A 72089-nucleotide genomic window follows, 5' to 3' on the forward strand; every position below is an offset into this window, starting at 1 on the left:
CAGGGCTTATCAGAGAAATGTTCCTTGAAGCCCTGATTTTGCGGACCTCCTCTGCCTCTGGGCAGCAACCACCATTGAAACCTCCCCCTCTGCCTCTGGAGAAAGTATCTCCATGCGGGTCTTGGAAAGGTCCTTGAGACTTCTGGAACTAAGTCTTCTTACCACCTCTCTGGTTTCTAGAAAAGGTCCGCTGAGGGGTAGAAAACTTGATCCCGGCTGCAGACAAGGTCTTTCCTACTTGCTCACTGTGGGTAAGTGTATCTTTCACCGATGGTCCAAACAGGAGGAACCATTAGAGAGGACATTAATGAAAGATACCTTGAAACGTTCTGCGAAGTCACAAAGCTTGCATTAAAGGCATGTCTCCTGATGGCTATGGCTGCAGTATGCAAAATCAACCTCATCAAGGAATTGGCAAGGGAAGATACAGTCACCAGTTGGGGAGAAACTTACAAGTCCTCTTCCAACATGGTCTCAGCAAGAGAGTTAATTAACTCTTAACCAGGTCTCTCTGCAATCAGGTGAAGTGTGCTAAATAGTTTAAAGACCTCAGCTCAAAATCTGATGAGGAGTAAATAGAAGTTATGTACTTACCATAACGTTCCATGTGGAGTGTTCATCTCGCCTTTGTTCTTACACATGGGTTCGGAGCCGATCCTCGGCTCCGTGCCGGCCTCTTGCAAGCTCTGCATCGAGAAGAAGCTCGAGACAATCTAATACCCACAATCCCCCTCTGCCTTTACCTCAGATCTAGTTTGCAAGCAAACCAATCTACATAACAGTACATTCATGCCATACATCTATACATACATAACAGACACATGTAAGTATATGTGTATACCAACTATGTACAGAGAATAAAGACAGTAGTAAAAATGCTTCCGGCCAGGCATCAAAGAACGTTCCTCCTAAGGGTGGGAGGGTGGGACTGTAAGAACAAAGGCGAGATGAACACTCCACATGGAACGTTATGGTAAGTACATAACTTCTATATGTGATAGTGTTCAATCTCGCCGTTTGTTCTTACACATGGGTAGCGTCCCTAGCTCCTAAATCCTGAGGAACTCACGGGAGGACGTTCTTGAGCACAGTGGAACCAAAGGTAGCTCTGTCCCTAGAAACCTTATCTACTTTATAATGAGAAATAAATGTATGTGGCTTAGACCAGGTAGCAGCCGCAGAAATAGCATCCAGAGGTAGGCGAGCTGCATGAGCCAAAGACGTAGATATTGATCTTGTGGAATGTCCCTTGGGTTTGTTTAGAAGGGGTTGATTTGCAGAATCGTATACATAGATTATACAATCAGATAACCACTTTGAAAGAGTTCTTTGGTAACTGCAAGTCCTTTCCTGCTATCAGCAAAAGCCACAAAGAGTTGATCTGTTTTCCTGTGATCTTTTGTTCTATCCAAATAAAACCTTAACTGTCTGTGAACATCCAATTTGTGCAACATATACTCCATTTTGTTGGAGTGGTTTTTGAAGAAAGTGGGCAATTCAATGGACTGATTAATGTTGTTAATAGAACACACTTTAGGGAGGAAGGATGAATTGGTACGAAGAGAAACTCTGTCAGAGTGAAAGATTAGATAAGGGTGCTTGATGGAGAGAGCCTGAAGTTCAGACACTCGTCCAGCAGAAGTAATGGCTACCAGAAAGAGAGTTTTCCAGGACAAAAATTTTAATGGGCAAGAAGAGGCAGGTTCAAAGGGGGGCAACATTAATTTAGATAGTAACAAGTTTAGACTCCAAGGTGACGTAGGAGATCTGACCGGAGGTCTAATATGAAAAACTCCTTTTAAGAAGGCTTTACAAAGTCTGTGAGCCATGATAGAAGCTCCACACTCTTCCACATGGAAATTCGAAATGGCAGCCAATTGAACTCTTAGAGTAGCAGGAGAAGCACCCTGATGAAATAAGTCTGTCAAGAAATCTAAAATCTTATTCAAAGGAGCTGTAAAGGGATCAACGTGGTGTGTATTCACCCAGAATACAAACCGTTTTCATTTGCTAGTATATGTTTTAGTAGTGGAAGCCTTATGCGAAGCCACTAATATATCCTGAACTGCTGGTGACAAGAGATCAGACCTGGCTAAGTTGGGAATTGGAGCAGCCAAGCTGCTAGATGGAGTGACAGGAGCGCGGGATGGGGAACCCCTGACGAGTGAGTCAACAGATCCGGCTCTGGGTCCAGAATCCAGGGTCCCCGAATGCAGTGAGTTTTCAGGGAGGGAAACCAAATTTGACGAGGCCAGAATGGAGCAATGAGAATTATCGTCCTGTGAAGGTTCCTGGCTTTCTGGAGAAATTTCGGTATCAGAGGAAATGGAGGAAATGCGTACAGGAGTCCCGGGGGCCAATCGTAAACCAGTGCGTCCCTGGGGACTTCCCCTGGAGGGGGTAATAGGGCAAAGTAGCTCCTGCATTTGGCGTTCATTGGAGACGCAAACAGGTCGCAGGAAGGCTGGCCCCATGTGCGAAAAATCCTTTTCGCCACTGACTGTTTCAGAGACCACTCGTGTGGTAGCAGAATTGCTCTGCTCAGCTTGTCGGCTATGACGTTGGATGACCCCGGGATGTGCGTTGCTATTAGAAAGCGACCCGTGGACTCTGCCCACTGCCAAATTCTCATGGCCTCTCTGCATAGTTGATAGGACCTGGTTCCCCTTGTTTGTTTATGTACCAGACTACCGACATGTTGTCCGTCTGAACTGCAATAGTCCCTAGAGGAAGAAGGGGAGCAAAGTGTTGCAACGCTAGAAACACTGCCCTCAACTCTAGTACATTGATGTGCAGATTGTACTCCAAATTGGTCCATTCGCCTTGGACTGTCTGTCCCTGAAAGATGCCCCCCCACCCTATCAGGGAAGCGTCCGTGGTCACCGTAACTGTAAGGCGTGGGTAGCACAAACGGCCTCCCTGGGAAAGGTTGCACGTTTGGAGCCACCAGTTTAGGTCTGTTTTGCAAGTCTTTGTTATGAGAATCTCGTGTGTTAGAGGTAGCTGTTGAAATGACCATTGAGCAAACAGTAGCCATTGTAGAACTCTCATGTGCAGCCTTCCCAGGGAATTGCAATAAGGGAGGCTGACATGAGGCCCAACACCTTCAGAACTAGTTTTGCAGGAGATTTCCTTGACAAGAGCAGAAGGCGTATGTGAGTCTGCAGCGATACTATCCTTTCTGTGGGAAGCCTCAGAATTAATTGCCGTGTGTTTAACTCTGCTCCTATGAACAAGATATTTTGTGATGGCTGAAGTAAGGATTTTCCGAAATTTACGGAGATCCCTAGGTGAACACACAGTTGAAGAACATAGTCTCTGGCCTGCAGTAGTTGGCCGGGTAGTGGCTGAAAGGAGCCAGTCGTCCAGATACGGAAACACCTGGAATCCCTGGCGTCTCAAGTGAGACGCTACCACTGCCATGCATTTGGTGAAGACCCTGGGGGCTGAGGTCAGACCAAAGGGCAGGGCTCGAAATTGAAAGTGACTGGCTCCCAGCCGAAGCGCAAATGATCTCTGGATGCCCTGGCCATTTTGATGTGGTAGTATGCATCCTCTAGATCTATTGAGCACATCCACTCGTCCTTCTGTAGAAATGGAAGGATCGACTGAAGCGTGACCATTCGGAACTTTTCTTTCTTGACGAAAGTATTGAGGTAACTCAGGTCTAGAATGGGCCTCCAGTCCCCTGTTTTCTTTGGAACTAAAAGAACCTTGAGTAAGTCCCGAATCCTTGCTGGTCCGCTGGGACTGGCTGGATGACTTTTGTCTAACAACTTTGAAATTTCTAAAGCTGCTGGCTCTCGCAGATGGGGCGGTACATCTGGGAGTCTTTTCTTTGGAATGGGATAAGATAGAAAGGGTATGGTGTAACCTCTGGTAACTACGCTTTTTACCCAATTGTCTGTAGTTATATCTTGCCAGGCCTGAGGGTAAAAGGCTAGCGACCCCGACTGCCTCCAGAGCAGGACAGTCGGGCCTCCTCTCAGGAGTGCTGGAAAGGTTTACCAGGAGTGTATCCCTGTCACCTTGATGTTGCGGACCCCTCTGCCGCCAGGGCGGCGTCTTCCACCTCTGCCCCTCCTCTGCCTCTAGAGGGGCATCACCCTGTGTGCCCGGAAAGACCCTTGATTTTGTTTCGAAACCACATTTTCCCACCGCGTTGCCCTTTGGGGTACGGTCTGGTTGGGGTGGAAAAAGCGGACTCCGACAGCAGACAGAGTCTTTCCCTCTTGTTCACACCGGGTAAGGGTCTCCTTTACCTTGGGGCCAAAAAGAGTGGCACCGTCAAATGGGGCGTTGTAAAGGAAGACTTGAAGGCTTCCGCAAAGGAGCATAGGCGCATCCAGGATTGTCTACAAAGAGCAATCGCTGAAGCTGCTGCCCTACTCGAACCTTCGCTGCGAGGAAATCAGCCTCATGGACGAGTTAACAATCGATGTTAGGGTATTAAGTTGCGCTGTCACTTTCTCTGAGACAGCTGCATCTGTAGAACCCTGGGGTATCTCCCAACTCTTTGACTAGATCCCTCTGCAGACGTGTAAAATGGGTCAAATAGTTCAGGGACCGCATGGAAAAAGCCGCTGAACTAAAAATGCGCTTCCCATATCTATCCATCGTCCTAGAATCTTTATTAGGCGGATGGACAGACGAAGAAGACTCCGACATCTCCTTTTTCGTGGCTGCAGCCACCACCATAGCGTCTACTGGAACTCCTTTAGTAAGGTAGGACTTATCCTGGGGTGCCGTGATGTACTTGTTCGGTTTCCTAGGAACAGGTTCCACTGTGTCAGGAGCCTCCCACGCCCTTCGAGCAATAAGTTCCATTAGTTCGTCAAGGCGGAGTGACCCAGGAGGAGGAAGGGCGAGCACCAAATGCCTTCAGCAGAACTGACTCATCCTCAGAAGGGGGAAGGGACTGCCAATCACCTCTCTGCTTCAGGATCTCCAAAATGTCTGAAAAAGAGACATCTTCTGAAGGTGACTTAGGGGACCCTTCTGACTCATCTAAGTCAGTATCAGATGTTATGGATTCTTGTGGAGAATCCAAGTGTCTCCTCTTACACAGTCTCTTCCTAGGGACTTCCTCGTGGGGAGCATCCGAAGAAGCCTCGGAGGAAGAGGGGGCACCCTCCAGGGGTGGCTGAGACACTGGTGCCCGACGCTTGGATGTGGCTGTGGGTGCAGATGAAGACAAAGGCCCTTTATGGGGAGGAGAAACTGCTTCCACTGATGTGGTTGTCTGGGTAGACAACACCTTCCTCATCAGGTCGAACGCTCCCGGGTCCCGCATCGAAGAATCTCCCGGCTCCGAAGAAATGGGAAGAATCCCCGACACGGGCACCGAAGGCATCGACCCCGAGGACGGAGCCGAATCGATCCGTGCCGAGGCCCCGAGAGGGAGAGTCGGAACCGACACGTCGGTTCGACTCTCGGCCCCGGAACCAAGAACAGACCGTCGGCTCCGAGACTCCGGTACCGGGTCCGACGGAGTCGAGGTGAGGGGAACAGACCGAGAAAAGGACGGTTCTGGACCTGAGGGCTCCACAATCAGCAGATCAGCCTCTTCCGGCTCCGAAGACTGAATCGGTCTCGGAGGAGGAATGGATGGAGATACAGGAAGGCCTTCAAGTTTCGACACCAGCTGGGTGGAAACCGAAATAAGTTTAGAGAGGGCCGAATGCTCCAGCAGCTTCTGCACCACACGATCCACATCGACATCCGAAAGTTTAGAGGAGGAACGGGTCGAAGGAACCGAAGACGGAGCCGACCTCAATATGGCGAAGGAGGAGCTCCATCACCGGTTCCAAGACTCGAGGCTCAGGAAGCGACACCAGTCGAAGACTCGGCCGCGAAGTCTGTGGAACCGGTGATCTAACTTTTGAAGAAGAGCTCGGAGCCGATGACTTGGGCTCCGATGTCTTCGATTCCTTAGAGGACTTCGATGCCTGGTCAGAAGCATCCAAAGCCTCTTGGAAAGCTGGTTTCAACAGACCCCTGTCCATTAGTTTCCTGCGCCTATCTGTCATGACCCTCCCACTGAAAGAGTGACAAATGGAGCAATCCTCTTGTAAGTGGAGAGGGCCAAGGCAGTAGACACAGGAACTATGGTTGTCAGTGACCGACATTTTTTGGCCACACTGACAATGCTTGAAACCAGACTTTGCCTTCTCAGACATTGTAGGTAATATAAGAAGCAAAAACACAGTCAAATCCGAGTAAAAAGTCACAAACAGGAAAATGTCAAATCCGGTTAGTCACAATCAGGTAAATTGACTCAAAATATATCAGTATATGGTAAGGGTGTAGGCCCCGGTACAAAAATACCGAAAAAGGGTTAACGGTACCAAAGAACTACGGAACCAGAACACAATCACACCAGGTATACCAACAATATTAAGTTAAATCAAAATTCTCAGTAAAATACAACAAAAAGTTATATCTTAGCTTAGAAAAACCCTCGAGCTAGCTCCCAACGATGCGAATGCAGCAGCGGCAAACTAGATCTGAGGTAAAGGCAGAGGGGGATTGTGGGTATTAGATTGTCTCGAGCTTCTTCTCGATGCAGAGCTTGCAAGAGGCCGGCACGGAGCCGAGGATCGGCTCCGAACCCATGTGTAAGAACAAACGGCGAGATTGAACACTATCACATGCACAATTTCCATATTTGTCCATTGCCCTGGACTCCTTGTTTGGCAGATGAGCAGTGAAGCTCTGTTCAGCTAGCTCCTCTTTTATGGATGCTGACACAATGATGGCATCTACCAGGATCCCTTTGCTCCAGTATAGACAGTCAAAGCATGTACTGAAGAACCTGTTGGGGTGCTTAGAATTAGGCTCGACCATGTCTGGCTCCTTCCAAGCCCAGCAAGAAATTAAAAATATGAGCTCATCCACCAGGGATCACCCAAAACATAGACTGGCCCTCCGCGAAGCCTACAGGAACACAGACTCCTCAGAAGAAGGAGGCTAGGAAGACCAGCCACCTTTCTGCTTTAGGAATTCTAGGATGTCTCCAAAGGAGACATCTTCAGGTAGTGATCATGGAGATCCTTCTCTCTTATCGAAATCAGTGTCCTCAGTGAGGAACTCCATGGGGGAGTCTATGTTCCTCCTCTTACACTTTTTCTTTCGAGGGGGGACTCCATAGAGGAAGTGGTCTGGAGGCTCCTCTTGGCAGACTGACCAACAGCAGGAGTGATGGGTTCAGTGCTCAGATCCAGTGAAGGATGAGACAGATCCTGGATGTGAGGAGATCATTCTCTGATCCTAGAGAAAGCCCTTTCTGCAACCAGGAAAGCTGACCCATCCAGGGAGAATCTCTCCCTCTCCCACAGCGTTGAAGTCAGAGGAGGAGAGAACAGAGTCAACCAAGGATCCAAGGCCTCCAGACAGAATCGGACCCGAGCTGTCAAGGGCTGAAGCCCCAAGGTGAAGCAACAAATCCAACAAAGTCAGAGACGAAGGCAACCTCCCAGAGCCAGCAATGACATATTGGATACATGACCCCACTCTAATCTGACAATATCGGAACAAAGCTGTCAGGCACATAGAGTTGAAGAAGGGATCTTCCTTGGATCTGACATTGACTTTCTCGGGTATCCAGGATTCTTGGGTTCTGAAGCCAAGGGGCAGATCGGAGAAGGATTCTGCAAGATATATGATGGGGCACTCACAGATCCAAGATGGGATGGAGATGCCAAGACCCCCATCTGAATTTGAGCCATGAGAAACTTATGCATCATCCTGTCCATACTGGCCTCTGTGCGACTTTGAGAAGGCCTAGATGAAGAAGCCAGTCTGGATGAAGTTGTAGATTGAAGGATCTTTGAAGGAGGAGCCAGCATAATTGGTTTCAGATGGCAAACCGAAGTACGGCTCCTAACCACCGATGCCTTAGGATCTGAGGTAGAAGTGCTTAGAACAGGAGATCCAGAGATAAGCACAGTTTCTATCATATCTGATGGGGTCCTAGGATCCAAACTGCCTTACCTTTGCTTGGATCCGATGCCTTCAGGTCGGAAAATGGCTTAGGATTAAAGGGAGATCTGGGATCAGAGGGTGGCTTGGTCACGTTTGGATCAGTAAGGGTCAGATCAAAGATTTTTCGTCTCTTTTCATGGCTCTGATGAGGCCCCTGGAGAAGAAGAATGGGCTCGCCTTTTTTGTTCCTTAGAGCTACCATGCTTTGAGGGAGGTTTGAGCCCCAGAAGAAGGTTATGATGCTGGCAAAAGGCCCTTCAAAATAAGCTTATTTCTTCTGTCAGACAAGGCCCAGGGGGTTAAAGGAAGCAGAGACTGAAAAATCCACATTTAAATGACGTGGCCCTAAACAGACGCACTTCTTGTGGGCATCCGAATTGCAGATCTTATGCCCACAGGAAGTGCATCTCTTGAAGCCTGTTAATTTGTCTGACATCTTTAAATACAGGCAAATCACTGATCCAAGATAAAAACAGGAAATATGCCTGCCCACACACACACACACACACACACACACACACACACACACACACACACACACACACACACACACACACACACAAAGCAACAAAGGTAAACTGTAAATCTAATGAAGACAAGGTTTACTATTATAGCTTTCTTTTTTTTTTGTTAACAAAGTCGAAAAGAGAAAAGGAAAGTGCCAGTGGCATAAATAGAAAAGTTGAAAAAGGCAGCAGCCCCTAACACCTGAATATAAAGGAGGGAGGATAGAAAGGATAACAGCAAACAGAATTCAAAGTTAAATTTGACTTTACACACAGCAACTCACTTAGAGACTCAGAAACCACATCTGGATACAGTGTCGGTAAACAAGATCTGAGGAGTTTGGGAACGTATGATGCATTATGGGAAGAGGGAGGAGCTTGAGACTCAGAGCCAGAAGTCTAGGAAATGCGGCCGAGTCAGATCTGATATTGGATCTGAGACCCATCAGTGAGGAAGAATGAAAAGGGCAACATCAGATCTGCTACTGTTTTAGTTTGTAACCTGCAGGCATAGTAGAGCCTCAGTGACAGTCAGACCTGATGGCGATCTGCTAATTTTGACTATTCTGTGGAATTTTCAAGTTTTAAAGAGTTATAATTTTTTAGTCTTGGACATTGTTCTGTGACTGTCCCTGTCCCTGTCTTTCTTTTTTCTTCTAAGTTGCAGTCCAGACCTCCATCCGTCAGATAAACAGTTAGCTCTAAGTGGAAAAGAAAGTTGTGTTGCCTATCAGGAGATGTTAAATGCTATGTTTTCATAGGAACTGATGAGGACTCTGTGGAGTCATAGTTATACTGTGCAAGAAATGTTATGAACCTGAGAGGATATCTCTGGAGTACAAAACTGTTATAAAGTTCGCATTGATTTGACTAACTACTGATCATACAGAGATGCAAGCATGTTAAAACGTAGTATTCCCAAAGATAAAATGGTTTGCCATTTTAAGTGGACAACTGCTACAGCCCAGAACAAACTACAAAGGATGCAACAAGGATGCAGGCCTTTTTATTTATTTACTTATTTATTTACTTTTTTAGGGGGGGGCTGGAAAACCAAGAAAGTCTTAGATGATTTCTCATCCTACAACTTACTTTCTTCCACCAATGCTCTTTAAGTTTATCAGACAATCCCTCTTTAGGTAATAAAACTTTACAAATAAGTATGTTCTTGCATGCCTTCAAAGTTTTAGCATCAAGCACCTCCCAAACCAAACACTCAATGATTAAACACTCTACTCCTAAGCATACCACACACATATTATGTTTGTCAGCAGCAACACACCCACTGGGATGATCCAGCAAAAGCAACAAACTCCACCACATCACTTCACACAAAATGATTGCCTCAGCATAGGCAGCACGGAATGCCAAAACAAATCTTCCAATATCAAAGAAAAAAGAATGCAAGAATCTGATTCACAGTAAATGAGACTATTACATATTAGAAGGCACACAGCATTATGGGAGATAGGGAAGAGTTAGTGCTTGGTAAAGTTCAATCAGTTGAAGTGAATAAGCTAGATTACATAAAATTGAGTCTGGTGATGTATGAGGACTGTTTTCTAATCTTTTTGTTCTTTTTTCTGTATTTTTGTATTTCACAGTTTTGGACTCTTCGTAATAACAGAAAAATGAAGGATATTATTTTCTATTAGTGATTATGATGTAGGGACACATTTGCTCAAAATAATTTTCTTCTCTGTTTCCCGTGTAGTTTTCTAACTTTTCTTTTGCTCATTTTCAATTTCTGTCTTGTTGATTCTTTGTTAATTTTGTGGGAGGAAGCATTATTTTTTGCTTTCTAGGTTATATTCATCACTTAGATCACTGAAGCTGGTAAGTGAATGTGGGGGATTTCATTACTGACAATTTTAGATTTTTTTTTTTATTTTTGCTGGATATTTCTTGTTTTTCACTTAACACTTGGGCTTCTTCGGTTTAGGAGCGAATGCGGTAAGTTGGTCCATGAATAAGGAGTTTGGAGTGCGAGTCTTGCAAAGGACTGTGGCTGGGTTCTTGGTTGCATTTTACCATTTTTGGGATTAGGAAGGTGGCTAAGCAGGTCACTGAAGAAGAAATTTTAACTGAGAGTCTCAGAGAGGACTGTGTTAAAATTTTTAGTCTCATTTTAGCACTTTTTGGATTTACAGAAGTATTTGCTGCAGCAGGTCAGCTGGATTGGATGATAGCTTCAGAAGCCTGAAAGATAGCTGCTGAATGTCTCTGGCTAGTGTCAAATGCTGTAATCTTTTTTTTATTATTATTATTATTATTACTTTTGTTTTGTTTAGTGCATTTTGCTCTGACACAGAGTGCAATGGTTTGGAGAAGGTATGTGTAGGAGTGTTTAAAGTACCAATGCTGTAATGTTTCACTTGTGTTCTAACAATGCTAGTGCAGTGATTTTTTTTTTTTAGGTTTGTTTTTTCAATCCAGTTTTGGTGGGCAGTTCTTATACAATAAGGCTGAGATTTCTTTGCAAATTTTCTTTTACTAGTAATCAGTTATTTGACCTTTTTATAAGCTTATTTTTAAATGAGAATGCATGTTCTTTTTGTGTTGGATATTATTTTCTTTCTTTTTAGTTTCGCGTTATGACAGTCATTTTGTTTGACTCCATTGGGATGAGGCGAGTACATTTTATATTTATTAGTTACTTCTTGGCAAAATGTAGTTTAATAATTTTATATTCTGTTTTCAGGTTAGTGTTAGATAAATAGTTGTAGTTTGCATTGTTGTATAGGTTCAGGTTTGAGAGAGGGCTTCTTCTGTTTCAAGTTATATGCTTTCATAGTACCTAACCGACTGTGTGATTTTTGGATTGGATCAGTGGTTTAGATAGGTTGCTGTGCTGTGTTTAAGTATTGTGATGGTGTTAAGTAGGAGCTTGCTAATGTTCTTGATTGTCATTAAGTTAATTATTTCAGGTAATTGTTGATATGTGCAAAATGGCAACGTTTTAGATGAAGTAGGTAAAATGCTAATAAATATATAATGGTAAAGCGTATTAAGCTATAATGTGTATTTTATACCTCTTTATGAAGGACAGTAGGATGAACACATATAAGTAGTTATCTGACTAGCCCAGCTACAAGGCATCCCCCACCTATACTGATGCGGATCTGAGTTCATGTTGCATATGAGGCATCAAAGGACTAGCTGTGAGGAAGAGGATTGAGAACCAGTACTTAATCATCTTCTATTTTTTGGAAGTGGTAGATGTAAAGGACAGTTCTCGTCACACCTCTAGTGCTGGTATCTTTCACAACTGGGGGATGTGAAGATAGCTCTTGGAAGTGGGAATCTGTGTGGGGTTAGGTACCTTGTATGATAAAAGCACAGCCCAGTCAGTGAACCACAATGAACCCCCTTGCATCATACTGGAAATTGGGAGTGAAGAAAAACAGAGTAGGGCATTACAAATATGTGACTTTTGCACAATTGAGGGCCACAGTTTCTCAGTAGAGAAAGACAATGATAGCACAAATCACAAGGATTTATACAGTTATATGAAAATAAAATAACATTTCATCCCATGAGATTTCAAGGACTTGTCAGACATGATTATCTTGTCAGCCATTTGACATACCAGCATATTAACACTGCCCAGTAAATGGAGGCAGAAATGAAACCAGCTTTCTTTTTCTTGAGTTCTAATGCTAGGATATTATGTTTGTGAGTCTTAAATTAAGCTGTTATGCTGCAGGATGGACTACATTAAGCTGTAGAACTAGAAAAGTGAGGAAACAGCAACTAATACAATAATACTGAGACAGTAATGTCATATGAAACCAGTTCTTTGCAGCTATATTAGTGCAACATTATTATAACATGTTGTGAGACCACTTGACACAAAGGAATAAGAAACATTCAGAATAAAGAAAAATAAGAGGTGGTAACACATACAAAAGACCCTTCCATGCAGAATTCCTATTTCTTGAGAATACAGTAGGCCAGCCATGTTGTCTGAATTATATGAATATCAATACAGTGCAGGTTTTAGACTGGAATATTCTGATTTGCTTTGTGTACTAAAGATTAAGTTCCTATGTGAATGATCAGTGGCTGGAAAGAACTGTCCCTAGAAAAAAATTGTTTTGTCATGAAACATCATATGGCACCTAGAAAACAGTGGTCAAGAAGTCATGAAAACAGACATTTAGTGTTACTCACCTCTTAGACAGAAACCTCAGGAAGGCTGAAATAATTTGTGGGAATGATCTTTTGAAAAAGGAAGAATGAAAGGCAGCATGGAACATTTTTAGCAGATGTACCTTTCTGGTTTTATGAAGAGAAGTCTTGTATTTAATACAAAAAGCATGTCTAGCTGCATCTGGAAATAATAAAGAAAAATGTGTGACTAGAAGCTGAGGAACAGATTGGAGAGTTCAGAGCACAGCAAGGGGTATTGCTAGCTTTTTTAAGATGAACATTCCCCCATCCCTTTATTCCTGGAGCAAGAAAAGATGACCAGTAAGCAAATAACTTTATGGCTGAGTTCATTCTGTAAAGATGGAAAATATTGCCAGAAAAATGTCAGATCTTCCACCCATTACAATATAAACGCACACGTGCACACACACACACACACACACACACACACACACACACACACACACACACACACACACACACACATACACACACACATACACACACACACACACACACACACACACACACATATACAGAAACACAGACACACGAGCACACACACACAGACAGACCATACACCTATGAGGGGTTCATATTCTACACTCACTGTGACTCTGGGTCAGAAAGTACATTTTATGCATTTCTCATACCTTTTTAGGTCTACTCTTTCCTCAGTTCATTCTCAATCCCAGTTTCCTGGATCCTTATTACATATCTTCTTGTCTTTTTGACTTTTCTGAATATCTCTTCTTGCTGAAGTCAGAGTCAGTGTACAAATAATAATGTCAGCTGCTTCTCTTGGTGTGAAGCAGAAGAAATCTTGACAGTGGGCAGAAAAAATGACACTAGTTGAGGCCATGTGCAATTTTTCATGACTCTTGACAAGACTGACTCTCAAGAGCAAGGAGTCAGATTTTTGTCATGCTATTTTGCTTCCATTTTAACTGCGGTGGTGGTGCTGCGGTAGCGTTGTCGCCTCACATTAAGACATTGTCCTGTTCGATTATCAGCTAGAGCGTCTTCTGTGTGGAGACATGCATGAATGGGCGTACCTTCGTTGAAGGTTGTGCATCAGGGCCAGCAACTCGGCACGTAAAAATCTACTGCCAATCATTAGCGAACCGGAGTTCCACTGTGGCGACCCCTAACCGGGAAAAGCCGAAAGACACAACAACAACATTTTGCTTCCATTTTAAGCACACATCTTTAGACTTAATGAGAGTGATCAACACACTAGTGTTACCCAGTTTGACCTACACCTGCCAAGTCTGATTGCAAATAAGATAACATTCTGCAAAATTCTGCAGCAAGGTTTTTGAATGGAGCATTTCACTCTTTTTCTATTAACCCTGCATTATTTGATTTTTACAGGTTGCTGGTCATTAACTGCTCCAAATTTAAAATTTATGTACTTATCATGTGAACCCTGCACAATTTATAAAACAGATCATAGCTGCCTTATGTCTGTCAAGGCTTCTCAAGTTGACACGCATTGCCAAGACTGAGACTGACTAATCTGATAGGCTGTCTTTAACATCTTTTGCATTCTGATCCCATGGAACTGGCTTCTTTCTCTGTTTTAGGGATGTAGTACCAAAAGCTTCCTTTATGAGGTTTATTAAGCGGGTTCAGGCACCTAGGCAGTGAGACATTTCCCTGTGGTACATTTGACTGGGGGCACATGGCTGAAGTGACATTTAGCTGCAGAGAAATATAGCTGTTTCCAAATTCCCTGTGGGCAAAGACAAGCACACACTGCCATGCCTACAGCTTTAATAACCAAATGCATAGGGCAGAAGACGTAATGAGTGTTGTGCTCCGTTTGCAGTACATACATATGTAACTACAACATGTAGAAGTATGCTACAGTATGGAGGAAATCCTGCAGGCTACTTTAGTCACATTTATGCTCCAGTATGTGTTTTAGGTAATGTTTCCTAGACACTTTGAAGAGGGTAGTGGTCCACACACATTGATTATAAAGGCACTGCCCATTGTGCACTGCATTTTTACTGCCACTGATATGCCCTCTGGCCAGCCTGCTGCTGATAAATAAACTGCAGAAATGAATTCTTCGGATAACCGCTGACAAACTGCTGAAGATAAATTCCAAATTCTAACTGCTAGCGAGTTCAGCTACTCCAAGTACGAAGATGCAAAAAAACGGAGCCAAGGTGAATCCAAAACGAAGAAATTTATTAACAAAATCCACAACACAAGCGCTTTCGCCTGGTCTTACCAGGCTTTTTCAAGTGTAAAAAATAATGATTACTTGGACTCCATATAAAGTGCTTCAGTAATGCCCATAGGTTAATTAATTAATGACATTAAATAATTCAATTAGTCTGGCATTTAAAAATTGATTAAAAATCCATTTAAAATAAGTTTAACTAAACATCATTGCAATTCCTTAAAAACAAATTGTAAAAATGACAAAATACATTAAATATAAGAGGTTGGCTGCATATAATTAATTAGTGTGAATAGAAATATCTAAGAATCCAAAATTAATTTAACATTTCACAGTGCATTTGGACAAAATCAGTAATGAGGTGATGCCAAAAATGAGCATCACAGTATGCAAGTTCTTTATGTTATTTTTAGAAGAATTAAGCTCAATACTAGGTGTATGACCCTGTCCCAGCTACTTTAAAAAGAAATCAATTACAAATGTAAAACAAACCAAAACCCCCTTGTCCCAAACCAATAACCATTACTAATGTAATAAAAGTATGAAAGGGAAAAGAGAAGTGTAAAACAACAAGGTTTGGTCACCATAACAAACAATCCCACCAGAAGGAGGGGGGGGGGATGAAAACAACCTCAAAAGGTGAGAAAAAGTAGGTCATCCAACATACTTGGGACCACTGCAAAGGTCAAAGTGCATCAGTTGCCTGCTGCTGATGCCTGCCATACTGCCTGCTGTCTCATGTTCCCTTGGGGACCATGGACATTATTTTCCCCCTGTGCATTTGGTTATTGAAGTTGTGGGCATGGTAACACATTCTTCTCTTTGCCCAAAGGGAATTTGCAAACAGCCATATTTCTCTACAGCTGAATGTCACTTCAGCCATGTGTCCCCAGTCAAATGTACCACAGGGAAATGTCTCACTGCCTAGGCAGTGTGTGCTTGTCTTTGCCCACAGGGAATTTGGAAACAGCTATATTTCTCTGCAGCTAAATGTCACTTCAGCCATGTGCCCCCAGTCAAATGTACCACAGGGAAATGTCTCACTGCCTAGGTGCCTGAACCCGTTTTTGGATGCTGCATGTGTAGTTTAGGGTAGGTGGGCGAGGGTGTGTGTGTGTATAGGTTTTGAGAGTGGTGATTGTTTTACATGTGTGGTGTGTTTGTAATGGGAGTGTAGGGCATGTAGAGGTAGGTGTGTTGCTGTTTTTGTGTTAGTGAGACCTTGGTATATATAAGTAGGGGGTGCAGGGTTGCTTGTCCCCCTTCTTAAATGTAGAGTAGTGTGTTTTGTTATTATTTTTTTTGTGCATTTTTATGTTGGGGGAGGGTTTGGTGTTTTCAGTATAGGTATTTTGGGTTTTTGAGGTTTTGGAGCTTTGTTCTTCTGGTCTCGAGATACTGAAATATGATATTGCAGTATTTCAAGATTCAGAAACAAAATCTACATATATACATATACAGTAGCATCTAAACCATTTAGATGCCAGCTAAGACCATCTAGTTTGTGTGTATGATGCTTTACTAAAACAATCCACTATGCTTTAGCAAAACAAGATGAGAATGCTCCTGTTTCTACATAAAGTAGAATGGAGAAGTGTACCTGGCACAGTACTTCTTCCCTCTTCCCTTGATGCCTGTTTCAGATAGCATAAAATGAGAATATCAGACTCACAGCCCTTGGACCTCAAGCATCCATCAAACCAGCATAATTATAGATATGAGAAGTAACTAAACTACTTTCCTAGGTGTGCTACCTGCATTTCGTTTTGTCTTGGAGACTATGGCCCTTGTCTAAGATTGACAGTCCTCATACAGCACCAGTGTTTATTTGAATTTGAGACCTCTGGTATAAATGCAAGCTATGCTGTTTGGAAAATGTACGAGTGTTTCTGTAGAAAAACCTAGATTACAACTTACACTTCTGACATGTCATACCTTCTATAGGTGTATGTATGGCCTGCTCTTTCTATCCAAACATGAGAACTTTTCTGTAATGCTATGTAAACAAAGCAATGGCTCTCAATGAAACTGATTATTCAGAAGATGCAAAAGGCAGTGGATCAGTTTATTAATTTTTTTCTAAAGGGAACTATTCCACTCATGAGTATGGCAGAATCCAAAAGTATCTTCCATATGAGCTGAAAGCTAACTGGTAGCACAAAACACATATTCCTCATCCCATAGACAGCACTCCACACAACCCTATCTGGAACTGCTCTGATATGTCTGATATTGTTTTAACTGCAGTAAGATTTACTTAATTGCCAATATGAATTGTACACCTTCCCTTGACAGACAATTTGAGGAATGAGGCATTTAAGCTGCTGTAGCTCTACATAAGAGATAGCTGTAAAGTGATCAGAATGGTTTCTGAGGGGGAACAGAAGTACCACACAAAACGAAAAACAGACTAATGGCTTACAAATTAGTACTCTTGATTTTTCACAAGATGATAAAAACTCAATAACTCTTGCAGAAATTCTATTTCTTTATTGCAGTAGCTTCACATTTCTTCAACGGGCAGAGCTTGATAAATAATAGCACAATCATAGAAACTTTAATTTTAGAGAGGCAAAATGTTTCTCAAAGCCTTCACAACTGTGACAGCAAGATTTTCTTTTAAGTCTGTCAGTACGCAGGGAAAAGAAAATTAAATAAAAAAGAAGAAAACAGAACCAGTTTCTTGCTCATCAAGTACTACAGCAGCAGCTACCTTGTATGTAATGAAAATGTTATATCTGCATGTTTATGATAGTCTACTGACACCCTTATGCCTCATATGAAAGAGATTCTGCAGACTCTGCAGTCTCCATTCACCTACACATTGATACTTCCATTCTAGCATAATACTTCTTTGTCAAACTGCATGGCCATATCCAATCACTACTGCGACTGATTCTGTCTGTGAGCAATGAGACTGTCAGTTCCTATTTAGCACCCACATTGTTAGAAATGTGTAGCTACATGAAAACAACAAACATGTTTTATCTTAAGATAAACTTATGAAAATTGCAAATCGCAAAACAATAGCTATAAAAAGGCTGTAACCATAAACAGGATAAAACTAAAATAGATTATAATGGAGCCTTAGAATTTTTGGAAAGAAATAGATGGTGTGCAGCTAAAGAGAGATTAGGGAAGGCTAAAGCATGAGGCAAGATGAAAATATATACTTGAAATAGTAATGTTCATCAGAAGATCCCCCATTCTTTAGTCATTAAACGAAAAGAAGAGAGGTAAAGCATAAGATGTTAACAATGTTGACACAAATATTCATAAAATATGTTGCAGTGAGTGAGAAAAAAAAGTTATGCATTCACCATAACGTTCCATGTGAGTTGTTCATCTCGCCTTCATACGGATGGGTTCGGAGCCGATCCTCAGCTCCGAGTTGGCCTACTACAAAGCTCAAGGTTTACAGACAGCTTGAGGCCAAGTCCCTATCACATGATGCACCTAGAGTTACCTCAGATTTTGTTTGCTGCTTATAATAATACCATGTGCCATTCTTATTACTCTTTATGAGAAAACCCATAGAAGGATTTAGCAAACAGGATAAAACTAGTATCTCAGTCCTCGAAAAACCCTGAAGGGGGTAGGAGGGTGGGAAGTAAGAATGAAGGTGAGATGAACAACTCACATGGAACGTTATGGTGAGTACATAACTTATTTATGTGAAGTTGTTCTATCTCACCATTCATTCTTAAAGATGGGTAGCGTCCCAAGGACCATCTTTCTCGGGTGGCTCATGGGAGTATGTTTTTCAGGAAGCAGACCCAAAGGAGACCCTGTCCCTGGAGGCCTTGTCAACTTTGTAATGACTGATAAAGGTTTGAGGTCTTAACCAAGTGGCTGCTGCACAAATGCTGTCTATAGGAAGCCTAGCAGAAAAGGCAGAAGAAGTGGACACTGCTCTGGTAGAATGAGCCTTAATTTTGTGTTGTAAGGGCATATTATCAGCTGAATAAGCAAATGCAATACAGTCAGATAACCATTAAGACAGTGTTGTTTTTGCCACTGGCATACCTTTTCTAGAATCTGAAAAGGAAACTAAAAGCTGTTCTGATTTTCTGAACTCTTTCGTTCTATCCAAGTAAAATCTGAGCTGTCTATGAACAACAAGCTTGTGCAGCATATACTCTAAATTATTGGTGTGATTGGGAAAGAACACTGGCAAACCTATGATCTGGTTAAGGTTAGTTTCAGCACAAACTTTGGGTAAAAATGAAGGATTTGTTTGCAGAGACACTCTCAGCATGAAAAATCAAATAAGGAGGCTTTATGGACAATGCCTGTAGCTCTGACACTCTACGGGCAGATGTGATGGCTACTAGAAAGATAGTTATGCTTTATCTTATGCTTTACCTCTCTTCTTTTCGTTTAATGACTAAAGAATGGGGGATCTTCTGATGACAAATATTTTAGATCACATGAGGAAGCTGGTTCAAAAGGTGAGAGAATAATACGTAAAAGCATAAAATTTAAATTCCATGGGGTATAAGGGGATTTCACAGGTGGTCTGAGATGAAAGGTCCCTTAGAGAAAGGCTTTAGATAGCTTGTGAGACATTATGTTTAATCCTTCAAAGCCAAAGTGAAAATTAGAGATAGCAGCAAGTTGTAACTGAACTGTTGCTGCTACAGCTCCTTTATTGAAAAGCATAGTCAAAAACTCTAATATGGAGGAAATAAGGGCTTGGTAGAGATCAATGTCATTTTGAGAAACCCATATAGAAAATCTTCTCCATTTGCTAAGGTATAGCTTCCTAGTAGAGGACTTATGAAAAGATAGCAATAAATGTTGCATTTCATTCGAGAGGTTATGGAACCTGGCTATGTTGGTAATTGGAGCAGCCAAGCTGTCAGTTTCAGGGATTGAAGAAAGGGATGAAAAGCCCCAGACGAATGTGTCAAAAGATATGGAACTGGGTCCAGAATCAAAGGCTCTTCCAACAGATGAAGTCGAAGGAAGGGGAACCAAATCTGACGAGGCCAATGAGGGGCTATTAGAATGATGGTCCTTCCCAGGGCTTTTGCTTTCTGCAATATTTTGGGAATCAAGGGAATTGGTGGGAATGCATATAGGCGACCCGGAGGCCAATCATGTACGAGTGTGTCCCTTGAGGCTTCTCTCGGAGGGGGAATCAGGGCAAAGTAGCTTCTGCATTCTGTGTTTATGTGGCTGGCAAAAAGGTCACAGCAAGGCTGGCTCCACCTGTGGAAAATTCTCTCCGCTATCTCTTTCTTGAGGGACCACACGTGAGGCAACAAAATTAACCAGCTCAGTTTGTCTGCCATCACGTTGGATTTCCCTAGAATGTGCGTTACTAACAGAAAGCGCTGGGTGGATGTAGCCCACTGCCATACTCTTAGGGCCTTGCGACAGAGGGGATACGACCTGGTTCCTCCTTGCTTGTTCAAGTACCAGACCACCAACATGTTGTCCATCTGACTTGCAAATGTTCCCAGAGGAAGACAATCCTGGAAGTACTGCAACGCCAAAAGTACTGCTCTCATCTCCAGGACATTGATATGCAAATGTGTTTCTTGTTCAGTCCATGTGCCTTGGGCTGATTTTCCCTGAAAATGCCCCCCCCCCCACCCTATCAGGGAAGTGTCCATGGTCACTGTGGCCGCTGCTGGGGGTAGGACAAAAGGAAGACCTATCATTACATGGAGAGAGGTCAACCACCACTGAAGATCTTTTTTGCATGTGCTTGTAATTATTATGAGATGAGACATTGGGAGCTCTTGGTAAGACCACTGAGTGAATAACAGCCACTGCAGAATCCGCATGTGCATGCGACCCAGCGGTATCGCTAGTATTGCAACTGCCATCATGCCTAACTATTTTAGCACTTCTGATGCTGGAGCCTTGTCTTTGGATATGATATTGTGGACCTGCTGATGAAGTAATAACACTCTTTCTGCTGGAAGTCTCAAAGTGGTGGTGGTGGTGTCCACTTCTACTCTGATGAAAACGATATGTTGCGATGGCGACAAGGCAGATTTTTCTGAATTTACTGTAATGCCCAGATGACTGCAGAGAGTAAGAGTGGTGTCCCTGGCTTGTATTAGCTGATGCCTGGTGGTGGCAGTGAGGAGCCAATCATCTAAGTATGGAAACACCTGAAATACTAAATGCCTCAGGTGAGCCGTGACCACTGCCATATATTTGGTGAACACTCTGGGGGCTGTAGTGAGACCAAAGGGCAGGGCTCGAAACTGGTAATGATTGGCTCCCAGCCAGAAGTGCAGATGATCCCTGGATGGTCTGGCCATTTTTATATAGTAGTACGCATCCTGTAGATCTATCGAGCACATCCAGTTGTCTTTTCCCTAAAAAGGGAAGTATTGACTGAAGCGTGACCATCCGGAACTTCTCTTTCTTAACAGATCTGTTTAGTCTGCTTAGGTCCAAAATAGGTCTCCAGTCCCCTGTCTTTTTTGTAACTAAAAAGCATCTTGAGTAAGTTCCAGATCCTGTTTGGTCTGCTGGGACTGGTTGGATGACTCTTTCTTAGCAACATTTGGACCTCTACTGTTGCTTGTTCCCTATAACTGGGTGGAACGTCTGGGATTTTTGTTGTGAATGGAGGGGGAGTGACGAAAGGTATGAAATATCCTCTGGAAACTATACTTTGTACCCAGTTGTCATTTGTTATTTTCAGCCAGGCATCTGGATACAAAGATAAGCAATGCCTGACTGCATCCTTAGTAGGACAGCCGGGCCTCCTTTCAGGAGAGCTGGTAGGGCTTCTCAAAGAACTGGTCTCTGTTGCCCTGGTTTTGTGGACCCCCTCTGCCTCGAGGGCAGCATCTTCCATTATTGCCCCCTCCTCTGCCTCTGGAGGGGGAGGGGGTCATGTGTGTCCAGAAAGGCTCCTTGGGCTTTTCGGAACCACATCTTTCCTCCCTTTTCACCCTTGGGGTAGGGTCTGGTAGGGGTGGAAAAACAGACTCTGACGGCAGACAGAGTCTTTCCTTCCTGCTCACACCTGATCAAAGTTTCCTTAACTTTGGGCCCGAAAAGGGATGAGTCATCAAAAGGGGTGTTGACAAAGGATGACTTAAAGGGCTCCACGAAGGACACAAGTGCATCCAGGAATGTCTCCTGAGAGCAATTCCTGTACCTGCTGCCCTGCTGGTTCCATCAGCTGCATATGAAATGAGACGCATGGACGAGTTCACTATGGAATTGAGGGTAGCAAGCTGGGAGGTGACTTTGTCTGAAGTTCCTGCAGCTACTGTGCCCTGAAGAGTATCTCCAAGCTCTTTTAGGAGATCTCTCTGCAGTCTGGTAAAATGAGTGAGATAGTTCAGTGAACGCAAGGCAAAAGTTGCTGAACTGAACATGCACTTCCCCGTATCTATCCATGATCCTAGAATCCCTGTTAGGAGGATGGATAGAGCAGGAAGTTTCCGACATCTCCTTTTTGGTGGCTGCCACCACCACCATGGCATCAACTGGCACTCCCTTGGTAAGGAAAGACTTTTCTTGGGGGCCATAAATAAATTTGGTAGGCCTCCTAGGGACAGGCTCCATGGTGTCCAGAGACTCCCACACCCTTCGTGAGACCAGCTCCATGAGTTCATCGAAGGGTGGAGACACCCAAGAAGTGGAGGGTTGAGACCCAGAAGCCTTCAGGAGAACCAACTCATCTTCAGTAGGGTTGGTGGACTGTCATTCACTCCTCTGCCTAAGGATTTCTAATATCTCAGCAAATTAGATATCCTCAGAGGGGGACCGTAGGAACCCTTTTGATTCATCCAAGTCGGTATCGGATGTGAGAGTCTCCTGTGGGGAGTCTAAGTGCTTCCTCTTACAGATTATCTTCCTGGGAACCTCATCAGTGGGAACTACTGTTGAGGTCTCGAAAGAGCAGGGGCCACCCATTGGGGCTTCCTGAGGCTCTGGGTCTCTACTGTTAGAAAGGATCTGTGAAGCAGAAGTAAACACAGGTGCTTTTGGGGAGGATGTAGTTGGACCTGAAGTCATAGATGACTTAGGAGACATAACTCTCCTCATGGCTTCGAAGGCACCACTGCTCCGAAGAGAAGGGACCACTGGATCCGAAGAAACCGCCGATCCCCTTGACACAGTGGGCTCCAAACCAGAAATAGGAGCCAAACTCATCTGAGCTGAGGCCCCGAGAAGCAAAGTCAGAACCGACATGTCAGTCCGACTATCCTCCCCAGACCCAACAGGAGAGTGTCAGCTCCTAGACTCCTCGAATGGCGCCGAGGAAGTCCAAGTAAATGGAACCAATGGCACTGGAACAAGTGTTGGCTCCAAAGGCTCAACAATCATCAGGTCTGACTCCTTTGGCTCCGAAGGACCGGTATGGCTTGGAGAAGGAAAAGAAGAAGTCAATGACAATACAATTTTAGTCTCCGAAACCACCTGGGTCAGAGCCGACAAAAATGTAGCAAACGCCAGTGCCTATAGCAACTTCTGCACCACACGATCTACATCCAAATCGGACAGGCTGATCAAGGACTGAGATGAATGGATGGATGGAGGTACTGACTGTAGAACAGGAGATTTAAGAACTTCAGACATCGGTTCCAGGACTGGGGACTGGCTCCGAAAAGACAAGACACTCAGCTCCGAGGGCTGTGGAGCCAACGTCAACTCTTTTTTAGATTTTTACTTCCAAAGAAGAAGAAGCCTTGGAAGAATTGAAGACTTACTAGATGTACCCTGGTCACTCAAAGCTTCCTGAAACAATGGTTTAAGAAGTCCTCAATCAATGAGTTTTCTTTTTCACTCCTGAAGAACTCTGGATGAAAAAGAATGGCAAATGGAGCAGCTTTTCTGTAAGTGCAAGGCTCCAAGGCAATAAAAACAATTAACATGACTATCCATCACAGACATTTTCTGTCCACATTTTGGACACTTTAAATCCTGACCTAGGATGCTTATCCTTATCCTGGTCAGCCATACTCAAAAATACAGTATACAAACAACAATGTACTGTACTATAAAGAGACACACCCAAACAAATAGTAAAGTTAGGCTAAAGCTAAGTTATAGAAATAAGGCCTAAATAACAAATGGGCTGAATAACAATGTACTAAACTTTTCAAAAAACACACACGCTCAATAACTACTTATTTAACTACCTATATAATGATTTTAAAGCACACCAAAGGGAAAGGGAATCTTAAAGGCCTATGGAAAAAACGAGACCAAAAAAGAGAAGAAATATCTCTACTAACGAGCTATAAAGGCTATCACTATAAAAGATTATCAAAAAACAACTAAAATATCTTTAGAACAATTTTTTAAATAATTTTCTTAAATAGTTTGAGAAAAAGAATTACACTGGCCCGAGCTGTGCAAGGAACCTCCGATCTATTGCAGCGGCAAACTAGATCTGAGGTAACTCTAGGTGCATCACGGGATAGGGACTTGGCCTCGAGCTGTCTGTAAACCTTGAGCTTTGTAGAAGGCCGAGGATTGGCTCCGAACCCATCTGTAAGAATGATCGGCAAGATAGAACAACTTCACATGCATTATTCAGAGTCACACTACTGTACATTTATACAAAAATGTTCTCAGTCTGCTTCTCCTGACACCAACAAAAAAAAAAAGATTTTTGTCTTCTTTTAGGAGGAGGAAGATGAAAGCTATCCTACTTCAAAATCTTTTGCACTTTTATCACTACTCTAGGTATTAGAAGTTCCATGAAAAGTTTTCCACAACTGAAACCGAAACAACAAAACCCAGACATGTCACAATGCTGAACCTCATGTCTGAAACACACAAGGGCAAATTTATATATACCATCTCTGCAGATGCACAAAGATGAAACAGGGAGAAATCTCCTAAACCCAAGGAATCACTGCTGGTGCACAATTAGAACTTGCACTGGCAGTGATTTTTTATGGAAAACAGCAATCAGTGTTATACTCCTCATCCTGGGCATCTGACACTGCAGGAAAAGTATTATGGCACTGTCAAAAGAAGCCCCATAAAAAGTCTACATTTTTATTCTGACAAAAGTCTGTTGACATCTGATCTAAGCACTTAAAACTGATCAATATTCTGGCATCAGTTCCATGACCACCACCCAAACAGGGTGCAAAGTGCCCTTCATGTCTAAATGTATTTTCTTCTAACCCTCTTTGTGGATGTGGAAAAGTGAAACTTTCAACTGCAGCAATCTACACACACACACACACACACACACACACACACACACACACACACACACACACACACACACACACGGGATAATGTACTTTGACTCAGCAGATATTATCAAAGTAAGTGTTGATGAATCCAGCTTAGTAGGATACAGAAACAACAACCTTTTTTTCTGTCCCGCCAAGGAAAAAAAGGACAGAAAATACAGAACAGCAAGTATCAAACTTTGCTTCTCTCCTTTAAACTTGTTTTTTGCAGGTGGGGCAAGTCTTCCTGCATCCCTTTATGTAGTGGCAAATCTCTTTACTGCCAAACATATATACCAGTTCTGAAATCTATGAAATACCTCACACAAAAGAGAAAAAGCATAGTGGCCTCAACCAGTACCCTGTAATGGTACAACAAACTAGTGCCCTACCCCCTAAGTTCTTTAAGTGAACAGCGAAAAAAAAAAAAGTACTCTCCTTTTCTACTGACATACCAACCAGGTGGCCAATTACACCAATTACACAACATGCTATACTCCCTCCTGCCCCAGAAAATAAGGTCCCGTTTTTCTGCCCTCCCTTGACCTTCCTTCCTCATTATTTTAATGAAAAAAAAGATCTTTATTAACCTGCACAGAGGGCTCAGGTTTTAGTGCAAAAAAAAAAGAAACTTCTTTTTTTAACTGTAGCAAACTGCATACTACAAATGTAGCAAGCAGTTGATACAGTTTATATCCTGCATGGAGTACTACAGCACTCAGATTTTTCTTCAAAAAAGGACCATCTTCTCTTTTAAACTATCTCAAACTGCTTGCCATATATGTAGCAAGCAGTTGTTAAAGTTTTGACCACACATGGAGCACTACAGTGCTGTGTGACCACAAATGCACTACTGGCTTTTAAAAGTTGGTATCCATTAAAGAGTGATCGGGATCAACCAATCGCACCCCCAACACTTTGCACCCATGGCAGTTGCCACTTTCACCCTGACTTAGCTTCTCAATTGCAAAAGAGAATATTCAGAATAATGGCATTCTCACACTTAATATGTGCAAGACTAGATTTTTGACCATTCAGTGTCCACATTTCTAGTCACAGCAAGTGAAGTGGCTGCCCTTTTTTCTACCACTTTCTTTGTATTGCTTTTTATATTGAGAATTATTAAACATTTTTTTCAAAGAAAGGAAGAAGCATGGGAGTGGGAGGACAAAGATAGGAAAGATAACAAAAGGGTGCAAAAACATGTGTGATACACATATACAGCAATGATTTGCCTTCATTTATGCTTCATTTATTTACCAGTAAATTTATTAACCCAGTAGAAAATATTTGCTTGTAAATGAGGATTAGTAAGTGCAAGAACAATAGTTAGGTCCTTTCATTTACATCCATCTGATAAGGCTGAAGGATGCCCAAGCCACTTTTCAGATGCAAGCTGGAAAAAACTAGTTTCCAGCCTCAAGCCTCTTTAAAAATATTTTCCCATAATGCAGTTGTGTTTGGAGATACCCTCAGGTTGAGTTTGCTACCAACTACTGAAGCTAGATTTCAAATAAGCCACTAAAATAAATGGAAATGTCCTTCAGGTCCTACAAAGTGGCAATCTGTAAGGGGCTCGGAAGGTGAATTGTATTGGATAGATGTGAATGAAATGATCCAGCATTATGGTAAGTACATAACTACCATATCCTATTCATTCCTTCCATCCTAATCTTACTGATGGGTCAGAATCCCCAGATCGAAAACACCTGCATTGCATCATTACATGAGACCTTTGAGGATACAGGTCTAATCTTGTAATGTTTAGCAACAGTGTGCAATATAGACCAAGTTGCTGCTGCTGCAAAGACTTCACCAAATGAAGAATTTATAAACAAGGCTGTTGAAGTGGTAAAATATCTGGTGGAATGAGCTCTAGGTTTGCATGGCAATGAGCAACTGTGAGTCAAGTAAACATAAAAAGAAGTTATGTCTTACCATAACATTCCATCTGTGTTGTCGACAATAATTTCAGACAGGAGAAGAAAGGGAAGGATGCCTGGCAATTATAGGAACTGGAGAAGCCACACAGTGAGCTTGAGATGTTGGAGATTCAGATGAACCATGCCCTCTGGATTAGACAGCAGATCTGGAGCTGTAGCCAGAATCCATGGTTTCAGAAGCAGATGAGGCTAAAGGAAGAGAAACCAAACTTGTCAAAGCCAGAAGGGGGCAATGAGAATTATTGAGTTCTCTGACCTTTCGGCTTTCTTTAGAAACTGGGATATCAATGGAGTTGGGGAAAGGCACAGAAGAGACCCAGGTGCCAATTGTGGAGAAGAGTGTCTCTGGGTGACCCCTACTGAGGGGGGATTAGGGCAAAGCAACTGCTGCACTTGTTTAGGGGGAATGCAAAAAGATCAAAGTAAAGTTGGCCTTAGTGATGAAAAATCTTTCACCACCACAGGATTGAGAGACCACTCACGACACATGAGGATGGTTCTGCTCAGTTTGTCCACTATCACATTGGATCTCCCCAGGATGTGCATTGCTGTGAGAAAGCAGTAGGAAGAAATCGCCCATTGCCAAGCTATACGGCTTCTCGACACAATGGCTAAAATTTAGTTCTCTCATGGTTGTTGATGTACCAGACTGCCGACATGTTGTCCATCTGAATAGCTACTCTCCCAAGAGGAAGGATGTCTTGGAATACTTGCAACGCTAACAACACTGCCCTCATCTAGAATACTGATGTGTAAGTTGGCCTGTAATGGAACCACGTGCCTTGGACTGTTCTTCCCAGATAATGACCACCCCACCCCATCTGAGAAGCATCTGTGGTTATTATGGCTTGAGGCTGGGGAAGAATGAATGGCCGACCCGAAAGAATCTTGCAGTGACTGGTAATCAGGATTAGGTGAGACATTGGTAGGTGCATCAGAGACCATTGGGAAGCAAGTAGCCACTCCAAAATTTGCATGTGATACCAAGGGAACAAGAATGATTGATGCTGCCATGGAGCCTGATAGCTGTAGGACTAGTCTTGCTGGAACCCTTTTGTTTCGTAGAATTTGTCTGACTTGTGATCTGATGCATTGATGTCTTTCTGGAGGGAGTGAGGCAGTGTTTAAAAGGGCTCCAATAAATTCCAATTGCTGAGTGGATTGCAAGCTTGATTTCTCAAATTTTATGGTTATGCCTAGAGATGTACAGAGGTGTAGAGTGTAGTCAATTGCCCGTTCTGACGCCTGGTGGTAGTGGTAAGGAGCCAGTCATTGAGGTAAGGAAATACTCAAAATTCTAGCAGTCTGAGATGAGCTGCATTTGGTGAACACCTTGGGGGCAGTGGTGAGTCCAAAGGGCAGGTGAGTCCAAAGGGCAGCACTCTAAATTGGAAATGACTGGCTCCCAGCCAGAAGCGCAGATACCTCCTGCAGCTTTTGTCCATTTTTATATGGTAATAAGCATCCTTAAGGTATACAGAGCACATCCAAACACCCTTTTCCAAGGATGGAAGTACTGACTGTATCAAGACCATCCGGAATTTGGTATGCTGAATGGCCTTGATGAACTGGCTGAGATCCAAGATGGGTCTCCAGTCCCCTGATTTTTGGGCACTAAAAAGAACCTTGAGTAAAACCCGGATATTGTTTGGTATGGTGGGACTTTATGGATGAGAAAAAGTGCCTCAGAAATACCTTCACCAATAAGTAACAAAATGAAGCACTTGGAGCCTCCAATACTATGAACTACGACTTTGTTAAACAGAAACAACAGCAATAAACACTTAACTTGTTCACCGCGTTTTTCGTCAACCATGTAACTTCTTCAGCAAAAAAACTAACATACCTCTAGTTTGCTGCCCATAGACCTAAACAGCAGTGGAGAATAAGGAACAGATGGAAAATGAGTCTGAAACAAAGAACAAAGGTTCCCCCAATACCCTTCAATCTTTCCTGGAGTAAAGCAACGAGGGGGTTGGTGGGTGGGAAGTTGAGGAAGAATGAACATGGACAACACAGATGGAAAATTATGTTGCGTACATAACTTTTTTTATCTGATGTTGTCATTTTCATTCATTCCTCAAATGTTGGGACACAGCCCCCCTCCACCTAAATCCCAGGAGGAGTCTAAGGAAGGATATTCCTTAACATGGATGAGCCAACGGCTGCTCTTCCCCTAGAGACCAGATCCAATTTATAATGAGCTTAGGTATAAGGATTAGCCCAGGTTACAGCTGCACAATTTTCATCCAAGGAAGTTCTTGACAAAAAGGTGAAAGAAGTTGCCATAGACCCCATGGAATGGGCTTTTAGATATTTTGGTAAAGACAAACTAATTTTTTCATAAATAAAGGTAATACAATCAGTCAACCATTTGGCCAAAGTCACTTTGGAAACTGGTTTGCCTAATTTTGAATCAAAAAAGGAAATGGATAATTGTTTGGATTTCCTCAAATCTTTGGTTCTGTGAAGGTAAAAACGTAACTATCTGTGAATCATAGCCGGCCTTAGGCATAGGCCAACTAGGCAGCTGCCTAGGGCACCACTGTAGCAGGGGCACTTTTTCAATGTTTATTTGGTGTAAGTAGACCAGTATGGGGGCACCATGGAGCCCTTTTGCCTAGGGCACTAGTCGACCTAAGGCCGCTCCTGCTGTGAATATCCAAAAAGTGCAACGTATTCTCCTTTGTTTGAAAATTTTGGAAAGAAAACTGGAAGGTTGATAACCTGATTAATATTAGATTCTGACACCACCTTAGGTAGAAATGAAGGTGTGGTCTGTAAAGAAACCTTAACCATGTGAAAAATTAAATAAGGAGGTTTAGAAGGCAGACCCTGAAGTTCAGACACCCTTCTGGCAGAAGTAACAGCAACTAGGAAAACAGTGTTCCAACTCAAAAAATTTAGTTCAGATTTAGTTGATGGTTCAAAGGAGAGGTTGGATCAAGGCCCGCAGAACAACATTTAAATCCCAAGGAGGGGTAGGATCTTTTAAGGAGGACCTAAGTAAATAGGTTCCTCTGAGAAAGGCTTTGTAAAGCTTGGATGAAGCTAAGAGAGAGTTATTTACTCCTACATGAAAGCTGGAAATGGCTGCTAATTGTACTCTCACAGTTGAGGAGTTAGCACCCTCATTAGTTCCCTCATTGAAAATTGTAGCTAAAAAATGAAGAATTTTAGAAATGAGTGCTGAGAAGGGATGTACATTCTTTTTTTGTGACAAAAAAAAATCTTTTCCATTTACTTTTGTAAATGTTTTTAGCTGAAGCTTTGTGGGATGATAACAGAATGTGACAGACGGGGGAGACGACCCTGGGCTGTCTAACAATCAACAGAACTGGAGAAACCATGCGGCCAACTTGGGGCCTGAAATGTCTGGATGAATCATGTCTGTTCGGTGAGACAGCAGGTCTGGAGTTGGATCCAGAATCCCGGGTGGATATAGACGAAGCCAAAGGAAGGGAAAGCAGATCTGACAAGGCCAGTACAGGGTGATGAGGACAACTGTGTTATTCAATCAAGATGCTTACTGGAGAAATTTGGGGATGAGAGGTAATGGGAGGTAGGCATAGAGGAGACTGGAGGGCCAGTCATGAAGTAGAGCATCCCTTGGTGACTCACCCAGTGGAGTTATCAGTGCAGAGAACTGGCTGCACTTGTTGTTGAGGGGTGATGCAAAAAGGTCGCAACATGGTTGACTGCAATGACAGAAAATCCTCTCCACCACATTTAAGTTAAAAGAACACTTGTGATGCATTAGAATAGGCCTGCTTAACTTGTCTGTAATCATGTTGAACTTCCCTTGAGATGCACATTGCTATCAGGAAGTGATTGGATGAGATCTCCCATGGCCATACTCTCATAGCTGCTCAATCTGCCCCCCCCCCCCATTTGTTGATATACCAGATCAATGACATATTGTCCATTTGAATCACAACAGTCCCAGTTGGTAGAGTGTTTTGGAAGAACTGCAACGCTAGCAGGACAGCTTTCATCTCTAGAACACTGACATGCATGTAGGCCTCTTTGGAGGACCATACGTCTAAGACTGTCCTTATAGGTTCATAGGTGTTTACTAGGATAACAACCACAAGGGCCTTTTTAAGCCTAGCCATGCATCCCAAATCTCTGACAAGTTCTGATACCCTTGATAAGCACTGGCCTGGGAGATGAACCATTTACAGGTTACCTGTTTGCAACAGAGACATAGGTGCCAAACCAGGAATGAATTTCTGGGTTTCCCATCCAATTGCCCAAGTTGCACTTGAATTGGATTAGGGAGGAACTCTGCTTATACAAACCTATCTCTCCAGCATGTCCTATTTATATCACAGGCAATGTTTGAGTCTTTAGAATGGGTAATACTGGTACGGTTTGTTTTGTGGATATGCAGGAGGTCCATCAGAGTGGGGTCTGACAATGCACTGTATATGCCAGGCATTGATCTCCCCTCAAAAGCTTGTAGGAGACAGAATACAGGGATAGGGCCTTGAGGCGGTCTGCATAGGACATATTACTTATGCCCTGTATTCTTTTAATGAGGAACCTCTGTGGACATTCCAGTTGTTAAAAATGCCTGGTTAGGTACATACTAAAGGGGGCATTGTATTCAATGATAGGTCTGATGAATGACGAGTACAGTGGAACAATGACTTCCTTGAACCTAGATGCCATACGTTTGTTTATAAGTTGCACAACATAGAATGATTTCCTCACCACTGTAGACATGTGATGATGAAAGGCTAGATTACTTTCTATATGTGTCCCTACGTCCCTAACTACTGGGTCAACTCTAAAGGGTGTGTTGTCAATATGATAGTTACCAGGGATGGATGACTTACCAAAAATACTATTATGCATATCTTAGCATTTAGTTTTAGTCTGTGACTCTGACACCAGTGTTTATCTGTGTCAGCCCCTCCTGGAGAACATGTGTCAAAAGTGTGAGATTCAATGACAGCTCCTAATTTACTATCATCTGCAAATTTAGTCAGTCAGAGACCAATGACATTGGCCTTGACTTCTGAGAAGTAAATGCCAAAAGGGAGTGTCTCAAGGACTGATCCCTGAAGGACTCCACTTGTGACTGGCCTCTTTGTAGAGGTGGACCCCCAATTCTAACTTCCTGGGTCCTGTCTGAGCCAGTTGGCTATCCACTGGGTGGCATACAGGTTTGTACCTAACCTAGAGTTTGTCAACAATGCCTGAGTGGGCTACTGTGTCAAATGCCTTGGCCAGGTCAAGGTAGGCAGTGTGAATGATTGTGCCCTCATCCATTGCTTTGGTGACCTTCTCAAAGAAGTCCACCAGGTTGAGTAGGCATGATCTGCCTTTATGAAACCAAACTGGGTTGGGTCCAGTATATGGAGGTTTACTACATCTATGTTGATCATCTCTATGATAATTCTTTCCATGGCTTTACATATAAGATTAGTGAGACTTATGGGTCTGTAGTTTCCAGGGTCTGTAGATGGCCCACCTTTGTGCAGAGAGATGACTGTTGCCTTTCTCTGTTCATGAGGCACGAAGCCTGTTTGGAGGCTACAGTTAAATAGTAATTCCAGAGGCCTTGATAGGTCATGTTTCATGCTATTTAGAAGGCATCCTGGGATATTGTCTGGGCCAATGATGAATTCTTGGTATTAGAGAGAGCATTAAGGACCTGTTCCCTATGGATAGTAGGGGTAGTTATATTTGATGATATTTCCTGAGGAAAGGTGGAGGGGGAGAGAGCCTCCACCGACCCTGGAAATTACCGGCCCATTAGCTTGACAAGCCTTATCTGCAAAGCCATGGAGAGGATCATAATGGACCTCATAAATAAAGACATAGGGAATTTGCAGACTTTGGATCCATCCCAGTTTGGCTTTGTCAAAGGCAGATCATGCCTTCTAAACTTGGTTGACTTTTTCGAAACAGTCACCAAAGCCATTGATGAGGGAAAGGCAGTCCATACAGCCTACCTCGATCTGGCGAAGGCCTTTGATACAATACCCCACTCGGGTATCATTGAAAAACTCATCAGCTTAAATGTTAACCCATACATCACAAGATGGGTTGCAAACTGGCTGAGTGACAGAACCCACAGGGTCAGAGTTGCTGGCGCCATGTCAGACTCAAAGCCTGTCACAAGTGGTGTACCACAGGGCTCAGTCCTGGGCCCACTCTTGTTTGGCATCTACTTTTCCGAAGTACAAGCAAACACAGGAGGGTTATGGCTGACAAAGTTTGCAGATGACTGCAAACTGGGCCATAGTAGAAAACACATCTGACACAGATATCCTTCAGAAGTGTCTCACAGAAACGGATAACTGGTGCCAGAGCCATGGTCTAAAGTTAAATGCCAAAAAATGCATAGTCATACCCTTCGGGAAAAACAAGGTTACCCCTAGCTACCAAATAGGTGGCAATCCACTGAGTACAGAAGAAGTTATCAGGGACCTGGGGACCCAGGTTGATAGTAGTCTGTCATTCGACACCCATGTAGCTAAAGTAGTTAGGAAGACCTTCTACATTGCCCACCTTATCATGAAGGGATTCTCATCTAGATCAAGGGAGGTCATAGTCTCCTATACTCATCACTCATCAGACCAATGATTGAGTACAATGCCCCATTCGGAATGTATCTGACCCGACACTTGCAGCAGCTGGAGAGGCCACAAAGTTCCTCACCAAAAGGATAAAGGGTCTCAAACATCTGTCCTATGCTGCCCGACTGAAAGAACTCCAGCTCTATTCAGTCGCCACCGCTTGCTCAGAGGTGACCTTTGCCTAACATACAAGGCCATGTCAAACCCAGATTTGATGAATATGCTTCACCTCAAAAATCTAGATCCGTCAGAGCCACAAGGGCGGAGACTTAAACCTCAACACGGCTATTAATAGGACGTGCTGGAGGGATAGATTCATCACCCAAAGACTCCCTATGCTGTGGAATAAAATCCCGGTATATGTGAGGCAGAGCACCTCGCTGGCCTTGTTCAAGAGAAATCTTGACCAATGGATGGGAGATCGCAGATATACCCCAGGGATTACCTCAGTGTCACTGCTCAACAGAGGCACAGCAAAATAATGGGTATAGTTCCCCATACTAAAGGGGTGGTGTAAGCCACAAAACTATGGGCTAGGCTTGTAAATGCCCTCGGGCAGATAGCCTAGTATGAACCTATGAACCTATGAACCTATGAGAGGGGTAAAGTTGGAGCTAAATTTATCAGCCAGGAGGTTTGCTACAACTTTGGGCTCAGTACAGGTGGTTCCACTTACAATGAGCTCTGCACACAATTGTGTATTACCTTTGAGGTTGCGGACATAGCTAAAGAATATTTTGTGGTTGTCCTTGGCCTGGGAAATCAAACTTACCTCAAATTTGGCTTTGGTAGACTTTATTTGTCCTCTGAGTGGTTTGCTTAGTTTTTTAATGAGAGTGCTTTTATCCTGCTGGGTGCTGCACCTCCTAATTTTTGCCATGATGTTCTTCCTCCTGTTATACATACGACTGATTTTGTGATTCCACCCAATCTGAGAGCATCCATGGTCACTGTGACCTTGGACTGAGGGAGAACAAAGGGACGGCCTTCCCGTATTTGATTGGAGTGGATCCACCAGAGAAAGTAATTTTGCAAACTTGCATTATTTTGACTTGACTGGATAATTGTTGTTGCAGAATAGACCACTGAGTTGCTAATGTCCATTGAAGGATTCTCATATGAAATTCTGCCAGTGGTACAAAGGGTGATTGCCGCTGACATGAATCCCAATGTTTGGAGTATCAGATGGGCTGAAAGAGAAGAACACTCAATGGTATTTTTGACTTGGAACTGAATTGCTTGAATCCAAGACAGAGGGAGAGATGCTATCTGAGTGACCGAATTGAACACAGCATTGATGAATTCCAGAGTCTGAGTTGGATTGAGCTGACATTTGTTGTAATTGACAGAAATCCCCAGACAAGAAAATAGCTGCAGTAACTACTCTCATGCTTGAATTTGTTGACGCCTGGTTGGAGCTGTCAGGAGTCAGTTGTCCAGATATGGAAACTCTCAGAATCCCTGCAGTCTCAAGAGAGTTGCAACTACTGCCATGCACTTGGTAAACATCCTGGTGGCTGTGGTGAGACCAAAGGGCAGTGCTCTAAATTGATAATGACTGCCTCCCAGCTGAAAGAATAGATATCTTCTGGATAGTCTGTAAATTTTATTGTGATAGTATGCATCCTGAAGATCTGTTTAGCACATCCAGTCATCCTTGTACAGAAACAGAAGCAAGGACTGAACCATGACCATCTAAAACTTTGTATGTTGAACCAAATAATTTTGTTTGTTGAGATCCAAGATTGATATCTAGTCCCCTCTCTTTTTTGGCACTAAAAAGAATTTTGAATAAGTTCTGGATTCTGGGTGGTCTGAGGAGACCTCTTGGATGACTTTTTTTTCCCAAGCAGCTTGTTTATTTCTAGTGCTCCTGCTTGCCTCTGACTGGATGGAACATTGGGGATTTTGTTTGATACTAGTGGGGGTGGATGGGAAAATGGTGTTGTATGACCTCTGGATATTATCTGCTGCATTCATGAATCTTTTCTAATTTCTAGCCATGCTATTCCTGGTATGGGGATAGATGACCCCCCACCTGCCTCCAGAGATGGACAGGCAGGTCTTTCAGAAGCGCTGATAGGATCTGTCAGAGAAGGTATCAGTGGATACATGCACCTCTGCCATGGGGACAATCTTCCATTTGAGTTCCACCCCCTGCCCTTGGTAGATCTTGGAAGGGGCCCTGGGATTTTTTGAACCATATTTTCCATCCGCCTCACAGTTCCTAGAAAAGGTCCGTTGAAGAGTCGAAAAATGTATGCCCAAAGCAGACAGGGTTTTCCTTTCCTGTTCATACCTTGAGAATATGTCTTTCACTTTGGGGCTGAAAGAGGTGTTGCAAAATCACATAAGCACATCCAGGCATATCTCCTAATGGAAATGCTTGAACTGGCCACCCAAGAGGTATCTTCAGTCACATGGGAGATAAGAAGCCCTATGGACAAGTTTGAAATAGAATGAAGGGCAGCCAGCTGCAAGGAAACAATACTCTCTACCTCGGAAGATATGGTCCCAGAGAGGGATTTGGAAATTTCTTTGATCAAATCCCTCTGAAGTGTCGTGAAATGTGCCAAATGATTCATCGACCTAAGGGCAAAGGTTGCTGAAACATAGATACACTTTCCAAACCTGTCTAGTACTCTATACTCCCGGTTAGGAGGGTGGAGAGGAACATTGCTCTGCCAGTTTCTTTTTAGTGGCTGTTGCTATGACCATGGCATCAATGGGTACTCCTTTACTCCAGTGTGGTATATCCTTATGCGGTCCCAGGATCCTGTCTGGTCTCTTAGGGATTGTCTCAGTTGTGTCTGGTTCCTTCCACACCCGTAGATAGACTAAATCTATGAGCTCATTGGTGGGTGGAGTCACCTAGGAGGTAGACAGGCCAGCTCTGAAGGCCTCAAGGAACACTGACTCCTCTTGGGAAGGGTCATCAGGGGACCAAATACCTCTTTGTTTTAGGAGTTCTAAGATGTATCCAAAAGTGACATTGGGTGGTGATCTATGGGTCCCTTCCCCTTCAAAGTCAGTGTCCTCAGTGACAGACTCTTGTGAAGAGTACCTCCTTTTGCACTTCCTCTTCCGAGAAACCTCCTCGGTGGAGTGCTCTGGGGAGTAACAGAAGAGTAACGCTAACCTTCTGGATGGCCTGGAGACTGATTTAAGCTGGCTGTCCCAGTGGAATGGATGACTGAGGCTCTGGACGCAAAATCAAATGAGATTGGGAAGTTAGAGTCGAGAAGGGTAGAGAAATCTGAACTCTAGGAATAGAGAAGGATCTCTCCACTACCTCAAAGACAGAGTGCCTGGGAGAAATAGATGGATCCAACAAGGCAGGCTTACAGACAGTTGGCTCCTGCTATCCCACAGGCAAACCATCCAAGGAGGGAGTCAGAGCCAAGCTATCTAGCGTTGATGCTCCAAGGGGAAGAGGTGTCTCCAACAACTTTGGAGTCAACTCCAACACCCAGGAGCCAGCACTAATGCTTCAGCTCTGAGAATCATCTGGCTCTAAAGTACTTGGGGGAAGACAGCTCCGAGACACCATTAGAGTCAAAAGTGCCAATATTTTGGGATCCATGGAAGACGACTTTAAGGCTTTTGCATCCAACAGCTCTGAAACTGAAGCATGGCTTGGAGAAGGAGCTAAGACTGGAGAGGTAGTAATAATGGGAGCCACCAGGCCTGATGGGTTCAGAGCCAAAAGGACTCCCATTTGTATTTGCATCCTGAGGCACTTTCTCATCATCCAGTCCACATCTGCCTGAGATAGGCTCCTGAAAGACCAACTGGAGGAAGCTGAGAAAGTGTGTCTTGAATGTTGACAGGGAGGCTACTCCAGAAAATGTGATGTGAGCTGAGAGGTAATCTGCTCTGACAGTACCTGAGGACAACAGGTCTGGGGTGATTTGTCAGATCTTGACCTCTGTACCAACTTTTCTGTTTGTTTCAGAGGCGGCTCCAAGTACGGAGCCAAAGTTGAAACCGATGTGTGTTCTGGAGATCTCTTATGAGATTCTTTAGAAAGGGATTCTCCCTTTTTCTATAGTCTGAGGGTTTCAGCCCCAGAAGCCAGAGATGAAAGTTTTAAAGATAGCAAGCCCCTAAGGATTAGTTTTTTTTTTTTTTTTTGGTCTATTAAAGTGTGGGAGTTAAATCCCTTGCAAATGTCATAGTCCGAGTGTAAATGACTTGGTCCTATACAGTAGACGCATTTGGAATCTGCGTCCAAATTTAGTATGTTGTGGCCACACACCACACATTTTTAAAACCTGAAGGCTTATCAGGCTTTCTTTTAGAAAAACAAAAATTTAAAAGATTAAGGAACGTTTTTTCTTTAATACTTGAGAGGGAAAAAAATAGAGATGTTACCAACAATGGTAAAATGTAGAGTACTAAAAAGTACAATAAAGGGACAAAATACCAACTATGGTAATTGAAAATATTCTTGGAGTACAGAAGGAGGGTAAAGTTCATAATCGGAGATAAAAATAGGCTTAAAGGGAGGTAAAGATTATAGTTATAATAAGTATAAGATGTGTAGGAACAATAGTAAGGAATAATAATAGCTTAACTCACAAACTTGAAAACCACACTCAACAGTTCGAGATCTGCATCCAAATGCTATGGCAGCAAATGTGAACTGGGTATGTTGGGTGACTATGGCATTACATGTAAAGGGAGGAACTGGAGATTTCAGTGCTCTACAATCTGGAAGAAGCGGCCAAGTCAGGTCTGAACCCGACAGTTCAGGAATGAATGGAAATGACAACATCAGACTGGGGGTTGAAAGCAGCTGAGAAATCTGAGACCACTTGGTCACTGCACCATCCTCATGTGAAAACAAGCAAACTGCATCATCAAAATATATAGTGCCATTAGCCACAGACGTCTGAGGACTAGATCAGTTGTGAGCTGATCACAGTAGAGTAGAATTTGGATGGAACTCCTTAATATCTGAATTTTGTCTTGAGGAAGAGACATTATAGATGTAGTTATATCTATGTGCCATCTGATGAAATGAATGGTCTCTGTCAGTTGAAGACTTGATTTCTCATGATTAGTGGATGTGCTTAAAGTCCTCTTGTAGATGGACTACACCAAGACATTAAACAAAGAGTGTGTCCATCTGAATTTGGCATCTTCCTGTTGCATTTTTGACACCTCTTGAACCCAGAAGTGCCTTTGGAGGGTTTGTCAGCCATTACAAAAAAGACAAGGGCCACAATGCACACACACACACACACACACACTCACGTACACACACACACACACACACACACACACACACACACACACACACACACACACACACAGTCATAGTAACAAGTGAGAGAGACAGGAAAGGACTTTTTTTTAAACTAATTTAAGTTAAGTAGGGACAAAATGCCAACTATGGTATTTAATAATGCCCGAAGGTAAAAGAGAGAAAGGTATCAATGATGGTACTTGAAAAGAACTACCTAACAGTAGATAAAAGAAAAATACACACACGCACATGAGCTAAACTAAGGGAAGAGAGGGTAGCACAGATATATGAGATAAAAATCAGAAAGAAGAAATTAAAAGAGTTTAACTTAAAGTTTACTTAAACAATAGCTTTCACTCAAGGGCTCAGAGAGAACGTGTCTGGCACTATGAAGCAGCAAAGTAGATCTGAGGTAATTTGGGAAGGAGCGTTATGTACAGAGCTTAGCTCGAGAGTTTTGGAAGGAGTGAGCTGGAATAACAGCCCAATCAGTTCCAAGGCTCAGAACCGAGCCCACAGTCAAGGATTATATCAAGATTGACATCAGATTATTGTTATTATCATTATTATTATTATTAATATTTTCCACAATTACCTACTAAAGGTGTACCCTGGAAAAAAGTGGTTATGATTGCTGGGTAAGAGGATGCATATGGATGTAGAGGATGCATGTGGATGCAAATGACCTTTGTATCAATTAGTCTTGTTAAACGGTCCTTAGTATTGCTTTGTAGGACTAATGATTATCTGTGTCAGGTAATTTGGAATACCGTATATTGGTTACTCTGTAACTGAGTGAACCTGAAATACTTACTTTGGCCATTATTATTTTAACCACAACCAGTCATTTGAGATGTACACTGTAACAAAGGGGCTGTAATTGTAGCATATAATGAGGAGGTGCATGTGGCTGCAAATGACTAACCTTGTTAGTGTTTGCCCAAGTTAAACAGTAATTATTTTGACTTTGTAGGACTAATGTGCATTTGTTTGAAATAATTTGTAATACTTTACTGTTGTCATTTTTGAAAATCACAATCAAACATCTGAAGTGTACACAAGAAACAAATCAGCAGTAACTGATGAGTATGGAGGTTATCTGTAGATAAAAATGATTTACTACTGCTGTTTTGTGATAACTGTTAAACAGTTATTGATGTGTCATGGCAGGAGCCGTGTCATACATTGTACTGTATTTACTGAAATCAGTGTAAACCTATCACTGCTATTTCTTATATTTGGATATGGCTGTGTGTGCGTGTGTTGTAATGTACTTATGAGCAGCAAGTTGGTCATAATTTATTTCACTTTCTATCACAGTCAAACAACAACACTGCACACACTTAGCTTCTGCCTCAGGTGGTCTAGGCAGGATGTGTTTGAAAGTAACTGTCTTTGGCACAGTGGCACAGGAAGTACCTGATTCATAGTGCTTGGTCCTTTGATTGAGCTCTTGGTTATGGCTCCTTCTGTGTGGAGCCCATGTGTCCCTCTGTCTTGCTGTTGGTTTATACAGGTGATTTGGCTTTTCCAACAGCTCAAAGGCATGCAGTAGGTGAACTGATATTCCCTGTATCTGTAGGTAAGAGTGTAGAGACTATCTTTCTGGTGGATCAAGTTTCTCAGTGATTCTGTGTGTGTGTGTGTGTGTGTGTGTGTGTGTGTGTGTGTGTGTGTGTGTGTGTGTGTGTGAAATTTCTGCTTCTTGAGTGCATGTACGAAGCATAGTTGTGTATGTAAACTTACCATAACCATAGAGTTTCAAATAGTTCACTGCTGCCGTACCCAAAGCTATATGGTTATATCTTGCACTGGAAATAATAATCAACCAGCATCCAAATCTTGTCACTTTCCATGCACACAGACCACTGCTGGCACAAGCTGACAAAGGAAAAAATCATCAATCTGGGCACCAAGCAGAGCATTTATGCTTACTGAAGAAAGAATGTTAGAACCCTAAAACAGGACAATGCAAGATATGTAAAAATCAATATTCTCATCCTGGAAAAACAAAACCATGCAAAATATAATAGGGAGGGATCAGCTGCTGCAACAGTGGTCTGTTTGAACATCTACTGTTTTTTTTTTTTTAAGCAAGAAATGCAGTGCAGTATCCAAGAATCAAACACCATTTTTTTTGCCAGATTGACTTTAATGTTTAAAAACCAAGTACTCAGGTTTAGAACTTTCATCTAATCTGGACATCAGAAACTGCACTAACTCATTTCACCACTTCCTTTTATCAGCTCATTAATTACATGACCAAAAAGCAGGTAAAAAATGTGACAACATTAAAAGCTTAAGAGCTTGTATTTAAGGAATGAGAATTCACATAAAACTTCATATAATCCATGTAAAAAAAATTATTAAAAAAATGTTTCAAAATCTTAAGGACACAGTTAATATTAGCACAATTATTTAATCCAAGAGTTGCAGTACTTAGTTGCCACTGCAACTCTCTCATTTCTACAACAGTTCTTCACTCCCCATGTCTCTGGCAAATGTCTATATTTTTTCTAAAACCGCAAATAACAAAAAAATAACATTTAAATATTGTACTGCATGCTTAGCTAAGGAATTAGTTAAATCATCCTGTTTAATACAGTAAGTGTGCTGGTATATTCTCTATTTTACACCATTAATACTTTTACCAATATAGAAAGTCTTGCCGGGTCGACAACAAGTGAGGCATACCACACTAACTGTATTACAATTATGTCTAACAGATTTTCTCCATTTTTCTATAGTTCACATGATAGTACCTATTTCCTCTGCCTTAATGAAACTGCAATGAACACACCTACCACATGTATATGTTTGCTCAGAGTATCCTCTCTGTGTTATACTTTGTCTCTTAAGCAAGTTCTTAAAATTGTGCCTCCTTCTATTCCTGCAACATCTTTAGGCAAATGTGCCTCTTCCAACATCAACCAAATGTTCAAACAATGTTGGCTATTCTTACACTATCAGTAGTGCAGTCTAGTAAAAAAATTCTTGTGTGTATGTGTTGCTTCATTTATTATTGCTTCACATTATTTAAACTATAGTTACCCAGGCCATATTTAATATCTGGCATGTACTTTGTTGGTTTCTCATTCATCCATCAATATTTTTTACTGTTATGGTACGTTTACTTACACAAATGATTTATGTTCATTATTCAATCACTGCTGCAGTAGCCTAAGCATTAAGGGTAGCATACCCGATTTTAGAAGGTTTGGAAGGAAAAATGAGGGTCCAGTAGACCCTGGAGAATGGCTGTAGACCTGGAAAAGGAGTCTAGTTTGCAATGCTTCATGAAAGGATGGCCCTGCATGGAATTGACTTGTTATGATATAGTTCCTTAGTTGTACCATATCTACAGATGGTCCTATCTGACCGTCAATACTGCAGATTCCTGAATTCCATATTAGAATTTATTATTTCCCATTTAGTCATCTAGTCTACTTTTAAACATAGTTAATATGTCTAATTGTTTGACTTTTAATAGTAATTTGTTCCAAAGTCTTATTTATTGTGTCACATTGTCTGCCTCATATTTAAGCCTTATCATGTTTCATTTTATAACTCAGTCCCATTTTTCTTTTACCTTGTAGAGGTAAGATAAAATTCAGTCCCAGCTAAGTTCTTAAATAATTGTCATTGGGTAGGAATAACAAAAGGTAATAGCTTGAGACAACCATTTGGAAATAGTCTTCTTTGACACAGGTTGTCCCTTCTTACCTTCACAAGCAATAAATAGCTGATCAAAAGTTCTGAAAGATTTTGTTCTGTCAAAAATAAGAAGTTATGTCTTACCATAACGTTCCATTTGTGTTGTTGATCTTTCATTCATCACTGATGGGTTCGGTTCCAAGCCCTCAGAACTGAATCAGCCTAATACCAAGCTTGTGCCAGCCAAAAACTCTGGTGCTAAGCTTCTACCCACAATGCCCTTCCCCCAGTTACCTCAGATCAAGTTTGCCCATGTTGTATACATAAACGAAGAGGCCATTTCTGTGCAAATGCCCTAAGACACCACTTGGAACCAAAGTATCCCCCAGGAGCCTTTAGTGGGGGAAGGAGGGTGGGAAGTGATGAATGAAAGAAGATCAACAACACAGATGGAATGTTATGGTAAGACAACTTCTTTATCTGATGTTGTTAATCTTCTTTCCATTCATCACTGATGTGACAGAATCCCCAGCTACCTTGTGATCCTTGGGTGGCCCTTATGGAAAAACGTTCCTGAGTATCATTGAGCTGAACTGGAATAATGGAACACAACACAAGCAGCACACACTGTTTGAATGTCTTTTAATTCTGGTACCTCGGCCTTCGCCTTCTCATGGAATACATTTTTTAATTCAAACAACACCCCTTTTATGACACATCTATATCATTAGCATAAATAATTAATTCAATAAAACTGTTATCATTGAGCTGAAGGCAGCTCTCCCTCTGGAGACTACATCCAATTTGTAATGATTGATAAAAGTATGGGGTTTAGCCCAAGTGGCTGCTGCATAAATATCATCCATAGAAGCCCTGGAGTGAAAGGCCTTTAATATTCTGTGGCATAGGTTATTTTGCAAATGAACAGGTGAAATGGATGCAGTCCCTTAACCATTTTGATAAAGTGACCTTGGAGACAGAATTTCCCATTCTAGGCCCAGAAAAGGAAATGAAAAGTTGGTCAGTTTTACGTATTGCTTTGGTCCTGTCTAAATAAAATCTCAATTGCCTGTGTACATCCAAGGAATGTAGGCAGTATTCTCCTTTATTAGAAAAATTTGGGAAAATACTGGTAGGTCAATAGACTGATTGATGGAAAAGTCAGAAACAACTTTGGGGATAAAAGATGGGTTCTCCCGGAGTGATACTCTGTCCTTGTGGAAGATTAGATAGGGTCTTTTGGTGTACAATGCCTGAAACTCAGCAATTCATCTGGCTGACATGATAGCTACCAAGAAGAGGGATTTCCATGACAAGAATTTGAGGTCACATTTCGCTGCAGGCTCAAAGGGAGGTTGAGTCAAAGACTGGAAAACTAATGTGAGCTTCCATGGCTCTATAGGCTGTCTGATTGGAGGCCTAATGTGAGAAACTCCTTTGAGAAAAGTTTTACATAAACACAGTGATGTGAGAGGCGTACCATCCAGCCCATTATGATAATTTGAAATAGTCGCCAGATGTACTCATATGGTAGAGGCTGTGGCTCCATCTTCGAAAAACTTTGACAGGTATTGTAAAACCGCTGTGACTGGAGCCGAATACGGCTCTAGCATCTTTTCCTTTGACCAAATACAGAACCGTTTCCATTTGTCCCGATATAGTCTTCTGGTGTATGGTTTATGAGAGGCCAGAATAATGTCACAAACAGGTGAGGTGAGATCATCCTGCCTGGCAACTAACGGAAGTGGAGAAACCAAGCTGTCGGCTTGAGACTGGACAGATTCGGGTGACTCAACCCTTGGGATGAGAAATCAGGTCTGGAAGAGGGTTCAGAATCCATGGTTGACATAACAAATGTGGCCAAAGGAAGGGAAACCAAACTCTGAGGCCAAAAGGGGGCTATGAGGATTACTTTGCATTTCAACCAAATAGCTTTCATTATGAATTGTGGAATCAGAGGGATGGGGGGGGATAGGCATAAAGCAGTCCCATGGGCCAATCATGAATCAGAGCATCCCTCTGGGGAGAATAGGGCATAATAGATGCTGCATTTGTTGTTTGATGGGGAGGCGAAGAGGTCGCAGCAAGGCTGGCCCCAATGGCTGAAAATTTCTGCTGCTACTTTGGGATTGACAGACCACTCGTGAGGTGAGAATATATCTACTCAACTTGTCTGCAATCACGTTGGAGCTCCCTGGAATATGCATTGCTATCAGAAAGCAGTTGGAAGCTATTGCCCACTGCCAAATTCTCATGGCCTCTCAACACAGGGGGCAAGACTTGGTTCCTCCTTGCTTGTTGACATATCAGACTACTGACATTGTCTGACTGAATTGCAATCATTCTAGAAGGAAGAACCGGTTGGAATGCTTGCAATGCTAACAGCACGAGTCTCAGTTCTAGAATGTTGATATGCAGGTTGGCCTCCAACGTGGACCATGTGCCTTGGACTGTCTTTCCCTGGAAATGGCCCCCCCACCCTATCAGGGAAGCATCTGTGGTCACAATGGCCTTGGGCTGAGGGGACTGGAATGGGCGGCTCCAAAGTTCTGTGTCTGGCCTCATCCACCAAAGTAGGTCCTGCTTGCAAGTATTGCTTATCTGAATCTGAAAACATAGAGGGCGATGATTTGGGAACCACTGAGAGAGGAGAAGCCATTGAAGAATTCGCAAGTGCAGTTTCGCAAGTGGCACTATAGGTATGGAAGCTGTAATGGATCCTAGGACCTGAAGAACCTCTCTTGCTGAGACTTTGTTTTGACAAGAGTATCACCTGGAGCTGAAGCCTCAATCTCTGGAGTCTGTGAGCTGGGAGCGACACCAGACAGGATCAGGTGTTGAAGACTGCCCTGATGAATTCTATCTGCTGGACTGGAGTAAGACTGAACTTCTTCCAGTTCACAGTTATCCCCAAATTCTGCCAGAGAAAGGGTGTATTGCAGGGCTGTTACCAGAACATGCTTGGTGGGGGTGGTAAGGAGCCAATCGTCCAAATATGGAAATACCCAGAATCCTTGCAGTCTCAAGTGAGCTGTAACCACTGCCATGCATTTTGTGAACACTCTGGGGACTGTCGAGAGACTGAACAGCAGGGCACAAAACTGGTAATGATTGGCTCCTAGCCGGAAGTGAAGTAGACTCCTGGAATGTTTGTCCATTTTGATATGGTAATACGCATCCCGGAGATCTATCAAGCACATCCAATCGCCTTCCCTTAGAAAAGGGTGAATGGACTGAACCATGACCATCTGGAATTTGGTTTGGGCAACAGACTTGTTCAAACTGCTGAGATCCAGAATGGGTCTCCAGTCCTCTGTCTTTTTTGGCACCAAAAAGAATCTTGAGTAAAATTTGGATCCGCATTGGTCTGGTGGGGCTAAATGGATTACTCTTTTTTTGATACAGCTTGTTTATTTCTGAAGCTGCTTCTTCCCTTTGACTGGGTGGAACATTGGGAAGTTTCATTGGAAGTTCTGGATAACTGAGGGGAATGGTGTAACCTCTGGGTTATGATATTCTGCATCCAACGATCGGTGGTAATAGAGTGCCAGGCAGCTTGGTGCAGAGAGAAACAACCCCTGACTGCTTCCAGAGGAAAGCAATGGGGCCGCTCCTCAGGAGCATTGGTAAGGCTGTCCAGAGAAGGAATCCCCGGGGCCTTGGTTACATGGACCACCTCTGCCTCGAAGGAATGTTGAGGGTTGGAAAAATGTAGACCTATGGAAGACAGGGTCTTACCATCCTGCTCACACCTGGCCAGACTGTCCTTTACCTTGGAGCCAAAAAGGGAAGATGCTTTGATGGCAGCATTCAGAAAGGAAGATTTGAAGGTATCCGCGAGATAACAAGTGCGCATCCAGGCATGATGTCACATAACTATGCCTGAACCCGCAGCTCTAGCCACCCCTTCGGTTGCATGTGAGAGCAACCTCATGGACGAGTTGGAGATCGATTCCAGGGTTGCGAGCTGCAAGGCAACTTTATCCCTTACCTCGTCAGACACCTGTCCTGCGAGTGTTCCCAGAGAGTTCAGAGATCAAGTCTTTTTAGAGCCTTGTGAAATGCGCCAAGTAGTTCAGGGACCTTATGGCAAAGGCCGCTGATGCAAAGACTCAATTCCCCAATCTGGCCATGGCCCAGGACTCTTTTAGGAGGGTGGACAGTAGGACTCTCTTTGGCTAGATCCTTTTCGTGGTCACCGCCACCAGCATAGCATCATCTGGTAAACCTCTGGACCAGTGTGGGTTTTCCTCAGGTGGAAAAAATATCTTGTCAGGTCTCTGAGGGATCTCCTCTACAGAATCAGGGTTCTTCCAAGTGCACTGCACCATGAGCTGAACTAGCTCAACTGCAAGTGGGGTCACCCAAGAGGTAGATGGCCGGGCACAGAAAGCCTGTACAAATACGGACTCCTAGAAGAAGGATTAGTGGGCTTCCAGTCACCCCTCTGTTTCAGCATTTCAAGGATGTCTCCAAAGGAGACATCAGGGGGTAACCATGGGGACCCTTCACCATCATCAAAATCTGTGTCCTCTGTTAGAGACTCCTCAGGCGAGTCTATGTGCTTCGTCTTCCATGATCTCTTCCATGGGGGCTCCTAAGTGGAGGCTTCTGAGGAGGACTATGAAGAGTGGGCACCCTGTAATGGAGGTTCCTGTGGCATCCCTGCCCGGGGAGGTGGCCTGTGGCAGCTGTCGCTCAGGGGGAGAAATCTGGGGATCTGACGTCGGCAGAATGCTTCCAGAAGCAAGTGTCCTCTCCATAGCACAGACAGCAGGTCCGCCCAAAGAGGGATGGGTTCCTAGAACTGAGAAGGACAACCTCAGAGCCAGGGTCATACCCCCTGCTCCATCAAACCCGCTCCCAAGGATGGAGCCTCAAGCAGGATGGTGCAGACAAAGCTCCTGACACAGAGGACAGAACTGAAGAAACACTCAGAACTCTGCCATTTACAGAGAAGCCTGCAGCCCAATCAAGGAGTTGATGAAGGACTAGTTCAGCTGGAACTGAGGACCAAAGGGACAGTCCCAGAGCCCCAGTGAGGTCCACTACAGGAGCTGAGATGGGGGGGGGGATTCCAAAAGAGACATCAGAGCAGAAGGCTTTGGAACCAGAACGGTCAAAGGAGGAGAATAGGATGAAGTCTGTGGAGAAGTCAACCCAAGTCCTGCAGGAGGATAGGTCCTAGAAGGAGTGGGTATCCCCCTGGTTGCCAACAGTTTATCCACAAAATGCACCACATCAAGTTTTGAAAGGCTACTGGTGGATGTAGTGGATACACCCGACAGGGAGTCGGGTCATTCTAGGAATGGACTATACACTTGCCCTAGAAATGGGTCTACGGATGGAGAGAATCGGATCCATGGTGTGGAATCAACCAGCACCGATGTCTCAAGTTTGGAGACAGGAAGCGGTGGGGTCAAATCTGTTCTTAGCAGGGTCATAAAAGAGCTCAGTGCAGAAGGGGCACTCAGAGCCGATACGGAAGGTTCAATTTTCATTGCAGAGATAGGCATCGAAGGCGTGCACTGTGCTGAAGCATAACTGCTGCCGAAGTCGAAGTAGTAGAGGCGAGGTTGATAGTCGGTGCTGGAGATGGTATCGGAGCTGAAGCTGGCACCAACATAGTAATAGTCATAACTGGAGCAGAAGAGGTCAGTGCCGACGAGGCAGACTTATGCTCTGAAGATAGTTTTGGCACTTTAGACTTCATAGACTTAACAAGGTCAGCAGAAGGTGAAGAGGGAACCAAATGGGGCCTTTTCTTATCTTTAATAGGAAGGGGATGAGACCTCCATTGCAGAAAGGGCCTCTGAAAAGGGCGACTTAAGTAGGCCCTTCAGTATTAACTTATTCTTGCACTCATTCAGAGTGCGCTGACTGAAACTTTGACAAATCACACAGGGAGGTTTTTCCGAAAGATGGAGCAGCCCCAAACAAACACAATCATCGTGACTGTCACTATTCGGAAGTTTACCGTTACATGAAGTACAATGTTTGAAACCCAATGCACTCTTTATCAGACATGAAAATCTAAACACAACAATCAAAGTTTTAGAAAAGATTGTAAGTTCTGCTATCTTTATGTCTAAACTTAACTAAATACACACAATATATATATATATATATATATATATATATATATATATATATATATATATATAAAAAAATCAAAATATACAACTAGACAGAAAGGGAAAGAGAGAAGAAATACCAATGATGGTATTCAAGGAAAACCACAAGGGTAGAGAAAGAAGGCCATACCACCAATGGTACTTAAAAGATTACCAACCAGGTAGAAGTGGGAGTGAAAAGTCTAACTATAACTGTAAGTATAGAGAGTTATGAATATAAATCACAATCAAGAAGAAAAATGACAAAAAATTCCATAAGATACCAAAAAGTTACCACTTAGCTGAGAGCTCGGCTGAAATGCGGCTATATGGCTACGCAGCAAACAAGATCTAAGGTAACAGGTTGAAGGGCATTGTGGATAGAAGCTTAGCTTGAGAGGTTTTGGTTGGAGCGAGCTTGGTATTAGGCAGACTTGCTTCCGAGGGCTCGGAACCAAACCCATCAGTGATGAATGGTAAGATTAACAACATCAGATCAGTACTTGAGTTGTTTTTTGACAACCACGGCATGAAGTATCCTTTATCTCTAATTTCTGTGATCTTCAAGGAAAACTGGGAGATGGATAAATAAAATGACTTAAAGTAAACTTGATTACAGGTTTAGGCAGAAAAGAAGGATTAATTCTTAAAGAAACCATGTCTTTGTAGAATATGAAATAAGGATGACCCACCATAAGAGCTTTAAACTCATGTATTCTACTTGCAGAGGTCAGAACAATCAGCAAAAATGTTTCCCATGTTAAAAACCTCAAGTCAGCCAATTAGGTTCTCTAACACAAAATTAAGATTCCCAAGGAAGAGCTATGGGTTTTCTGGAAGGCTTCTTATGTACAACCCCATTCGAAAACATTTTCACATGAGATTGCATTGAAAGACGCGGGGTCCATGGACAGCCCTGGTGAAATGGCTGGCAAAAGAACATTGATGGAGGAATAAGACATGCCATAGAATTGTAACTTATGCAAACACTGTAAAACCAGAAAAACACTAGCCCTGAATGAGTACTGGTTCTTTTGTTGGCACCAACTAGAAAAGTTTTTCTATTTGCTAATATATAATTTTTTAGTAGCAAGATTTTCTATCCATTAATACTTGCTGCTTGTCCTCAGAAAACAAGTGCCTAAAAGGGAATAAGACCCTATCATTCAGGCAGTCAGCTGAATTTATTTGGCATTGGGATGGATCATACACTCCTGATCTTTTGTGAGCAAATCCAGTCTATAAGGTAGCTTGTGCTAATTGTCCCTGGCCAATTCCAAAAGAAGTGAGAAAGTACAGTTGTGTACACTTACCATAAATGTAGATGTTCGAGTGTATTCACTGTTGCAGTCATCACACTTGGGTTATCTGCCTGCAGGTAGCCCTCAGTCAGCTGGAATACCAGAGTCTTGGGACTTCTGCATCGGATGCTGTTGCTTCTTCCATGACGTCACGTTGTGCAGCCGATGCCATTACATCAGTTTTTCTTGCCCCACATGTCAGGAGCCCCCAAAATAGGAAGCAATAACCTGGTGTGGAACACCTCCAGTAAAAAGTAAATACCACAGCCATAAGATATGGCCAAAGGGAGGATAAGTAGAAAGCACAGAAGAGTCAGGGGGCTGGAGGGAGGGTAACCAGGACTGCAACAGTGAATATACTCGAGCATCTACATTTATGGTAAGTGTACACAACTGTACTATGTTCTTCGTGTTTCACTGTTGCAGTATTCACACTTGAGTTGATTCCCAAAGCTGAGGAAGGGTGGAGGCAGTCAAGAAATAGTAGGGCTGGCTAGCAGGCCTTGTAAGACTGCTGTGGCAAATCCAGCTCTGGATTTAGAAAAGACAGGTAAGTGGTAATGCTTGGTGAAGGTGTGTAGAAAACTACACGTATCAGCTTCCAGGATGTCCCTGGTAGGGACTCCCCTAAGAAATGCTGTAGAGATTGAGGTAGCCTTAGTGGAATGAGTTCTGATCCCCTGTGGGGTAGGTTTTACATGGTGCTTGTAGCAGAAATGGATGCAGTGTGCTATCCACTTGGAAATGGTTTGCTTTGAAATGGCCTTGCCCTCTGCCCCTGTAGCAATGCTGACTAGCAGCTGGTCAGATTTTCTGAAAGGCTTAGTCCTATCAAGGTAGAAACTGAGTTATCTGTGCATATCCAAGGAGTGCAGGATCCTTTCCCCTTTATTCTGAGGATTAGGGAAAAAGGTTGGTAAATGGATGGATTGGTTTAGAGCCACACTGGATACCACCTTGGGCATAAAAGATGGGTTAGTCCTTTGGGAAACCCTGTCAGCATGATAAATAATGAAGGGTTCCACAGCCATTAGTGCCTGTAACTCGGACACTCTTCTTGTTGAAGTGACGGCTAGAAGTAAGGCTGTTTTCCAAGAGAGGAATTTTAACTGTGCTGAAGCAGCAGGCTCAAAAGGGGGAAGCGTGAGCTTCTCTATTACAAAGTTAAGGTCCCAGGCAGGGATGGGCACTCTCCTCGGGGGTCTTAAATAGTTAGCTCTTCTCAGGAACTGTTTGACCAGAGGGTGAGAAAAGAGAGGTGGCTCAGTATTATAATGAGCCAAGATGGCCAAGACATGACTCTTAATAAAAGAAAAGGATAGGCCTTTGTGGAGCAGCTCTGCTAGGTAATCTAGGATTTGAGGTAAGGTGGGCACAACTGTGTCCTTTTCTTGAGACTGGCTCCAAGAACAGTATATTTTCCATTTTTCTGAATTGGATTTCCTAGTACTAGGCCATCTGGCCTCAAGGATGACATCCAGCACCTGTTTGCTAAGGGTTGCTGGTGGAGTATTCATGTAATAAGCCGGGCTACAAGGTTCAGGGTTTGCAGCTGAGGATGCAAAATCCGTCTCTCCTGCTGGGACAGCAGGGAGGGGGTCTGATATAGGTGCCAGGGTGGCACTGCTGCCAGACTGCGTAGGAGTGGGTACCAGTGCTGGCGGGGCCAGTCCGGGGCAATAAGGATAGTCCTTGGTTTGTCCTGTTTGATCTTGAGTAGTACTTTTGATAGGAGGGGCAGACGGGGAAAGGCATAAATTGAGAGGTTTTCCCATGTAAAGGATAGGGCATCCACTTTCCATGCTTGGCTGTGGGGATTTCTGGTGCAACATTTACTCAACTGATGGTTTTGGGGGGAGGCAAAGAGGTCCAGTTCTGGTGTTCCCCACCTGTGGGTTAGAAATTTGAATGAGTTAGGTTCCAGTTTCCACTCATGTGGGTCCAGTAGATTTCTACTTAAGTCATCTGCCAGTTAATTTTGTTTGCCTGGCAGAAATTTAGCTTGCAGGTGCACTTGGTTGCTCAAGGAAGTGTTCCACAGGGCCATGGCTAACCTGCAGAGTGGGTAGGAATGCGATCCCCCCTGCTTGTTTATATACCACATAAATGTGGTGTTGTCTGTCTTTATCAAGAGTTGTCCTGGAAGGATAAGGTTTTTGAAGGCTGTCAGAGCATTCTGTACAGCTAACATTTCTTTTTAATTGATATGTAGGTGAAGTTGTCCTGGGCTCCATTTGACTTGAATGCATTTGCCAGCCATGTGATCCCCCAATGCATAGTCTGATGCATCTGTTGTCAAGGTTTGGGCAGTGAGGGGTTGAGTGAAAGGGAGTCCCTTGTTGTGGTTGCAAACCTCTGCCCACCAAAGGAACTCTGCCCTTAGAAAAGGAATGATAGGAAAAAAAAGTTATGTCTTACCATAACGTTCCATCTGTATTGTTGATCCTCGTTCAGTCATTACGCATGGGTATTGGTTCCGAGCTCGGAACCGAGCTGGCCATTTTCCAAGCTCGCGTCAGCTTCAAACTCTCGAGCTAAACTCTTACCCACAATCCCCCTCTCCCTGTCACCTCAGATTGAGTTTGCAAGTCAAAGAAGGTAGAGGCTACCTCTGGTCAAATAACCTAACAGTACCGGATGGTGATATCCACTAGAAACCACAGGAGGGGGAAGGAGGGAGGGTCGTAATGACTGAACGAGGATCAACAATACAGATGGAATATTATGGTAAGACATAACTTCTTTATCTGATATTGTTAATCCTCGTTCATTCCTTATGCATGGGACAGAGTCCCCAGCTACCTCTGTTCCTGGGAGGCTCTCATGGAAGGACATTCCTGAGCACCATAGAACCGAAAGATGCTCTTCCCTTGGAGGCCAAATCCAATTTGTAATGATTGATGAAGGTATGAGGCATAGCCCAAGTTGCAGCTGCACAGATGTCATGTAAAGAAGCTCTGGCACGGAAGGCAGCAGAAGTTGCCACTGACCTTGTTGAATGAGCTTTCATGGTAGTAGGCAACGAGATATTATGTTGTGTGTAAATAAAGGTCACACAGTCCTTCAACCATCTAGCTAATGTGACTTTAGCAACAGCAGATCCTAATCTAAGTCCAGAAAAGGCCAAAAATAACTGGTCAGATTTACGAAAGGGTTTAGTCCTGTTTAAGTAAAAATGGATTTGCCTGTGTATATCTAGGGTATGGAGGCAATACTCTCCTCTGTTTGAATGAATGGGAAAAAAACTGGCAATTCAATGGCTTGATTAATGGACATTTCAGAGATCACTTTAGACAGAAATGAAGGATTAGTTCTCAGAGACACTCTATCTCTAAGAAAAATCAAGTATGGACTCTTGATACATAAAGCTTGAAGTTCAGAAATATGTCTGGCAGAAGTAATAGCAACCAAAAACAAGGTTTTCCATGACAGATACTTGAGGTCGCAAGAAGAGGCTGGTTCGAAAGGTGACATTGTTAGAGCTTGTAGAACTAATGATAAATCCCATGGTTGAATAGGTTCTCTAAAAGGTGGCTTCAGATGATTCACACCTTTTATGAAGGTCTTGCACAATTTATGGGACATAAGAGAGGAATCTTGGACATCCTCATGAAAATTAGAAATTGCAGCCAAATAAACTCTAATGGTAGAGGCTGATAGACCTGATTGAAACAGGTCGGCCAGATAGTGTAGTATTATCGACACTGGTGCTGAAAAGGGGTCTACTTGTTTATCTTTCAGCCAACAGGTAAATCTTTTCCACTTGCTCAGATAAGTAATTCTAGTGGAAGACTTATGAGAAACAATGAGAATATCACATACTGGTAAAGAAAGATCATTCTGCCTGGCAATCAAGGGAATTGGAGTAGCCAAGCCATTAGCTTCAGACTGTTCAGGTTGGGATAAATCAGGTTCTGTGGGAGTAAGATCAACTCTGGGGTTGGATGGAGAATCCATGGTCGATCTAGTAGGTGAGGCCAAAGGAAGGGGAACCAAATCAGTCGAGGCCAATATGGTGCTATGAGGATCACCTTGCTCTTCAACCGACAGGCTTTCTTCAGAAACTGGGGAATGAGGGGAAAGGGTGGAAATGCATAAAGAAGACCCGAGGGCCAATCGTGGACTAGAGCGTCCCTGGGTGACTGTACTGGAAGGGAATCAGGGGGAGTAGTTGCTGCATTTGTAGTTGGTCGGGGATGCAAAGAGGTCGCAGCAAGGACGGCCCCAGCGGTGGAAGATCTCCACCGCTATCAAGGGATTCAGGGACCACTCGTGAGGTTGAAGAAAGCACCTGCTGAGTCTGTCTGCTATCACGTTGGAACTCCCAGGAATGTGCGTTGCTAGAAGAAAATGGTTGGTAGCCATCTCCCCCTGCCATATCCTCATGGCCTCTCGACAAAGGGGGTAAGATTTGGTTCCACCTTGTTTGTTGATGTACCAGACCAACACTATGTTGTCTGATTGAATCGCAATTGTTCCAGACGGCAGCAGGGGATGGAATGCTTGCAACACCAGAAGCACCGCCCTCAGCTCTAGACCATTTATACGCAGATGGGCCTCCAGTTCAGACCAAGTGCCTTGGACTGTCTGTCCCTGACATAGCCGCCCCTCACCCCAACAGGGAGGCATCCGTGGTCACTGTGGCCTTGGGTTGCTGGGGGGAGAAGGGGTAAGACCATTGTGAGAGATTGTGTGTCATCCACCAATTTAAATCCTGTTTGCACCTGTGGGTTATTCAAATCATGGCTGAAAGAGGATGCTGAAAAGGATACCATGGCGTGAGCAGTAGCCATTGTAGAAGCCTCATGTGAAACCTGGCCAGGGGAACAATGGTGATGGAGGCTGCCATGGAACCCAACAGCTGTAGAACCGAGTGAGCCGTGGATTTTTCCTTTGAAAGGATTGGAATTAGTTGTTGCTTTATCCTTAGAATTCTGTGCTCTGGGATAGCAGCTCTGTAGTTTTTTGTGTCCAAGATAGCCCTTATGAATTCTGTCGACTGAGATGGGGTGAGATTGGATTTCTACCAGTTTATGGTTATGCCTAGCCTTTGAACAGTGAGGAGAGAGAATATGCCAAGGCTTCTTCCAGTAGATGTCTGGTGGAGCGGAAATGAGCCAGTCGTCTAGGTATGGAAACATCTGGAATCCTAGAAGTTGCAAGTGAGCTGTGACAACTGCCACACACTTTGTGAAAACTCTGGGGGCTGTAGAGAGTCCGAAGGGCAGTACTCTGAACTGGTAGTGACTGGCTCCCACAAGGAAGTGCAGAAATCTTCTTGATGGCCTGTCCACCTTTATGTGGTAGTATGCATCTTGAAGATCTATAGAGCTCATCCAATTGTCTTTTTACAAACGCGGGAGGATAGACTGTATTGTGACCATCCAGAATTTTTGTACTCTCACAAACTTGTTCAGTACACTGAGATCCAAAATTGGTCTCCAGTCCCCGTTTTTTTTTTTGGCACCAAAAATAGTCTTGAGTAGAATCCGGATCCTATCTGGTCTGGAGGGACTGTTTGGATGACTCTCTTTCTTAGCAGCTTTTCTATCTCTAGTGCTGCTTCTTCCCTTTGACTGGGTGGAATGTCAGGAAGATTTTTTGAAGGGATGGAACAACGATCGAAGGGGATATGATAACCTCTGGTTATAATCCTTTGTACCCAGGAATTGGTGGTGATGGTTAGCCAGGCAGAAGGGTACAAGGAGAAATGTCCCCCAACCACCTCCAGAGGAAAGGAGTTGGGCCGCTCTTCAGGAGCGCTGGTAGGATTGACCAGGGAAAGAATCCCTGGAACCCTGGTTACACGGACCTCCTCTGCCCCAAAAGGAGCGTCTTCCCTGTGAGTTTCCCCCTCTGCCTCTGGGGGAGAACGTGGCCTGTGTGTCACGGAAAGGACCCTGAGATTTCTTGAACCATATCTTCCCACTCTTTTGATTTCGGGAGAAAGCACATTGAGGGGAAGAATAATGGACACCTATGGCAGAAAGGGTCTTACTATCCTGTTCAAGTCTGGCCAGTGTGCTTTCAACTTTGGGCCCAAACAACGAGGATGTCTAAATGGGGGCATTAAGAAAAGAAGACTTAAAGGGTTCCGCAAAATTGCACAAGCGCATCCAGGCGTGTCATCTCACGACCGCAGCTGAACCCGCTGCTCTAGCTGCTCCTTCTGATGTGTGAGATATCAGTCGCCTAGAGGAGTTAGATATAGACTCAATGGTGGCCAGCTGAGAGGCCACTTTGTCACGGACCTCATCAGACACGGCACCAGCCAAGGTTTCAGAGAGCTCAGAAACCAGATCCCCTTGAAGGCTGGTAAAATGTGCCATATAATTCAGGGACCTGATAGCAAAGGTCACTGAAGCAAAGGTGCACTTCCCTATCCTGTCCAGGGACCGGGACTTTCTGTTAGGTGGATGGACAGTCTGGCTTTCTTCTTCTGCCAGATCCTTTTTTGTTGTGGCTGCCACCACCAAAGCATCCACAGGAAGACCTTTGGACCAATGGGGATCCGAAGCAGGAGGGGACAAGATCTTATCTGGTCTCCAGGGAATAGCTTAGATGGTATCAGGAGCCTTCCAAGCATGCTGCACGATGAGCCGGACAAGTTCATCGGCAGGTGGAGTAACCCAGGAGGTAGGGGGCCAGATGCAAAAGGCCTGCAGGAACACAGGTTTCTCAGAGGTCAGATTAGAGGACTGCCAGTTACCTCTCTGTTTCAGTATTTCGAGGATATCACCAAAGGATACCTCAGAGGGTGACTGAGAGGATCCTTCCCCCTCATCAAAATCTGTGTCTTCAGTGAGGGACTCCTCTGTGGAGTCTATGTGCTTCCTCTTACATAAACTTTTAGGTGGACCTCCTCATTGGGAGAAGCTGGAGAAGAGCATGGAAAGGGGGATTCCTGAGGGAATATGTCCTGCGGCCCTTGCACCCGGTGTCCGCTAGATGCAGCTTGTGAAACCAGTGTACTAGAGGAGGGCTGAGGTATAGACAGTTCGGTATTGCCAGCAGTGCGAGAGCTTTCTCTATCAGCTGAAAGGCTGGTCCACCCAAAGAGGAGTGTATGTCTAGGACAAAGGTCACCCCTCCCCTAAGTGGCTCAGCCTGCCAACCAGGAGTCCCTGGATGGCTGTGGAGCAGCAAGCTATGCATGTCACAGCTGACATTCTGGGTCGTAGCAAAACTTTCCTGCCACAAAAGCAACTGCGGTTCCTTAGTGAGATCCATAAAGGGAACCGCAGAAGGGGAAGACTGTGCTATATCCATGGACTTCAAAGGCAATGAAGGAGGAGAATAAGAAGGGTCTTTAGAGAGGGGTGATCACCTCCCAAGGAAGGATATTTCCTGAGGGATGGGATACCTCTGGCCAAGAGTACCTGGTCCACAATACGTAACACATCATGTTCAGAAAGGCTTCTACTGGACCTCATGGAGACTGAGGGAGAAACAGGCCTGTCCACAGAAGAAGCAGACTCGGTGCCCATCTCATCTGACCGCACCAAGGACAATGGTGCCGAGAGAGACTGGACTACTGCTGTCTGCACCGAAGAAGTCATTGGTGCCGAGGTCCTTGTCTGCACCGATACAGGGATAGGTGCCGAAGTGGTTGTCATTGCCGAAGCTGGAACCGACAAAACTGGAGTCAACAATAAAGGCGTCGGTTCCGAGAAAGATCTCAGAGCTGACGCGGTCAAGGTCTGCGCCAACTGAATGGTTGGTGCCGATACAGTGGTAATGGTCTGAACTGAGGAGCCCCTCGGTGCCGATATATAGAAGGCAGCAGGAGGAGACAGAGCTGAAATCACTAGTGGAGCCAAAGGCCTCGGTGCCGAAGGTCTAGGCACAGAAAGCACTGGGGCTGACTGAGAGAGTTCCAGAGCTGAAACTTTAGCCTTTTTAGGTTTTGGTTGGCAGGAGTCCCCAGCTGGGGATGAAGGCAAAGATTTAGCCTAAGTAGGAACATCCATTTTCTTATGCGCTCTAGGAGGGGTTGAAACCTCCAACCCAGAAATAGCCTCTGAAAAGGGAGATTTTAGAAGTCCCTTCAGTATTAGCTTGTTTTTCCTTTCCAATAAAGTTCTATTAATTAGAAAAGTCCTCACAAATAGTACAGGGTGGTTCAACAGATAAATGGGAAGCTCCCAAACAATAAACACACAAAGAGTGTGCATCAAAAGTAGGCAGTTTGTATCCACAATCAGTACACTGCTTAAACCCCGGACTACCTTTTTTATCTGCCATGACAGCAAATTAATTCATAGAAAAGTACCAACAATGGTACAAGAGAGTACCCAAAGGTATGAGAGAGAAAAGGGAAAAGTTTACCAATGAGGGTAAAGAGAGAATACCTCACGGTAAAAGTAGTAAGGAAAAAGCAGAAAAACCTGAAGAAATTATGAACGCTAGATGCGATAGGGTAAGAGACAATAAAATATGAACTTTTCTGACAGAAAAGTAATTTGTAAAGCAATTAAACAACAATTGACTGTACTTAGCTCAAGAGAAGAAGCTTGACATGACCGGATGGCAATGTGGCAAACGAAATCTGAGGTAACAGGGAGAGTGGGATTTTGGGTAAGAGTTTAGCTCGAGAGTTTGAAGCTGACGTGAGCTTGGAAAATGGCCGGCTTGGTGCCGAGCTCGGAACCGATACCCATGCGTAAGGAATGAACGAGGATCAACGATATCAGATTAATTGTTTCCAGGTCCTGAGAATGTTGGCGCCAGAGACTTTTTAAGTACCATTGAAGTTTCCTCATATGCAGTCTTGCATATGGAATTAGAAGAATGCATGAGGCCATGAACCCCAGGGCATGCAGTATTTGTCTTGCAGACAGCTGGGTTCTGATGGCCATTAGTATGAAGTAGTTTGTCAAATAAACCTGCTTTTCTGGAGTAAGGAATGTCATCTGGGAAGTTGTGTTCAAGCTTCATCCCAGGAATACAATCTTTTGGCTGGGCACCAGATGTGATTTATTTTCGTTGATGGTGTATCCCAGAGAAGTTAGAAGTCTCTTTACAAATACCAGATGCCGAAGAAGCAATTCCTGACTGTCCGCCTGAATCAGGCAATCGTCCAAGTATGGATAAATTTGAATATTTATCTGCCTGCAGTATGCAATGGCTGATGCCAGGCACTTTGTGAATACCCTGGGCACAGTAGATAAGCCAAAGGGAAGTGCAGAGAACTGATAGTGCATAGAGCCTGCACTGAAACGTAGATATTTCCTGCAAGGTTCCCTTATGGGGATGTGCAGATAAGCTTCTTTTAGGTCTAGTGTGACTAGCCAGGAGTCCTTGGCTAGCATAGGAAGCAGCTGTTGTAGTCTAAGCATTTTGAATTTTGGGACCACCAGGAATGTGTTGAGAAGGGACAGGTCCAGAATAGGGCACTAAGAGCCCTCTTTTCTGGGCACCAGGAACAGTCTGGAGTAGAAATCCTGTCCTCTTTGCTCTACTGGAACAGGCTGAATAGCCCTGATACTTAGAAGAGAAAGTACCTGCTTTTGAGCCTCTGCCCACTGGTTTGGAGGAAGGTTTGGCAACCCGCTTGGGGTTGGCAGTGAGTGGAAGTAGAATCTGTATCCCAGGGATACAAGGTTTAGGACCCATCAGTCCTGGGTAACGGGCATCCAGTTTTTTGCATGCAGGGTGAGCTTTCCTCCTAGGGGTGCAAGTACTTGGGCATGGCTGGGAAGGATGATAGACAAGTCATTGTGAATTTTTTTCCATAAGGGGGTGGCTTACCACTCCCTGTTTTTGATGGGGGAGCACTCCATTGTTTAGATCTCTGCATACCCTGAGACTGTAGCCTTGGTAGTCTGTCGCCCCTGGGTTTGGGCTGAGAAGACCTGGTAGGGACTGGAAAGGACCAGTTTTTTGAAGGCCAATACCTACTGAATCTAGGTGGCTGTACTTGTAGGAAATCTTTAACAGTTTGCATAGATTTAGCTTTTTCCTACATCTTTTTAAGTACCTCTTCTGCTTTTGTGCCAAACAAACATTCCTTGTTTAATGGAGCATCTAGTAATTTTGCTTTGACATGGTCTAGCAAGATTTGTTCCTTCAGCCAGGCATGCCTTCTCAATACAGACCCAATGACAGCAGCCCTGCAAGATGCTTCTAAGGCATCAAAACCACACTGCAAAGTATGTTTACTGACTTGGTTTGCAGAGTGCAGTACCTCTTGTAAATCTTTATTTTCTGCAAAATCTGGAAGCAACAACATTTTTTGTTTAATTAGTTCCATAATATGCTGCTGGTACGTCAGCATGTGAAACTGGCAATTTAAAGCCCTGATGGCAACAGTTGCATAGGTATATACCTTCTTGCCCCATCTGTCCAAAGCCCTCGAATCCCTGTCCGAAGGGGTAGGATTTTTGGCTGTAGTAGCCTTAATACCTTTAGGTCCCTGGGAAATGGTCTCAGGATCTGCAGTGTGCTTCTTAAAGAGAAATTTGTGAGAGACAGGTACCCTGTAGTACCTATCAGGCTTTCTAGGAGCTGGTGGTAAAGTATCATGAGCAAGACTGGATTCCATGAAAACATCTATAATATCCAGAACAGGGGTATAACTAGAGGCCTGTGCTGAGGCAAGTCTAAAAATTCTCTGAGTCTCTTTTTGGACTGCGGGTAGTCCTGGCATTCCCAGCAGAAATGCTCTCTTAAGGTATGCAAGGTTTCACCAAAAGAAAAGTCCTCTGGAGGGGAGGCAGAGGGAATGGAATCCTCTGCATCTGAATCCTCATAGGTAGAAAAGGGTATGCCCTGGTAATCAGAGGGATCAGAGTCATCAGACTCATGGCCTGTTGAATCAGAAGGGAAATCAATTCTTTGTCTTTTCGAGAGGGAAGGCTGACTTCCCCTAATTAGAGTTAAAAGGTCTTCATCCATTCTAAGCATTTGTTTCTGTGGCATGGGAGCTTGAGCATGGGCTTTGGTCGTCAGTTTTCTAGGCATAGTGTGAACTCTGGGACTGAGAAACTCTGTCGTTTTAGTCTGAAATGAAGTAGTCAGTTTAATACAAATATAGGAAGGTCTGAATACACCCTCAGAAGCCGATGCCTGCACAGTGGCTCTGGTCCCATCCAAGGTAGAGACATCCGCAGGTTCCATAATCGAAGAAGCATCTTGCTGCATACTGGACTCCGAATGGGTCTCAGCAGAGGCCTGCGAATCTGTAGAAGTGGGTATCAGGGGCTGCGAAGGCACCTCACTGAGTACCGTCAGACTGGCGACTAGCTTAACGGAAGCGTTGTCGGCAGTTTTGGACCTATGTGGTCTGTGTCTGTCTTTATCCTTACGTTTTTTTTTTGGAAGATCGGTAGTCAGATGGCTTACCGAAGCCATTTCAGAATATGGAGAACGAAAGCAAAAGAATTTAGCAACAAAGATAGCACGACGACGAATAGTTCAGGTGTTAAACAAGGCACAAAACTGACAGCGAGGGACATCATGGTCTGGGCCTAAACAGGTGATGCAGTAAGAAGGAAAATCACTGTGAGGTATTTGCTTTCCACAGGCAAGAAAATCATTAACTTTCTGACATCGGTTAGAGCAAGAAAAAAGAATCACCAGTGGGTTACTTAGTTTTAGAAGACTTCAGGTTTGAAACTCGAAAAACGAAAATTTCAGGTAGTGGCAGACCAGCACTTGCGAACTGTTTCTGCTTTGGGCTCCCGCATGGCAAGAAAAGCTGTTGTAATAGTGTCAGCTGGATGTTTTATACCCCTGACGACCTGACATCAAGAAGCAACAGCTTCTGCTGCAGAAATCTCAAGACTCTGGTATTTGGGCCGATTGAGGGCTACCTGCAGGCAGATCACCCAAGTGTGATGACTGCAACAGTGAAACTGTGTCAGATGGGAGTCATCACAATGATTTTTGGGGAGTTCTTCTGAATCTGCAAAAGCACTTTGGAAATCAGAGGAAAGGGTGGAAAGGCATACAGGAACATTTCTGTCCAAGGAAAAGGAATATGTTATCCAGGCCTTTTTGCATGGAGTCCTGGAACAGAATTTGCCAGTTGATTGTTTAGAGAGGAGGCAAAAAGGTCTACCTGAGTAATTCTGTAGAGATGGATCAAATCGTAAAAGACCACCTGATTCAGTTTTCATTTGTGAGGATCTGTCTTGGTCCTGCTCAGCTGATCTACTAATTTTATTCTGACAGAATGTAAGATGCCTGTAGAGTGAGACTGTGTTGTAAAGTAAAGCTGTATCCTATAATAACATGGCTAGTTTGCATAGGGGGTAAGATCTCATTCTCCTATGTCTATGTATTACATCACTGTGGCGTTGCCTATAAAAAAATGAGGAGGTCCTGGGGACCCCAGATGGTTCAAATAATTGACAACATTTATTCAGGTTAGCATCTCTTTTATGTTTATGTGTTTTGCCTGTCTTTCTTAGCCCAAAGACCCTGCACTTGTATTCCTATTGACACTGCTCCCCAATCAAAGTCTGAGTTATCTGCTGTGACTGACTGCTTTGGGGCAGGGCAGGAGAATGGGAGACCTGGACTCTGACAGATGTGACGTATCAGAGTACTGATTTCTCTTTTTACAAATCTTGGGACTGGAATTTGAAAAAGCAATGGGTGTTAATGCTGAGACCAAAGAAATTTGGGATATCACTGTAGCTTTCTTATGTGGAGTGTTGCAAGACATTTCATGAGAATCATGGAAGCCATGAGACCCAGAATCCTGAGTTATTCTTTTGCTGTGACAGAAGTCTGAGTGGCAAATACCTGGAATAGATTTAAATATAGATTGATTTTTTTTCCTATGGAAGAAAAACTCTGTACTGAGGTGTCTACCAGGTACCACAGAAACACAATCCTGTTAGATGGAGTTAAAAAATACTTTAAAATGTTCTCTTGTAGTCTCAGCCTGCATACGAGATATCATACCCAGGAAACAGATTCCTGACACTTTGAAAAGACTGTAGAAATAAGCAAGTAATTTAACTACAGGAAAATGGGCATACTTTGTAGCATGCAATGAGCTATTACAGGAGCTAGACACATTGTGACACCCTTGAAGCAGTGGATAGCCTACAGTGTAAGGCAGAGAACTGAGGATGTGATTCACACTCACAAAAATCTTAAGAACCCTCTTAAATCTGGATGAATATGAATGTCATAATATGCATCTTTTAAATCTAAGTTTACTTGAAAACTCAAAAGAGGAAGAAGGAGTAACATGTCATGCAGTAAAAGCATTTTGGACTTAGGCAGTATAGATCAGAGTGTACGTGCCATGAGCTGTGTCTTTAAAAAACATGGCAAAGACATAATGTGCATGTATAAGTGTCAAGCACATGTCATTCCTAGCGACATTTTGAAAGTGCAGCCAGAGTAAACATGCATGATTCCAACAGTTAGTTTGCATATAAGTTGCTTAAGTTAAAGTCAGTAAACGTCTATTTTGATGTGTTTGTATAAAATAAAGTTGCTTGAACAAAACCCACAAAGACTCTTCTATTGTGTCCAAAGTAGAAGAGCGACATGGAGTCAGAACCGGGATTGCAGAGAATAAGATTTGGAGCCATGAGGTGCAGAGAAGACAGTGAAGGTAAACTAAGAGAAACGAGCACGAAAAAGAGCCAGAAAAGAATCAAAGGTAATGAGAATACGCGCAAACTACTTGTTTTATAAAAAAGGTAAAATGGAGCATTACAAGGGCACAAACTGCATTATTAAACTATTATTAAATTATTATTAAATTATTTCTTAACTAAGGGAAATGTTTAAAATAATGACATTTAACAAGACGATTATCAGAAAAGTAAAACGAGCATGTTTAAGGGCAAAATGGACATGTTTAGAGTAAAACAAGCACAAGAAAAGTACAATGTGCATGAAAAGAGATTAAATGAGCAAAACAAATATAATAGGGGCAAAAAGGGCACATTAAGCATATATAAAGCAAGGCAACTGTATGCTTTTTTGCAAAGTGCTGTGTTCTAGGCATAACTACGGCTTCGTATTGTATCAAGTGCACAACTAAAGTTATTTGAAATATCTTAAAGTGTGTAAAAGTGCTTACAGTGTGTGCTTATTATTGTGTATGTATTCCGAAGAGTTTATTTGTGTGCAAAGTGCAGCTATTTTGTGAAGTACAGTCAAAGTATAGCAATTTCGAAAAGCTTCTTGTGCTGGGTGTGTCTTTTGCAAACTGCTGCCATTACAGAGGGTCTATATTAGATCACCAAATACTTAAAAAAGTGAATGGTGATTAATCGACCCTATGTAAGATAAAGCTTACAATTTCAAACTGTCAGAACAGCGATTTTTTTTCCTAGTGCACATTTTAAACATTACATTAACTGGGGGACTTCACCCCCCCCACACCCCCCTTACTTAAATATACCAACTCAGAGACTGCACTACTGTGCCGAAAACGGCAAGGTAACGAAGAGTCCAAGCAGAATTCACATAAAAGCTGCTTCAATATTTTGCCGTTTCAGGCTTTAGAGTTCGACCAAGGTGCATTCGAAAGAATGCGTCTTCGGTCTTCTAATAGGGAACCATTACAGAGTGTTTCTTGCACTGTAAAGAGTTGCCTAGCAAGACCATTTTGGGGAAATTTCAGTATGCTGTGTACAGCTTATTCACAAAATGCAATTACTTTGAAATATTATTGACTCTGAGCTTCTCTTGGCCATTTCATTCACACTGTGAAGTTATTTGAAATGTTTTTTAAAATAATGATAAATTACTTTGGCAAGACAATAATTTCAAGAGTGTTACAGTGCCCAACAGACTTATTTTGCAAAGTCCAGTTACATAGAGGCTTGCATCGTGCAGTTGTTTGATATGTTTCTTACACTGATAGGAGGTGATTTCCTGCAATACAGAAATTTCAAGAGTATTACAGTGCTCGATAGAAACTTACTTCGCAAAGTTCAGTGATACAGAGGCTTGTTGTGCTATTGGGCAAAGTTACAAATACTGGCATAAAATACTGTCATATGTGTATGTGTATGTGTTCGTGCTTATTTGCAAAACACTTCACTGGTGTATGTTAATATGGCAGATGGATTTCGAAAGCCTTTGCCACTTGTATTTGATCAGAATACTGCAGAAAATTGGAGAATATTTGAGCAAGTGTACACTATTTTTATACAAGCAGCTTATTCAGATAAAGATGCACACACCAAGACATTAATTTTGTTAAAACTAGCTGGGTCAGAGGCCACAGAAAGAGAACATTCATTTGTGTATGCACCAGCAGTATATGAAGAACAGGTGACAATCATCATATTGTTGTACAGGCTGAATCAAGGGAAAACCTAGAGTGTTTGAGGCGCAAGTTGAGAGAGATGTGTAACCCCTAGACAAATGTTACATTAGAGAGGAATTTGTTTTACATGACAGATCAGAAACCAGGGGAAACTTTTGTAGCTTATATAACTGACCTGAGAAACAAAGCTAAAATGTGTCGGTTTGGTGACTTAAAAGATGATTTAATAAAGGACAGGCTCATGTGTGGTATTAATAGTGCTGCTGTGAGAAAGATCTTGCTTCGTGACAGTGATTTGACGTTGCGTAATGCCATAGACATTTGTCATATCTATGGAGTGACAGAAAAACACACAAGTATGCTTGAGTGATAAGAGCATGGTTTCAGCAGGCTCCAGAGCAAATGTAGATACTATGCAACACGTGGCAAACAGTAGGCCTAAGCACATGACAGCACACAGCCCCTGCTGGTTTTTCAGGGAAACCACATAGCTCTCCAGCAAGTTCTAAGGCAAGTTCAGTTAAAGGACCATCCTCATTGCACTACAAGAGTGAATCAGCAAAAACAAAGTCAACGCTCAGTAGGATAAAATGGTGCAGCAAATTGTAATTTTCCCAGTTACAGAACCAACTAAATGGGTGTCGTCTATGATAGAAGCTCACAAAAAAGTTCAGATGAAATCAGAATATGTATTGCCCCAAGAGATTTGAACAAAGCATTGAAGAGACCGCATCATCCAATGCGCACAGTTGGAGAGGTCACAGTCCTAATACCGAATACCACTGTTTTTTCTGTCTTGGATACAAAAAAAATAATTTTGGCAAGTGATGCTTGATCGCAAATCATCATTACTAACCGCTTTTGGTACCCCGTTTGGCAGATACAGATTCCTAAGGATGCCATTTGGAATAAATTCTGCAAGTGAAGCTTTTCAGTGTGCAATGAAGCAAATTTTTTCGGGTTATCCTTGTGCCATAATAGTAGATGATTTATTAAGTGGAGGCTATGGTGAAGCAGAGCATGACAAAAACCTAAAGAGAGTTCTAGACAGACCACATGAAGTAAACTTAAAGCTCAATCCTCTGAAGTGCAAATTCAGGTGACCAGAAGTTACATATGTAGGTCATTTGATTATCAGCACTGGTTTGAGGCAAGTTTATATCAGACTTCAGTGAGTTGACAGCACCTTTAAGAGAGCTGATGTGCAAAAATGTTGCATGGTCATGGTTGGACCACCACCAGAAGGCATTTGAGGACCTCAAGCAGAAAATTGCCACCCCACCTACATTAAGATACTATGATGTGACCAAACCAGTCACTCTTTCCTGTGATGCTTCAAAATTTGGTCTAGGTGCAGTTATACTTCAAGAGGGCAGACCAGTAGCCTATGCATCAAGAACAGTTACACAAACTGAGATGCAGTATGGTCAAATTGAGAAAGAACTTTTGACAAAAGTATTTGCATGTTCCAAGTTTCATGATTACATTTATAGTTGAGCTATTAAGATTGAAACTGACCACTAACCTCTAGTTACTATTCTAAAAAAGCCTATACATTCCGCTCCAGCGAGATTACAAATAATGATGCTCAAATTACGAAAGTACAACTTCAAAATGGTCTGTACAAAAGGCAAACTACTCTATCTAGTTGATACCTTATCCAGATCACCCAGAAATACGGCAGAACAGCTTGACGCAGAGAATTTTGAGTTTGACATGATGGCAGTGCATACTTTTTCTGCCACTAGGCTTGATGAGTTAAGAGATCATACAAAGACTGATCCAATTTGGCAAAAGCTTAATCACTTCATTAATGTTGGATGGCCGTCAAAGCAATCTAGTGTACCACCTGAAGTGCAAACCTATCTTCCTTATAGAGATAAAATGTTGATGGAAGATGGCATTATTTTCAAAGGTCCTAAAATTGTTGTTCCTGATTCCTTACAACAAGAATATATCCAGATTTTGCATTGTGGTCACCCAGGTTCCGCATCCACTAAGAGAAGAGTTAAAGAATTAGTCTTTGGTGTTTATTACTGCAAGACATTGAAAAAGTACTTTCTTCTTGTTCAGTATGCAATAGTACTAGACCACATTTGCAAAGAGAACCACTTCAGCTAAGTCAAGTCCCTGAACTACTTTGGTCGACAGTAGCCACTGATATCGCAACACTACTTGGTATTAATAGACTCTTACTTGAACTGGTTTGAGACTGACTTACTACTAACCTAAAATCCACTACTGTTATTACTAAGTTGAAACGTGATTTCTCACTCCATGGTAGTCCACACAAAGTTATCTCTGACAATGGTACTCAATTTAATAGTCAGTTGTTTCAGAAATTTGCAAGAGAGTGGGACTTTGTGCATGTTACTTGCAATCCTGAATACCCACAGTCAAATGGTATAGCTGAACATGCAGTGCAGAGTGCAAAACAATTACTTGAAAGGTCTAAGTGTGGTAATACCGATGTCTATTTGAATTTACTTAATCTCAGAAACATACTCTGTGACGATATTCTTGGCTCACCTGCTCAAAGACTTCTTTCCAGGCAAACCAGAACAACATTACCTATTAGATCCAGTTTATTGAAGCCTAAAGCTAAGAACAACAGAACCACAAAGGCTCAACTATTCAAGAAGTGTTCAATCCAGAAGTCCAGTTATGACAAATCAAGCAGATTTCTTCATCCATTGAGGGAAGGAGAAACAGTGAGAACACAAACGGCGAAAGGCTTTGACTGGATTGGTCAGGTTACAGGTATATGTGCTGAGCAGAGATTCTACCTGGTAGAATCCGAGGGTATGGAGTACAGGAGAATTCACAGACATTTACTTCCTGTACCAGAATCATCATCAAATCATTGTTTTAATGACAAAGACTCTAAATCTCAGAGTGAACCAAATGTTGTTCCCATTCCAGAGTGTGTTCTTGTCTCTGATTCCATTCCTGAAGATGCTTCAGACAATTTTATGACCGAACAATTTCCAGTTTTATGTCACACAATATGTACGAGTATCCAAGCCCAGTGTGAAATATGCAGCAACATGAACTTAACTGTGTATATATGTATCTTATTTTGGGTAAATACATGATAGAGAACTGTGTGTGATATCTCCATGCTAAATAGATTTGTAACACTGCATGTTTTATTATTCAAAAGGGCGGCTGTAGATCAGAGTGCACGTGCCACGTGTTGCGTCTTTAAGAAGCATGGCAAAGTATAACATGCATGAATAAATAAATGTTAAGCACGTGCCATTCCTAGTGCCATTTTGACAGTGCAGCAAAAGAGTAAGCATGCATGATTCTAACAGATAGTTTGTATACAAGTTACTTAAGTTAAAGACCGAAAACTTCTATCATGATGTATTTGTACAAAATAAAGCTGCTTGAACAGAATCCACGAAGACTCTTCTATTGTGTCCAAAGTAGGAGAGTGATAAGCAGGAAAGAAAGAAAGAAAAAGAAAGACATATACAGAAATGGTCTCCAATAGTTTTCTTTCTTTCTTTGCCACTAAAAACATTTCTGAGTAAAATCTTTCCCCTAACTCAGGAGGAGGAAAGCTTTTATTATGACCTGAGACAGGGTTCCTATCACGCAGTCGAACTTTTACAAGTTCGAACCACATATGGTAGAGACCATATGTTCGAATTTGTAAAAGTTCGAGCATTTGAATGGAAATCTCTGCAAGCAGAGGTTTCCATTCACTTCAATGTGGTGCAATCTCGGAGTTGGTATATTTAAGTATCGGGAGTTGTGGGGGGGGGGGGGCGCAGCCCTCCACATGGGGGGTGCATGGGGGGCTTGCTTGTTTTGTCCGTTGTGTAGTTATTTTTTTTTACATGGTCGAAGTTCTGTAACTTCAAACATAATGGTTTAACCATTAGGTGTTCGTAAGTTACGGAACTTTGACTATCTAATATAGACCCCCTGAGACAGCATATGATGTAAGGCAAGAGGACAGAGAAAAGAAGAGTTTGGGCTGACAGATAAGGAGGAATCCCCTGAAAACGAGTTTCTTCAAACTGTCATCTTTATCCTAGATGGACTACATTCAGCACCCATTTATCTGAAAAAAAAAACTGTTGCTAAAGAGAGGAATGGTGATTCAGCCTTTCTGATAAGGGGATAAGGGACAGCCAGATTTTGGGGGGGGGGGGGTTCCTGTTTTCTTTTTGGAATCTCACATGCAATTGCTTTTATACATCTGCTTACCAGTACTATGCTGAGACTATTTACTTTGTTACTTGATAAAGTTAGATGAGATCAGAGAATCCCTTAGTGAATTTAGAGAAGGCGCAATGAAACATCTGAAAGATTCCCTGAATCATTTTACCTCTCTCATTATATTTGCTGAAAACTTCTGCAGCAGAGGGCCCAAAAATTAATTTATATCCAAGGAAGAAATCAAAAAGTAATTTTTAACATCTTCTGGAAAGTACTGAGAATGCAGTCAGGAAAACCTACTTAAAACACTACCAGTGGCAGCAGTCCAGGAAGCAGTATTTAAAGAGTCATAACACATTTCAAACAATGTGCAATAACTTGAGAAATAGAAGAAACTAAACTACATAATGCAGTTTTTTTTCCTTACAAGGAGAAACTGAAGGCAAAACATTCCTTATACTTTTCACAATTAGACAGGATAAACTCTAACATATGAACCTGACTGTTTACAATTCAAAAACACAAAGTTGCAGAAGCATACATTTTTTCTTCAACTTTTCAAATATTTTACTATTTTTATCAGAAGAAGAAGAAGAAAGACTGGAATTAATAAAATGCTTGACAGCAGCTGGATTTTCGTGAAACTATACATGCTGGTTTAGGTCTGGGAGTAGCATATATAAATTTGAAAGATGAGAACTTTATACAATCTATCCGCTTTCACAGGGGCATCATGTTGGCTGCCATGGAAACCACAGGCTGTCAGCAGCACTGTTGGGATGGGCCAAGATTCTGGAAATTCCAGTTGTAACAAATCGTAATATTTTCTAAGAGGCTAGAAACCTCAGTATTCCCCCACTGAAAACATTGTTTCATCCTTGAAATAGTCTCAGAGAATGAGAATCCATCACAGGGAGAATCAAATACCATATTTTCCTCAGAATCTGAATCAAAAACCTGAGGAGAAAAAAATGCATCTCTCCCTTCACAATCCCCAACAGATTCCAGACCTTGAACCTCTTCAGAGAAACAGGACTCCCTTTTTCTTTTAACAGAAGCCCCCTTACAAGAGAGACCACAAGTGCAAGACCTGAGCCAAGCCAAGAAAATTACTCCTATCCAGAGTAGCTGACACAGGAGAAGATAAATGTTTAGTTTTCTGCCTCTTTTTGACAAGAAAACTAGGGAAAACAGAACCAGTGTTGCAAGCAACAGTTTCCCCCCATGTATAGGCACAACATTCTGGCTAAGGAAGGGCACTTTCCCTGTCCCTTCCCCCATGACCAACAAGACTGTCTTTGCCTTGCCATTAGTGTACCTCAAAAGCCACAGAGGACATGGCTAACCCCAGGTCCATGATGGCTGTATGGACAACATCGGAGGGATCTGAAGAGAAGAATGAGTGATCTGAGGAACCAGCATTGGTCATTGCAGAGTCACTCACCTACAGCTAAGGCAAATTACCAGCCTGCTGTGTTGGCAAAAACTGCTTAACAATCTTATTTTTGTGGCTGGAGAAAGGTCTGAATGAGGGACCAATAGTATGTCCCACAGTCAAGTCAAAAATGATGCTCGTTTCCCAAGGAAGCTTAGCAGCAATGGTATGTGAAACAGGAAAGTAGTAAAAAAATCACTTCTTCCCAGCAAAAACACAGCAAAAATCACTTTAAAGAGTTCCCCAGCCCTCAAAATAAAACAAACACAGTTCACAGAAATAAAGTAGTTTTAATCAATTTACCACAAAAGTAAAAAAGTACATTCTCTTTACAAGTACATAAAAGTCACGAGACAGTCAATGAAAATACTTTTCCTAGCTTAAAAGTATTTGTTTCTCAGTAAAAGTTACTTAAAATAATGTGTAAGGTTTTTTCCCTGAAGGGAACTTATCTGTCCAGCAATGGGACAGTGTTAGCCGACTGTCGATCATTGAAAGCTTGTAGAGGAGCACTTGTCTTAGCAGCAAGAAAGCTTTGCAGAGCTTGGCACTCAAAGTTCTTTTTTCAGTCATTTCAGGTTGACATGGCTAATGGGTTGGGCATGAGGAAGGTGCTCTGAACCTTTGGAAACTGGCAGCCATTATATCTCATGCAAGATATAACCCATATAGTTAAGAATACTACAGCAGTGATGAATATGCAGAACATTCACTGTTTCTGGGACAGAAGAGAGTCACCACAGTGATCTTTAGAGAGTCCTTCTGAATGTTTAGAATGACCTTGAATCTTGGATATCAGTGAAAGGTATAAAAAGGCACACTGAAACAATCCAATCCAAGGAAATAAGAATGCATCTGTTTAGCAGGCCTGCTTGCAAGGATTATTGGATCAGAATTTTTCCAGCTGTCTACTGTGAATGGAGGGGAAGATAGTTATCTGAACTGTTGCCATGGCTGGATCAAATCTTTGAAGACTCTATCTTTCATTTTATATTCATGAGTGTCTGCCCTGGACCTGCAAAGCTTCCATGGCATGAAGTTTTGTTCAGATGGAATGTATGAAGCCCTCAGAGTGAGATTGTGCTGAATTGTTATATCCTTGGCTACCATGGCTAATCTACAAAGGAGAAGTCTTGTTTATGTATCTGTGACCACTTCTTGAGCTTCTGGAGACCACAGATGATTGAAACAGTTGACTGTATTTATTACTGGCTCTTTGATGCTTATGTGTTTTGCTCTGTCTTTTTGTTATAAAGACCCTGCCCTTTTATCTCCAAAGACACAGCCCCCAGGCAAGTTTGAGATATCCATTGTTTCAGACTCTAGTGGAACTGGAGGGGAGATAGTCCTCGAGTCAGATAAAACTGGT

Source organism: Protopterus annectens, chromosome 15.part0, assembly GCF_019279795.1.
Source record: "Protopterus annectens isolate FY-2018-M chromosome 15.part0, PAN1.0, whole genome shotgun sequence".
NCBI classification, from domain to species: Eukaryota; Metazoa; Chordata; order Ceratodontiformes; family Protopteridae; genus Protopterus; species Protopterus annectens.